Source organism: Eulemur rufifrons, chromosome 19, assembly GCF_041146395.1.
Source record: "Eulemur rufifrons isolate Redbay chromosome 19, OSU_ERuf_1, whole genome shotgun sequence".
Lineage (NCBI taxonomy): Eukaryota > Metazoa > Chordata > Mammalia > Primates > Lemuridae > Eulemur > Eulemur rufifrons.
In genome coordinates, this window is record NC_091001.1 from 43273154 (window position 1) to 43329022 (window position 55869).

The 55869-nt window shown below is 42.8% G+C and overlaps 1 protein-coding gene across 2 annotated transcripts; it reads left to right on the forward strand.

The window, feature by feature from the left end:
* Positions 1-792: 792 nt before the first annotated feature.
* Positions 793-41704, forward strand: KANSL3 (KAT8 regulatory NSL complex subunit 3). Of its 2 annotated transcripts, XM_069494203.1 has the most exons (23): positions 793-802; positions 1848-2112; positions 4789-4959; positions 14955-15045; positions 15173-15358; positions 19569-19700; positions 20244-20360; positions 20590-20691; positions 20800-20871; positions 22000-22074; positions 22255-22412; positions 24787-24850; positions 25320-25520; positions 25732-25888; positions 27355-27432; positions 28853-29044; positions 29513-29597; positions 30003-30133; positions 31155-31264; positions 31684-31906; positions 32245-32378; positions 38116-38166; positions 40151-41704. In XM_069494203.1, exons 2-22 carry the CDS (start codon positions 1898-1900, stop codon positions 38134-38136), a joined length of 2715 nt encoding a protein of 904 aa, XP_069350304.1. In that variant the 5' UTR covers positions 793-802; positions 1848-1897; the 3' UTR covers positions 38137-38166; positions 40151-41704. The 2 variants fall into 2 exon arrangements, with proteins under 2 accessions (XP_069350304.1, XP_069350302.1); XM_069494201.1 differs by lacking the exons at positions 793-802; positions 38116-38166; positions 40151-41704 and adding an exon at positions 33519-34395 and having other exon boundaries at positions 1847-2112; positions 32245-32382.
* The last annotated feature ends 14165 nt before the right edge of the window (positions 41705-55869 follow it).

The following is a 55869-nucleotide window of genomic DNA, read 5'->3' on the forward strand; positions in this document are numbered from 1 at the left end:
GGAAAAGGAAAGGAAAGAAAGAAAGAAAGAAAGAAAATTTCTAACGTATAAATTTTTTAAAAAATAAAAAAAAAAATTTCCGTGACGTGGAAAGTATTTTTTTTTTTTTTTTTTTTGAGACAGAGTCTTACTCTGTCACCAGGGCCAGAGTGCCGTGGCGTCAGCCTAGCTCACAGCAACCTCAAACTCCTGGGCTTAAGCAATCCTCCTGCCTCAGCCTCCTGAGTAGCTGGGACTACAGCCACGCGCCACCAAGCCTGGCCAATTTTTTCTATATATACTTTTAGTTGTCCAGATAATTTCTTTCTATTTTCTTGCTCACACCGGTCTGGAACTCCTGAGCTCGAGAATCCTCCCCCGCCTCAGCCTCCCAGAGTGCTAGGATGAAAGTAAATTCTCAATGAATAAATTCATGGGGACTGCTCTGGCTGAGGTGGAAAGCGTGGTGAGCGGCCTCCCGACGGGACAAAGAACCAACAGGGTGGCAGCTACAAAAACTGGGGCTGTAGGAGCGGGCTTCGTCCTTTATCCTCATTTTCGCTGCTGAAAATGTAGAAGGCGAAAACTCCCGGCCTCCGTGCTTTCAGCCTCGGAGACTGGCGAGCGTTCTGGGCTCTTCTCTTCCCCATTAAATTGTTGGAGCTTCGTCCTTTCCGGGCTTTGCCGCTCACCGCCCCTCCCTTCCCCGCCAATGATCCGCTTCCGCGTTTTACTCGGTGCCCAGAGCACCCGGGCGTGGAGGCGGTAACGCGCACGCGCGCAGGGGTCTGGCCCGGGCCGAGCGCGCGGCCGGACTACTGCGGTGAGAGAAGGGTCGGCCTTGGGTGGGGGTGGCGGACCGTCGGGGTCGAGGCCGCGGTTGGAGCGGGCGGGGGTCTCGGCGAGGGCTTCTGGGCTCCCGGGGCATGCGAGGACCGGGGACTGGACCCGGTGGCCGGGGCCAGCCGGGAGCGTTGGGCCGGGGGCCGCGCCTGGGCCGCCGTGACGCGGGCGCCGAGCCCGGCCCGGGGAAGCAGGCGGCGGGAGGCGGGTGCCAGGCGGCTCCACCTAGTCGCGAACTCTCGCTGACCTTGGCCGAGTCACTTCAATCCTCTGGGCCGGCGCCTTCAGTAAAATGCGAATCATAAGCCGTGCCTCCTAGATGGGCCGTTTTGAGGTTCAGTGGCGGGAACCCCTGAAGATCGCTGGAGTGGGCAGTTTGCCGGGGACGACTCCACTTAGGGTGAGGGAGAAAGGGCTTCCTGGGGTATCATTTTGTCACGGGCTTTGCGGGGGGAAGCTCTCCTTCTTAATATCTTAAAAACTCCAGAATATTATGAAGTGGTTGCAAAACTTTTGTTTAACATCAGTCGGGAGACTTGAAAGAAATGGAGCCCCTGCCATGGTGAGCTTCCCTGATGCCATGCCGCCTTGCTCCTTGAGTGCTCACACTCCAGCTGCGGACAGGGCTCTGTTCCCATTGTCTTCAGACAATGGTGTGAAGCAGGACGCCCTTAACTTTTGAAGAATTCATATTGGGGATGCCTGTTGTTTGCCAAAACCCTTCCCACCCACCTAGGAAATCGTGCTGGCCAAGCAGGTTTCGTGTCTGTCCATGTGAACCATTTAGTCAGATTTCCAGTTAGTGAATTTTGTAGAGATTGAATGTGGAGCAGCTCATGGCACCATAGCCTTTTTTGATGGTAATGTGGGATCTCTGGAACCTGCCCACCATGGGCAGAAATCTGCTGTATAATGGATACTCGACGTGAATGATAGTAGGTCATAAAAGTAAGCATATTAGATGGTCTAGATGGGAAGAAATTTAAAATATTGGAATTGACTTACATTGAAATTTTTCACTGCAGGTGACTAGCATGCATGTACCCATCCTCTGACTTGCTGCCCCTCCACTGACATGGCCCACCGGGGTGGGGAGAGGGACTTCCAGACTTCAGCTCGGCGCATGGGCACCTCGCTGCTATTCCAGCTGTCAGTGCACGAACGGGAGCTGGACCTGGTGTTTCTGGATCATAGCTATGCCAAGCCTTGGAGTGCCCACCCAGATGCCAGTAGTGCTCGCCCCACTCGCATGCTCTTTGTCACTCCTCGACGGCAGCATGAAAGTACCATGTGAGTTTGGGCTTCTCCTAAGGGCTGCTGTTGCCCTAACTGGACAGTGATCAGATGGGGATTAGAGAGGATTTTCTTGGGGAAGATTGGGGGAGATTGTAGGAGGAGCTTGGATGTTTAATTAGGCATCTCTTTCAAGCAGCATGAGGATATCTGTCCTGAATGTGGACATCTGCACATGAGACATCTTCTAACAAGAGTTAGGAAAGCAAGCTGTGCAAAGGAAAGCAGACAACTTATTCCACTTAGATAATAGGACTTGTGTGGAAAGAGAAAATTGAAGAGGACTATTGTAACTGGTGAAGAAAGAGACTGAAAAGTTGATTTTAAAAAACTGCCACATGGGATAACTTTTTTTTTTTTTTTTTTGGAGACAGTCTCACTCTGTTGCCTGGGCTAGAGTGCAGTGGCATCAGCCTAGCTCACAGCAACCTCAAACTCCTGGGCTGAAGTGATCCTCCTGCCTCAGCCTCCCGAGTAGCTGGGACTACAGGTGCGCATCACCATGCCTGGCTAATTTAGTTTATTTTTAGTAGAGACGGGGTCTTGCTCTTCTTGCTCAGGCTGGTCTCAAACTCCTGACCTCAATCGATCCTCCCGCCTTGGCCTCCCAGAGTGCTAGGATTACAGGTGTGAGCCACTGCGCCTGGCCTCTAATTTCTAACCTTTCAAGATTTGTTGATACGTTTTATTCTGATGATCAAATCGTGCCCTTACTAATTTTATAAACTTTTGGAGAGAGTTTTTTTGGTTTGTTTTAAATCTGATCTAATGTTTACTCTCTCCTCAAGTGCAGGTTTTAGTTTTGTTGGAGGTTAGAGATCTTGTACTTCGCTTCTGTAGGTCCCCCCATAGCCTTAATATGTTAGAGGTACCACAGTGTATTTTAAACACGTGGAATAGTGATTTTTATTTCGTTTCCCAATGATGTTGGCATTTTGTTGGCTTTTTTGGTTTTACAGGGGGCTGGATCTGTGACTTTAGGCAATAATGTAGCATAATCTTGATGTCTCTAGCCTGGGGCATAACTGAAAAACTCCTTTAAATGGTATTGGAAATTTTTTCCTGTTTGCTACGTAATGGCTTCTTGCTGACTTTGAAACTCCTGTGTCCGTATGTCATGATATTTTCTTAAAGTGAGATTCTGTGGACTTAGTTTTTTTGGTACTTAGAAAATTAATTTCCTTTTGTAAACCTTGTCTCCATGTATATAGGCCCTGCAAGTGAGAATTTGGCATGTTCTAAGAACTTTTTTAGGCCAGTATGTCTGGAAGATGGTGGCAGTAGGGATGTAAGTGGGAGTTGGCAGAGGCTATCTCATGTAGGACTTTGATTCTAAGAGTGGTAAGAAGTCATTGAAGGATTTTAAGCTAGAGATCCAATTTATATATTAAAAAGATCACTTTGGGTTTTTATTGACTAGATTATAGTGCAGGTGTAGAGTTGAGAAGATGAGCTAGGCAGCCATTGCAGTTGACTGAGATGGGCCATAAATTATGATAGCTTGGATAGGGATGGAAATAGTACAAACGGAGATATATTTCCTAGGTAGAGCCAATAGGACCTGTGCTGGTGAATTGGAAAGAGGAGCCAGGGTTAAGTGGAAAGGTAAATTAGGATGCCTCTTAGATTTCTGGCTTTAGCAGCTAGGTTGTGCCATGAGTTAGGGAACATGGGGAGGCTACGTGTGGGATGGTGGAATCAAATTGTCTTTCAGGCATGGGTATCCAAGTGCCTAGCCCAATGTCTGGTGTAGTCATTGGGAATGGATGTAATAAGATCATCGAGGTCAGAAAGGTAATGTGATATTTGGTAGATAACCAGTAGACCAGTTTGTTTGGTGTAGTATTGGTAGGTAGCCAGTAGACCAGTTGGTTCGGTGTGGTATTTTGGGTGACAAAGTTGGTGTAACGTACTGTGAAGTGGGGAAGGACCTTCAGAGCACTAGGATTTCATTAACATCATTATAAAATAAGAAAGAACCTTCAGATGTTCATTTAAATTTGTCTTCTGTTCTTGGCTGTGTACAAAGTGAAGTAAATAGCTAAGAATTCTGCATTCCAGGTGATCTGTCCTAGATAATCACAGGCTTTTATAAGCATATGATTAACTACCAGTTGACTTGCTAACAAAAGGGAAAGTTTGTATGAATAATTTAAAATTCTAGACCAGTGCTGTTCGAGGGAACTCTCTGCAATAATAGAAATGTTCTGTACCTGGGATGTCCAGTAGCCACATATATCGATTGAGCAGTTGAAATGTGGCTAGTGTTACTGAGGAACTGAATGTTTAATTCTATTACTTTTATTAATTTAAATTTAGTTAAATAGTCACATGTGACTTGCAGCTACTATATTGGACATCTTGTGTAGGCAATCAATGGAATGTATTTGTCTTTTAAAAAAATAGCTGTTTATCGTTTTTTGTATAGACTCATTTTAAAATGACTTTATGTTAGTAGGTATTATGCACCTACCAGTATGTCAGAAGGGCAGAGATCTAGACAAGTATAGGAAAGATGACTTTGTATCAGAATCTTCTTGTGAATATAATGTGCTTATGCATAATTTAAAGCTGACTATATTAAAGAGACATTTTTTGCAACCAGATGATTATTAAACACCTGTGTTGTGTGAAGTATGTGTGCCCTGGTCCTATTTCCTCACCTGTTTACAGTGAATCAGACGTTCCAATAGATGTGGAGACGGTCACATCAACCCCTGTGCCACTCTATGACAATCAAAAGGCACGCAGCGTGATGAATGAATGTGAAAGGCATGTCATCTTCGCCAGGACTGATGCGGATGCCCCTCCCCCACCAGAGGACTGGGAGGAACATGTCAACAGGTAGGCCACTCCTTGCGAGGATGGGTCATTGTAGGGTTAATGGTCACCCTCCTGTAATTATTTCTTGTATCATCATCTTCATGGAAACACATTTATTGGGAGCTTATTTCATTTGCAGCCACACAAGTCTGAATGTTCTCCTAACTCTCACATTATAACTCTTAGCTCACGATGTTCTGAGCTCCTTGAGAACAGGGCTTGCATTTCAGCCATCTTTGCATCCCTGACCCTAAGACATTGATTAGCACACAGTAGGTGTATAATAAATGTTTGTTGAATAAATAAATGAATTAAATTTGAGAGGCATTTCTAGTTCTGTAGCTTATATAATACAAGTTATGATATAGGGGTCACCCAGACTATAAAAATTAAATGTACATTTGTAAGATACTGTGTTTATATGGTCTATAACTTGGGTAATGAAAATGTTTTGGAGTCACATGAAAAGCTAACATATGTTTCGCTTTTAAAACAAGATTTGTAATCTGTGGTTTTGAGGGCACACTTAAGCTTGTTTTCATGAGTTTGCTGGCTAGTTTTGTTCCCATGCTTCCTGCCATCCCCAGAGAACTCAGCACTCCTTTCCAAGTCATTTGTTCCTGTTCATTTGGCAAACATTTATTTATCTAATCACATAAGAGCTTTGTGGAGATATTTACATGGCATATAATACACCTATTTAATATATACACTCAATGGCTTTTCGTGTATTCAGAGTTTTACACCCATCACTACTATCAATTTGATGAACATTTTTATCACTGCAAAAACAAACCTCGTACCCATTAACCGTCACCTCCCATTTCCCTCCATTCCTTGGGAACCACCAGTCTACCTTCTGTCTCTATGGATTTTCCTATTCTGGACATTTTCTGTAAGTGGAATCATGTATTAATAATATGTGATCTTTCATGACTGGCTTCTTTCACTTAGCATAATGTCTTCAAGGTTCATCATGCTGTAGCATGTATCAGTACTTCATTCGTTTTTATTGCCAATTGATATTCCATGGTATGGATAGCCTACTTTTTATTAATTCATTTAGGGCATTTAGATTGTTTCTACTTTTTGACTATTATGAATAATGCTGCTGTGAATATTTGCATACAAGTTTTTATGTGGATCTGTGTTTTCAAGTCTCTTAGCTATATACCTAGGAGTACAGTTGCTGGATCATATGTTAACTCTATTTAACTTTGAGGAATTGCCATACTGTTTTCCAAAGTGGCTGTATCCTTTTATATTCTTACCAGCAGTGTGTGAGATTTCCAGTTTCTCTACATCCTTGCCAACACTTACTAATTTTCTTTCTTATTTTTAAATTATAACCATTCTACTGGTTTTAGTTGGTATTTTCCTGATGGCTGTTTGTCTATCTATATGTTATATCTACGGTATGTAAGGGAATGTTATTCCGAGTTGGTAGGTGGTAAACTTGCCATAATGCATAATGTTGAACTCCTTTTTTTTATTTTGGAGACAGGGTGAGTGTCGTGGCATCATCATGCTCACTGCAAATTGAAACTCCTGGGCTCAAGAACTCCTCCTGCCCCAGCCTCCCAAGTAACTAGGACTATGGGCACGTGCCACTGCACCCAGCTAATTTTCTTAGTTTTTGTAGAGATGGGATCTTGGCTATTGCCCAGGGTGGTCTTAAATTCCTGGCCTCAAGCGATCTTCCTGCCTCAGCCTCCTAAAGTGCTAGGATTACAGGCATGAGCCACTGCGCCCAGCCAATAACTCTTATTTTTTAATAATGAAAGAGAGGTTGGAAGGGAGGTAGGGAAATTGAGGTGATTGACATGATTTATGAGGCCGGTTGGAAGTTGGAAATGAGATGGAGTAGGTATGCTTCTGTGATCAAGACAGTAGCTATTGAAGGAGGAACAGTTCTGTACCTTGGTTGAAGAACTTGGCTGAACACAGTGGCATGTACCTATATAGTTCCAGCTACGTGGAAGGCTGATGTGGGAGGATCCCTTCAGCCCAGGTGTTCAAGGTCAGCCTGGGCAACATAGTGAGACCCCATCTCAATCAACAAACAAACAAACAAACGTGAAGAATTTGGTTGGGGCCTTGAATTGGAATTAATGTAGTTAATTAGAGCTTAAGAAGTTCTTTAGAGCTTAAGAAGTTCTTTAAAGCTTCAGATAAAGAGGAAAACTGCTAAGATTGAAGTTCAATTACTAGAATATTGCTGGAGTGAGTGTATTCAGCAAAAGAGTTTATCACTGTTGTTACAGTTAATAATGAAAAATAATAACAATGGTAGTAACAAAAAAAGAACTACTATTTGTTGAGTACTTTCTAGGTGCCAGTGTGCCAAGCACTTCAAATGCATTCTCTCTTTTATTCTTCCCAGTAACTCTTGGAGATATATCCCTTCTTGATCTCTGTTTTATAGGATGAAGAAACTGACCTCAGGGAGTTTAAGAAAGCTTAGTCAGGAAGTGATGGAACAGGGTTTTATTCAAACCAAGCAGTCTGACTCCGGAGCCCAGTGTTCTGGACTACCATACCGTCTGCCTTAAGGACAATAGAAAGAGAGAAAAACCAGTTAGTGGTAACTGAGCAAGATGGTCTCATATGGTTATGTGTCCCTTTTTGGTATTGTCTACTGCTTGGTCCTCAGTTTGTAATTTCAGGAAGTACATGGGAGAACTGCATGGTGTTTTTTGTCAGTTCACCCAGAGCTATGATAAAGAGGTCTTTGTAGATGATTCATGCTTATATCAAAGTGGTTAGAGACTTAATAATACATATAAATACCAGTTTCTTAATTTATAGGGAGAGCTATAGCCACAAAGCATAAGAGACACTGGGGTGGCCTGGTGAGAGTATCCGTTCTCAGTAGGAAAGTCTTGGAAGCCATTCTATTCCAGAAATGGAAAGGTGAGTGGAGAGTCTGCACAGGAAGCACAGCAGAAAGGTGCATGCGCTTGTCTTTTCTCTAGGCAAGTTGAGCCCACAGAGTAGGCCACAGTGCCCCTTCTCTTTAACTGTGGAGTCAGAAACCGCTTTAGAGAAACACTTCTTATCTTTGGCTTGTCTTTCTCCAGTCTCCATGTAGACCTCCATCCTTCTGTTACGATATTGCTACAGATTGATATGATTCGTTATAGCTCAGTTTATCTCAGATTATTTGTCTTTTCAATGTCTGATGAGATTTTGGAGTCATCCTCTCATTAGCAATAGGCTTACAGATCATCTCTTTTGGTAGATAACTTTTACATATGGCTAATTTCATTATTTGATGATACTTAGCTTCAGTTTCAGAGGTCATCATTTTGTGACCCTGTCCCTAGTTCTATAGCCTGTTTCAAGCTTGCAGTTCCCTCTGCTCTGATTATAATCATCTCGTTGCCATTCTTTCCCTTGACTTGATTGTTAAATTGCTACTTTCTTTCTTCTTTCTTCCTGTATAAAGTCTTGTAAAATTAGTTTCCCACTTTGAGAACTCCATGGACTATAGAACAACTCTGTAGAACTCTGGAGTTTTTCCCTAGAGGGCTTACTGATTGCTTTTTAACTACAGTGTCAGAAACTCAACTTCCTTGTTCGGGCTTTTTTCCCCTTCTTGAATTATTTTCAGTTGGAAGTGCCTTCAGATAACTTTATGTGTATAGAAAGTGAAGCCCTGCGCCTGCACCTGACTGTAGCGTTCTCTAGTAATGGCTGATATTTTGTGAAATGGTGTAAATAAATGTCTCCGCCTGGTTTAATTGTTTAGATCAGTGGTTATCTAACTGACCTGTGGGCCAAAGCTGGCCCATTGCTTGTATTTGTATGGAATGGATTTTATGTGTTTGGAAAAAACTCAAAAGAAGACTATTTCATGACACATGAAATTCAGATGTCAGTGTCCATAAATAAGGTTTTATTGGAATACAGTCATGCCCATGTTGTGGCAGAGACCATATGGCCCACAAACCCTAAAATATTTACTATCTAGCCCCTTATAGAAGTTAGTTGACCGGGTCTGGATCATGTTCTCTTGTCTGCATGCCATGGCTGTGTGACTTAGAGGACTTTGAAAATGTTTTATATTTGCAGGCATAGTAATATAGTCTGGGAGATGTTGGGCCAGCTTTTTTTTTTTCCCCCTCCAGATATTTGTCGAATGCCAAATTTCATTAGATGCACAGCTTTTGAAAGACATGTAACAAAATACTCCAGATACACGATACTTCTCAGCATTGCTCAAGTGGACTTTAGGACATTTCCAGCATTGTAGTGAAAGAATGTAGTGTCCAAAGCAGGCTGCTTTATCTTAGAAATCAGAACTTCTGAATTCTAGCCAAAAAAAAACTCCATTCTCCTTTTCTGAACTGCTCTAATTATATATCTCAGCATCGTATGTATCTATGTATAAATCTTAGGTTGGATGTTTGAAATTCTAAGTCTAAGATCTTTAAGTTGTTTATTTTCCCTTCCTCCCCACCCGGTACCTACTTTCTTTCCCCTTTCTTTTTTTCTTCTAGTGTTTAGGCAAAGAATTTTGCAATCTGAAAAAGAAAAGTGTGACTTAGTAAATTTCTCTGATTTTCTTTGTCTCTCCCTGTTTGTCTTTTGGTTAAAAGAAAAAATCCTTTTGATATTTTAATGTTGAATTAGTCTACCTTGAAACATCAGAGAAATGATTACCTTTGAAAATAACAGATTTTTCTAGGACCAGTGTGATATTTTGGCTGCTTTGAATAAGATGAACAGAGGACAGCATATTGTTCAGGTACATTCAGTTAGAGCATGGAGAACAAAAGATTATCTGATGTCATCTAAGAAATGAAAAGGCATTTTTGCACTCATAAAAATTGAATAGGTTTAGATGGGAGGAGAGAGCCACCACAGTTCCCATCAGCTCATTTGACTGTGAAGACTTGTATTTAAAATTCTTTAGACTTCTATTTTAGACTTGTTTAGACTTGTATTTAAAATTCAATAAAAATTGAATAGGTTTAGATGGGGGGGACTCACCACAGTTCCCATCAGCTCATTTGACTGTTTAGACTTGTATTTAAAATTCTGTCTCCTGTTTTTAAAATTTTCTTTAATTATATCTTTTGCATGCTCTTTATCTTAATCTTGAGTTAGATCATTTTCTTCTGCCCACTTAATTTTCCAGCCTCCCACGAAGCTGACAAAATATAGAGAACATGTTTCTGTTCTTGGCATCACTTTGTTATATATCCAGCAGCAGTCCTAAGAACTTTTTCTGGGATTTTAGACTCTCAACATTGTGGTTTTTAAATTTAAATTTCAGCTGTCATTGGTGTGTGGTAGTAATTTCTAAATAGCTTTCTAACCCTCCTCCCTTTTGTTCACATCATTTTTCTTGCTCCCATCATTTTGGGTTTCAGAATAAATATAGAGTAAGAAAAACAAATAGGGAAAACATCCTGTTATATAATAAAGAACAAGATAATTTTGGAAATGCTGTTGGTGTCTCATAAATAAATTATACCTCTTTCTGTTCTTGGAATTAAAGTTTGCAACATGATCAGTAGGCTTTGAGAAAACTCCAGAGATTGTTGAATGTGAAGAAATTGTATTCGTTGCTTAACCTGGTTGATTGTAAATGAGTATTATTGCTGGAGGTAAGGTTGTAATATAATACCACTTTCAAAATACTACAGGTTCTTCATACCTATTATTTTCACAGAACTGGAAATTCAGAAATTTTAACACAGATAGCCTTTGATCTTTCATTTCCACGTCAAGAAGTTTATCCTACAGAGATATTTGCCTGAGTGTATAAATTTAGATAGATAGATTGTGTGTGTATTGGGGGGAAAGGGAAGGATGGTCTGTAACTGTTGATAAATAGCAATAAAAGGTGCATAACTTAAATGTCCACAAATAGGGTAGAACCTAACCATCCGTTAAAAACAAAGAGTTGTATTAATATGGAGGTAGTGCTGACTCGGGAAGGGGAGGTGGGGAAGGGAGGGATATATACCTACACGAAGGGTGCAACGCGCACGACCTGGGGAACAGACACGCCTGGAGCTCTGACTTGGGGGGAAAGGCGGCACAGGAGCAACGTATGTAACCTGCAATTCTGTATCCCCCATAACAAGATGAAATAAAAAAAAAAAAAAATATGGAGGTATACCCAAGTATCTCTAGAGAGCTTTTTCAAACTACTTGTGAGCATCCTCTGTCTCTTCCTGCCACCACCAAATCCTCAAGCCCATGTGAGAATCACTATACATAGGAGAAATGCTACTCATGTAAATGTGCTGTGCATTTAAATAATGTAAAGGAAAACAAGATTATGAACCAATGGGCTGAAGCTACTGGTCCCAACAAGCCTTCCTGGTCCCAAGGTATCCTGAGTCCCCCTCCCTCTTCCCAAGTCCAGAATCTCTCTGAATATCAAACCACATCAAAAACTGACTGGATCCTGATGAAGTAGCAGTAATTAAGCCAAGAGAACTAAGGAAGAAACAGGATAATCCCAGGAAACCTAAAGCTGCTTCTGGTACCTCCATAAGGAAGGTACAAAAGGGTAACTGCTTTGGAAGTTAAGAAAGGATTTAGGGAGGCTGGGTGCGGTGGCTTACGCCTGTAATCCTAGCACACTGGGAGGCCAAGTCGGGCGTATCGTTTGAGCTCAGGAGTTCGAGACTAGCCTGAGCAAGAGCGAGACCCCGTCTCTACTAAAAAAAAAAAAAAATTAGAAAGAAATTAGCTGGATAACTAAAAATATATAGGAAAAATTAGCCAGGCATGGTGGCACATGCCTGTAGTTCCAGCTACTCGGGAGGCTGAGGCAGGAGGATCACTTGAGCCCAAGAGTTTGAGGTTGCAGTGAGCTATGACAACACCACTATACTCTATCTGGGGCAACAGAGTGAGACTCTGTCTCAAAAAAACGAAAAGATTTAGCAAGGAGAGTGTTTGAAGATAGAGCGTGCTTCTCAAGAAGACAGTCATCCCGTTCTGTTTCTGTTAGTGATTTTGGCTGCTTTCATAACTTTTGCTATCATTAGTAATCGTAGCTAACCTGAATTTTTTGTTTATTGTTAGAAGGAACTTAGAGACCATCTAGTCCATATCTATTTTATGGACAAGGAGACCCAGGGCACACAGCTCTTTATTGCAGAGCTGGATAGAGTCCTAGCCCCTAGTTAGGGTTCTCCGGGACCGAGTAGCTGTGGTAAGTTGTAGAATTGGAGATGTGGTAGGTAGAGATCCTATTTTACAGAAGGAAAAGGAGTTATTTTCCTCTGTTCTAGAGGATATTTGCTCTATCCAGGGACACTGGGCTAGTTGTATAAAGTGAATAACAAAGGGTGATTTTTCCTCCACCTGCATACTCACTGGGCCATGTTATTGGTGTTCCTTGATGTGTAGAAATTAGGGTATCTTTTTGGGTGAGTTATGATAGAAAGAATGCTACTCTATTATGTAATAAGAGAAATTGAGATTGTTGATAGTGTTTCAAGCAGCTTCCCTGCAGTTTGACTATCTTGGCATTTACTATTGAGGATAATTTCTGTGTTTCTATTTGCTGCACAGTACCCATGTGCTTTGTATGCTGTGGAGTGTTGAGGGCTTGAATATGGACCCAGCTATTTATAGAACTTAGAATGCAGTATGCACACAATTCATCCATTTATTTATTCAGCAGATTTTTAACTTCCCAGTGTGTGTTGGGCTCTGTTTTGTGTGCTGGGAATAAAGCATTTAAAGAAAACCAACAGAAATACTGGCCATCTTGGCCTTTATGTTCTAGCAGAGAGAAACAAACTAAAATAAATAGAATGGATAGAACATGAGGTGGTGATACAGCTGGAAAGCAGGTTAGGGAATCCCAGGGTAGGACTTGGGTGTTGTACTTTTAAGTAGGGGTGAATCGGGGGAAGCCTCAGTAGTAGGTGACAATTGGACAGCAACCTGAAGGAGGTGGGACAGGGAGCCATTGTTTCAAGTCAGGACAATAAACAGCAGGGGCCCAGACGGTGTTGGGTGATGGGAGTGGGAGGCGTAGAAGGGAGGGAGGGGTATGGGCAATGTGGTTGAAGCAAGTAAGTGGGTGGTAGTCATGGATGGTGAGGTTGGAGAGGAAGTGGAGTCCACACAGCCACAGCAAGGACTTCTGCTCTTAACTGATTGAAATGAGGCCACTGAAGGATTTTGTGCAGAGGAGTGCTGTGATCTGACTTAGGTTTTTTGACTAATTTACCAAATTGACTTTTCCAAAAGGTTATACTAATTCATACTTCCATCAACAGAATATAGGATGATTTATTTTCTTGCACCTTCATAGCAAGATAGTATTATTAAAAATGCTTAATTTTTACCCATTTGATAGGTAAAAATAATTTATGATTTTAATTTGCATGTAATTTTGAAGTGGGGTTGACTATATACTATTTTTGTGACCTACCTTTTCATGTTCTTTTCACATTGAGTATTTCCTCTTTTCCTTATTAATTTTTAGAGTCTTTTTCTCTTCTTATGAGATGACAGTTACTGTTCCATTGTGTTTTGACTTTATGATACTTTTTTTTTCTTCACTGAAGTTTGAAATTTTTATGCAGTTACATTTCTCTCTCTTCCTTTTATGTCTTCTAGGTTTTGGGTCATCCTTAGATAGGCCTTATTCATTCCCAGATATTACTATTTTTAGAAATTTTTTTAGAAATCACTTTTTTCTATAACTTTGATAGTTTTATCTTTATTGTTTAACTTTTTATTCCATCTGAAATTTATTTTGACGTAAAGAGTGATACATAAAGATCAGATTTTCTTTTTCCAATTGGCCAGTGGTTGTCTCAGCTCTACTTAGTGACCTTATCCTGATGGATTTGAAATGCTACCTTGACCTCATTGCAGAGTCTCTGGGCCTAGCACCCACTTAAATCTTAAAAAGTAATTTAATCGTCAGCTTTTTTTATGGCAGGGAGAGTAGGTAAACAAATATTAATTGAGCATCTTCTATTGCCTGTCTCTTAGTATCTTTAGGAAGGCTACTAGCCAGATTTAGAGTATCAGAGTAATTAAGATTGCTGGGAGTGGGGAAAGGGGAACATTAGTAAGCTCCATATCGTGGTGCTGGGTGTCATGAGGTGGCGATGAGAACAGTAGGATGGGTTTCTAATTACAAGGAGTGTACAGCTGAGTTGGAGAAGGACACACAAAGCCATCCATAAGCAAGGTAGATGTGTGAATGCCAGTGTTACACATTGGGATAATAACATGTTGGTGTATAGGGGACAGGCAGTTCAAAAATAAATTTGCTAATAGTGTGACATATAGAAAAAAAATGCAAAAATATATATATGAAAAATGGAGAGATTAGTATGGGATGGAATATTGAGGAGTGGGAGAATAGCCACTTTATTGGTTATATTTTTGCTATTTTTTTCATTCTTAAGGCTAGTTTAAATAGACTTTTTTTAAGACAGGGTCTTGCTCTGTCTTCCAGGCTAGAGTGCAGTGGCGTCATAGCTCACTGCAACCTCAAACTCCGGGGCTCGAGTGATCCTCCTGCCTCAGCTTCCCAAAGCGCCAAAGTGCTAGGATTACAGACGAGAGCTCCCGTGCCTGGCCTACACCTCTTACCTTAATCTGAGATTTTAGTGCATTAAAATGCTTGCTGATCCCATCTGCCTTTTTGTGTGAAATAAAAACTTAAGAAATTTAAATATGTCTGTGCAATGGTGCCATGCTTTTTATTTACTAATGGGATTATTTTAGCCACTAAGTAAATAATTAGCTTTGCTAGCCTAAAAGACTTCATTTGTGACTGGTCTAGGCTTGTAGTTTGTATATTATTAATATAAATATGTGCTGAGGTGATTCATTGGCAGGGTTGGCACCAGAATCTAGGTCTTGTGTTTTAGCTCAGTGGTCTTAGACTAAGTTACTTTCAGTTATACTCTTTCATAGTGGGAACAAAAAACATGACATAATCTTCTTTATATGGTGTACATACATGGGGAGCATCCCCAGGGTTTGACTATAATTCCTCAGAGTTTCCCTTATAGGACTGGCTGGACAATGGCCCAGAACAAGCTATTCAACAAGATCCTCAAAGCCCTGCAGTCTGACCGGCTTGCCCGCTTGGCCAATGAAGGGGTAAGACACCAGAAATCTGCCATGGTGGGCTCTTCCTAGTTCAGGCCTCACTGGCTGACTGACTTGTCCCCCCTGTTTGCTAACCAGGTGGTCCTCATGTTTTATCACTTCCACTTACATCCTTCAGGCTTGTAATGAGCCAGTGCTGCGCCGTGTGGCCGTGGACAAGTGTGCGAGGAGAGTGCGGCAGGCTCTGGCAAGCGTGAGCTGGGACACCAAGCTGATCCAGTGGCTGCACACCACCCTTGTGGAGACATTGAGTCTGCCCATGCTGGCAGCCTACCTGGATGCTTTGCAGACGCTGAAAGGGAAGGTAAGGCTGTGATTTGTGTCTGCCCTGTCCTAGGAGTAGCCGGCTTCTGCTGTGGGTTCAGGATGTGGGGTTGGGCAAGTCATTATCTGGTCAGCTTGGAGGGCATGGCTGAAGCTAAAGGGTGTGCTATTAAAAATACAAGATGAGGTAACATTTCATACTTGCATCTGGTGTAAATGTTTTTAGCCCTGCTGTCTCCAGGATGAGGTATGGGGCCTGAAAACCAGAGTACACATCAGCTTCTGTAGCCTTGCAGTTTGTGGTTTGAGTCATCACTGAATTGAATTGTCATGGGGGAGACGAAGGGTTTACTAGGGAAGGAGTTTGTTGAGAAGAGTGTGAGAAGCAGACTGTGGAGCTCAGGGTGCTGGGGAATTGCAGAGCAGGAAAGTGCCATGCCTCGGTCGCTCCTTCTCATGGTGTGAGCCTTCAGTAGCAGCACTTGGACTTTGATAATTCATTATAAACGTGTCATGACATTTCCTTGCTTTCATACTTAGATGGTGTGGCACAAAGTTAAAATACTTTTGTTGGCAATTCCGGTTTATTGTTCCTTTAGTGATTGCATCAGGCCATACTCAGTGTGGTGGAATGTGGATTGTGGAGGCAGATTGCCTGGCTGATCTCAGCTCTGTCACTGATTAGCTGTGTCAACTTGGACTACTTTCTCAGTTTCCTCATCTCTAAAATGTGGCCGATGATACCTATCTACAATTTTTGTGAAAATTAAATTAGTTAATTTATGTAGAGAGCTTGGCACAAATTGGGCACATAGTAAGCCCACGGTAACCATTAACGATTATATAGGTTCTTGAAATATTGGGGGTGTTTTGCTATGCAAAATGGCCTCAGACTACTTGGATTGATTCCATTCTTGACTTTTTTTTTTTTTTTTTTTAATAGTTTTTCTTTTCTCCTTTGCAGGAAGCAGGCCCATCTTGCTGCTATAAGTTGCCTGGCCAACAGCTTTCCCCAGCTATATCCCTAGATACAGCTTTCAGACTCACTGTTTCTAACCTATTTTTAAGTTAAAGGATGCTGAGTTTGTTAGACAGAAGACTGGTATAGTGCTGAAATAAAACTCAGGACTAGATACATTAATGGTAGGAAACTTGAAATTTTTTTCGTGTAATAATTTATTAATATGTTATGCCTACCATATGCCAGGCACTGGGGTGAGCAGAACAGAACTGCTCCCTGCTCTGGTGGAGCTTATTTTCTAGTGAAGATAGAGGCAAATGGAGAGAGAGTCCCAGACTTCCCCCTGTACTGCTCCTCTACAGTAGAAACCCTGGGCCCTGGCAGTGAATGGTGGGCATGTGGGGTGTGGGACCAAGACAAGACCCTGGCAGAGGGTGGTGGCCTGTGAGTATTATAAGCATTTTCAACAGTGTTCTCCCCAGTATTCTACCTATGGCAAAGTACAACAATGGTGAAGACACTGTAGGGGGATGAGTGTTGGTAGTGACGAGGGTCCCAATTCTCTGGTGGCTCTGCCTCACTCCACATGGCCAGCATGACTTGGTAATTTCCCTAGTAAGGAAGAGTTGGTACTGCTTCCCTATGCAGTTACTGGCTGGACATGTCCCATGTGAATGAGGTGGAATTCAGATATGAGCATGACAGAACACTGGAGGACTCCACAGGTGTGCACAGTTGGTTGCTGCCTGGCCGTGCTGCTGGGTCATAGTGCAGGTTAGCCAGAATGGTGGAAGGCTCACAGGTACACCAATCAGCAAGAGCCTCAGACTTGAGCTGCTGTCCACGCTGGGCTGTGCTCTCCACAGTGGTTCCTCTACCATCTCACTCTTATTTTCCCATCACTATGTTTAGATTTACAACAAATACTTTGGTTGTTTCCCAAAGCATAGAAATGATTATAGGATTGTTTTAAAGTGCTTGCTGAATGTTAAAAAGTGCAGGCGGATGGTCGTGCTCCTGTGCCAGCTACTTTCACCATTAGATCCATTATAAAGAGGGCAAAGAAGGTACAGACCCAGCCTCGTACTTGGCTGTTGAGAGTGAATGCAGAATGTTAGAAAGGTGAGGGAAGTTGGGTCTTCCCAGCTCCAAGCAGAGAAGTCGGTTATTGATTAATCAGTTATTTATTCTGTGTTGACAGAAAGCGAGTTTCAAGGCTTTTTGGTTTCATGAGCATACTCTACTGCAGGTAAAGCTTTTTAAGTTAACGAAGATCAGATCCTCTGCCTCACAGTGTTGAGTGGCTCGCAACTATAGAGTGAATGGCCAGTTGCGGTGAAGATCTTTGCAGTTTGGTCTTATCCTCTGTTACTAGCTTTATGTTCTCCAACTTCCTTACTTGAATCCTGAATTTCAGTCCACCTGTACCTGGAATGGGCTCCACACATTCTTGCCTCTTGCTGGTGTCTCTGATTGGAAAGCTCTTCTGTCATGTTTTGTTGGAGTCCTACCTGTTCTGAAGAGCCTGTCTCACTTCATATGCTGCATCTTTAGATGAAAATTGCCTAATTTCTCCTTCTCCGTTTAATGGATTGAATCATAGCAATGTGGGGCTTCCGTTTCTTTCATGGCAGTTATCAGTCCCCCTGCTTTGTTATTCGTGTTTGTCTTCATTTCCTCTTGTGGATTAAATAAATTCTCCTGCAGAACTACTAGCTTGGTGCCTTGTAACAGCAATTGTTGCATAGACATTGGTTTCCCCAAGTTAAACTGAGAAAGTCTAATGGTTATAATCCTCTAGTTTCTCAGGCAGAAATCTTTTTATTCTCTATCTTTTTAAATTAGGAGCACCTTATCTTCTGGTGTCTTTGAAGTTTTACAACCTGCATCAAACCATAGTACTTTTTATTCTCCAATTCCTCAAAACCTTTTTGTTTGTTTGTTTTTTTGTTTGAGACAGAGTCTCACTCTGTTGCCCGGGCTAGAGTGAGTGCCGTGGCGTCAGCCTAGTTCACAGCAACCTCAAACTCCTGGGCTCAAGCGATCCTCCTGTCTCAGCCTCCCGAGTAGCTGGGACTACAGGCATGCACCACCATGCCCTGCTAATTTTTTCTATATATATTTTTAGCTGTCCATATAATTATTTCTTTCTATTTTTGGTAGAGATGGGGTCTCGCTCTTGCTCAGGCTGGTCTCGAACTCCTGAGCTCAAACGATCCGCCCACCTCGGCCTCCCAGAGAGCTAGGATTACAGGCGTGAGCCACCGCGCCCGGCCTCAAAACCTTTTTGTTTTTCTGAAAACTACCTCTAACATTTAAAAATCTTTCCTTTCCCCTAGGTCACTTTGACCTTTTGTGGGTAGCTTGGAATTCACACAGATATTTCTTCTCAGTGTAAGCATCAGCATGTCTGAAACCTATATTTGCACATCTGTGAGGTCATATTTTTGGTGGATAGTAAAAAACAGGATATAGTAAATAGAACAATATACAGATAGAGTAGAATATATTTCTTTGGACACAGTAACAGGTTTCTTTAACATGCTGCAGCTTGAAGGCAGTACTCTAGAAGAAAATGAAATTTAAAGAAATTTAAAATCAACTGATGTTCATTGAGGAAATTTAGAGAAAACAGAAATCTGTAAAGGAAAAAGTCACCTATAACTCCATAGATATTGTTATTAACATTTTGGCATATTATAGTTTTTTTTCCTTAGTAGAGATAATTTTTATATTTTCTGTTTTACTTATAACAGTTTAGCAAAATTATTTCTGTATGTTACTACAAATTCTTATAAATATTTGAAAGTAATGCTTAATATCCAATTAGGTGGATTGGATAACTGGCTTAACCACTCCCATGTGTGTGTATATCACACACATTTAAGTTGTTTTCACTTTTTGATTATTATTGACAGTGAATTTGTCTCTGCATAACTCTCCCCACCCGTGTGTGTGTGGGTGTGTGTAGGTGTGTGTGTCTGATATATTTCCTCAGGGAAGGTTTTCAGAAGTAGAATTGTTTGGAAAGGGGATAGGAATAAATTCAGTCCCTTGATGCATATCACAAGAATGCTTTCCCAAGGACTGTACCCATTTACCTTTCATGGTGAGAGCATGCTTTTCAGCTATCCGTTTATTTGTACTTTTGTTCCTGAGGAAGGTTTGATAGGCTTAGTTGAAATTTATCTATATGGCTCATAATGGGGCTCTGGCCTCCTGCCTGATTGTGGTGGTGGGAAGGTCTTGTGTTCACACTGGATGCATCTTTGCTCTTCCTCCTTTCTAGATCCCAACCTTGATCGACCGGATGCTTGTGTCATCCAACACGAAAACGGGGGCTGCAGGAGCTGAGGCCTTGTCTCTCCTATTGAAGAGGCCCTGGGACCCTGCTGTCGGCGTGCTTTCTCATAACAAACCAGTAAGTTGGATGGCTCAGGACTTAACTATGGCACATGAAATTTTTAGACTCAAGACATAGAACCTTGGCAAGAGAATGATAAATGGCTTCTTTAACTTTTTCATTAATAACTTGTTTCGTGCTTACTATAGTTTTGTAAGCAAAGGAGCATTGGTTGGGATGAGATAGGTATTGGGATACTTGGGATTTCATGGAAAAACACCTCTCAATCACTGTTTTTTTGTTTTGTTTTATTTGCGGTAGAGTCTTGCTCTGTCACCCTGCCTGAAGTGCAGTGGCGTCGTTACAGCTCACTGTAACCTCAAACTCCTAGGCTCAGGCGATTCTCCTGCCTTAGCCTCCCAAGTAGCTGGGACTATAGGCATATGCCACTATATGCCTGGCTAATTTTTTTCTATTTTTTGTAGAGACGGGGTCTCATTCTTGCTCAGGCTGGTCTTGAACTCCTTGGACTCAAGTAATCCCAGAGTGCTAGGACTATAGGCATGAGCCACCATGCCCGGCCTTACTCACTGTTTTTTGGGTGGGATTCTTTCTCCTTAGAGCAAACTCCCTGGCTCTCCTCTGATTCTCATCGCTTCCTCCGGCCCCTCCAGCTCCGTGTTTCCCACCTCACGTCGCCACCGCTTTTGGCAATCTCAGCTGTCCTGCTTAGGCAAGGTATGTGTTGGGGACAAGAGGAGCTCTCTCCTGGGCAGGAATATAGTCTTGGAGGACTGAGGAGAAGAACATGCAGAAAGGGTTCAGAATGGATGACTTAAATGTGGAGCATCCCCTAATCCTTTTATTTGGAATTCCAAGGTTGAAAGTATTTAGAGTAGGTTAAGCAGAATTGAGAGAAGATTTGAAACTTACCTCTGCTGGCATGGGTGCCACTTCTTTCCTTCAGGTCATCCCTGTAGCCACCCATCTGCTGAACAATGGCAGCGGGGTAGGAGTTCTGCAGTGTCTCGAGCATATGATTGGGGCAGTGAGAAGCAAAGTGCTGGAGGTGAGAATGCTCCTATTTCAGTTCACTGTGGCACGCCCAGCATTCTGGGCTTGTTCCACGCCCATCTGTGGCCTCTTACCTTACTGTCTTCTTTCTCTTCCCACAAAGATTCACAGCCATTTCCCACACAAACCCATAATCTTGATTGGCTGGAACACAGGAGCTTTGGTGGCCTGCCATGTAAGTAATTTCTGTCTTATTTGGAGGTTGTCCTGGGGTAGAGTACTACTACTAATGATAGCAGCTGTTGAGTCCTTTACTGTGTTTCAGGCACTGTGCTAGATGCTTTACCTATATGATTGGATTTTAAATTGTAGAAGACAAACTTTATTTTTTTTAACTTTATTATGGAAAATACTAAGCAAAACAGAAGCAGGTATAATGTAATAAACTAGCATAATAAATGCCATGGGCCCCTCACCTAGCTTTAGCAGTGATCAGCTCTCACCTGCGCTAGTTTTGTCTTACTCCTGCTTACTTTTCTCTCCCCCAGATTATTTTCAAGAAAGTCTCAAATGGCATAGCATGTCATTTATAGAACATGTATCTATATAAATGATACATGATTCATTTAGAAAGCATTTATTTCTTTAAAAAAAAGATTCCTTTTTTCCTCTAAACACAAGTACCATACCATTCTCCCATCTAAAAAATTAACATTAATTCTAGCAGGCAAAAATTAATAGCTCTGGAATTTAATGTTGTGTTCATGATCAGTTCCCTTCCAAGACATCAAGGAACATTTTCTTTCTTATTGTATATACATTTGTATGTTTGTAAGTTTGTGTAAGTGTTCCTGACATATCCAAAGCCCCAATTCTTCTGCTTCTTGCAGTCAAGTGTGATATCTAGGGCCATGCCTGCTCCCAGGGATGACAGAATTCAGTCAGTGACTGCTCTAAAAAATCTGGGATGTGTGGGAGCTATATGTTAAATTCAATAGAGAGAAAGCTTCTTCACTTAAGCAATAATGGCAAAATTTGTGTTCTCTCAATTATATTTATTATTCATGGAGAGAAACAGAGCGAGAGGGCTCTAGTGGAGGAGGTTGACAGGACAGGAGTATTGAACCTACCATTTTATGGTTCAGCCACCTGCTAGGGTCCTCTCGGGCCCCGGTTCTCTAGGTAGTTGCTGCCTTGTGTTTCATACTCTTACTGCTGCCGTTGTGGCTGGTGCATCTGGAGGTTGGGATAGGGGAGGAGGAGATGGGACTGCCTGGTGGGTCTGGACCACTCCTGGATTCTAGGTAGGCTGATGTGCAGTGAAGTCATTTGACTTTGAGACAAACTGTGCTGTTATTTACAGGTGTCAGTGATGGAGTACGTCACTGCAATTGTCTGCCTTGGGTTTCCTCTGCTTACCGTGGATGGCCCCAGAGGGGTAAGAATGAGGCGAAGCTGATTGCTGGGTCATTGGCAGCGGGAGTGAGGGTGTGCGTGCCTCATCCAAGCTGGTGTTGAGGCAAACTGCAGTTGCACAGCTGAGTGTCCTGAGTGGAGTTTCCAGGTCAGTGTTTCATGGATATGAACTAGCTGATTCTGAAACCTGTACCTCTTTTAGGATGTGGATGATCCCCTCTTGGATATGAAGACTCCAGTCCTCTTTGTCATTGGTCAGAATTCCCTGCAGTGTCACCCTGAAGCCATGGAAGACTTCCGGGAGAAGATTCGGGCTGAGAACAGCTTGGTGGTGGTTGGGGGAGCTGATGATAATCTCAGGTAGGTAGGTTCTGCAGAGCTGCGAGAGAGCCATGTTAGCAATGTAAATAGGTGAATCTGGTTTGGTTACAAGTGGGCATTAAAAAAGTTTTTTTTTTTTTACATCTTTAACTTCAGATTTATAAAAAGTTACAGGACTGGTACAAAAATATTCCCATATACCCTTCACCTGAATTTCCTAAATGTTATTAATAACATCTTATATAACAGAAGTAAAATTCTCAAAATCAGGAAATTAACATTGATAAGATACTGTTATCTAACTTACATACTCAAATTTGATCATTTGTCTCCTAATGTCCTTTTTCTGCTCCAGGATCCAATCCAGGATCATGTTGCATTTAGTGGCCATGTCTTCTTTGTCTCCTTTAGTTCCTCAGTCTGTCTTTGTCTTTCATGACCTTGACATTTTTGAAGACTACTGGCCAGTTATTTTGTAGACTGTCTCTCAGTTTAGGTTTTTGACATTTTCTTATGATTACATTGAGAATATGCGTTTTTGGCAGGAATGCCACGGAGGGCATGTGCCCTTCTCAGTGTATCCTGTCAGAGGATACACGATGTTGATTTGTTTTATCATTGCTGCTGATAACCTTGATCACATCATTACGGTAGGTTCTGCCACGTTCTCCACTGTGAAGTGACTGTTTTTCCCTTTGTAATTAGTAGTTATTTTGTGAGGAGAAGATACTTTGAGATTCTGTAAATATACTCCTTTTTATCCTACTTTCTCTGGGTAGCTATTTTTGAAAATTGTATTCCTTACTGAGGATGAATGTGAACATAGATGTTATTTGTATTAAGCATCCTTTGATGTATTTTGGAGATAAACACAGCCAAAGTTTGGAAGCGTTTTTAGGAAGGTAATCTGGGTCATTAATATGACCACGCTTAAGGCTGGAGCTTACAGGACCTTTAGTTACGTTTTCATGAAATGTACTGAAAAAGAGGTTGTGTCATTTATTTGGCCTCCTTTTTAAGTACTCTCAATCTTAGAGATTAATTTCAGTTGTATGTTTTAACTAGAGAGCTTAGAGCTTATACCTGCTCCCAGCTGTCTTTCCGTTTCCTACTCAGAAATGTTTTAGAGAAATCTTTCTGGCCTTTGTCATTCACCAGCTTCTTGTGAATTTAGTTGTTTGGTACCCAAAGCAATGGTTTCTTGGTAATTTGAACGTTCTTATCTGCAAGAGAATGGATTGTATGTGTGGAGTAGCTGTGAGGGAATGGGAAGCTGTTGCAATGCAGTTACTGAGAGTTAGATTGTGAGGCTGCTGATGAGACATATTTGCATGGTGTAAGAGCACTGGACTGAGAATTGGGAGACCTCAGTTATTCTTGACCCCTTTGCTAAGAAGCTTGGATAAATTGTTTAACTTCTGTGACTCACTGTCCTCATTTATAAAATGACACAAGATCAGAGGCCAACCATCAGTAAATTGGGATGTCAGAATTTGGAAGCTCATAATGCTGTTCTCTGTCCTGTCACGTGGTACCCTGGTTCTTTTTTTGCCAGGACCCCCAGTTGGAAGCCAAGGTGGGTTTTTTTGTTTGTTTTGAGACAGAGTCTCACTCTGTTGCCCGGGCTAGAGTGCTGTGGTGTCAGCCTAGCTCACAACAACCTCAAACTCCTGGGCTCAAGCAATCCTCCTGCCTCAGCCTCCTGAGTAGCTGGGACTACAGGCATGCGCCACCATGCCTGGCTAACTTTTTCTATGTATTTTTAGTTGTCCGGTTAATTTCTATTTTTTTTTTTTTTTTTAGTAGAGGTGGGGTCTCGCTCTTGCTCAGGCTGATCTTGAACTCCTGACCTCGAGCAATCCTCCTGCCTTGGCCTCCCAGAGTGCTAGGCTTACAGGCGTGAGCCACCGCACCCACCCGGAAGCCAAAGGTTTTAATGCTACCTTTCAGAGAGGGGAATGCAGCTGGCTACGGTCACTTTCTCTTATCCCTTTAGAACTAACCTATGACCACTTTTCCTCTTCTCCTACTGACTCAGTTCAGCAGCACCCAGTAATCTCAGGGTTTGGGGCTGTGTTGAGGGACCTCTAGATGAGGTTTTAGCAATCTGGATAGAGTTAATCTATTAAGCCATAGTATAGGACTTCTGGAGTGGCAGTCCAGGGCACCGTGCTTGGTTTCTTTACATGTTATTTTGTTAATCCCTACAACTTGATGAATGAGGTGTTATGATTCCCCATTTTGCAGCTGTGGAAACAGGTTCAGAGAGGTTACATTACCTGCCTGAGGGCTAACATAGTTTTCCCTTTCTGGGCCTAGAAAATAACCATCACAGAAAAGAAATTTATTCTTATTTTCATAGGATGCCATGGAATGTTTAAGAAGTAAACATTTCCTCTTTTTCATCTCTTAGAATAAGCAAAGCAAAGAAGAAATCAGAAGGGTTGACTCAGAGCATGGTGGACAGATGTATTCAGGTAAACGGTTGTTTTGTATATTTTTCTCAGCTAAGCTTGCCTTTCTATAGCTCTTTAGGTTTGGTCTTGTTGGCAGTAGCCTCTTGGGCTCTGAAGGGTGAGGGCATATCCACTGGGGCGTTTGGTAGGCCTCAATCATAAGCAAAGAAAAGGGAAAAGAGAGGGAGAATAAGATAAAAGGAGAGTGGTGAACGAACATAAGAGTGACGCATCAGGAGAGAAAGGGCCTGTTGGAGTAGTGGTGGAGTGTGATCACCCCAGAGCGCCCCTCACAGAGGCACCTTCTGGTCTTCTCAAGCCACAGCTACTCAGAGGCCTGGAGTTTGTGCCAGGCCTGGTGTGAGTGGGGAAGCACTGGCACATCTTCTGGATGACAAAGCCAAGGAGGAATTGTCTGTAGTGTGAAACTCTCTGAGAGGTTCCTGTTCTCCAAACAAGGACTAATTGACCTTGGCTCTCCCTACACTAGGATGAGATTGTGGACTTTCTCACTGGAGTGCTCACTCGCGCTGAGGGTCATGTGGGCTCGGAGCCTCGGGATCAGGATGCTGAGAAGAAAAAGAAGCCCCGTGACGCAGCCCGCAGAGACCTGGCCTTTGAAGTCCCTGAGCGGGGCAGTCGACCTGCCTCCCCAGCCGCCAAGCTGCCTGCCTCACCCTCAGGCTCGGAGGTAGAGAAAGGAGGGAGGGAGGCAGGGAGAGGGAGCACTTTGCTGAGGAACCAGGACTGCAGAGTTGGTTCTGTAGCTTCCTGGGGATGCCTGTCCTTCTTGTCAGTCCTGTAGGCCTGTGAGTTCCTACGAGGGGAGTTCCAGCAGGGCATGCTGACTGACTCAGATTCTCATGGCATTGACTATCTCTTGGCCTTCTCACCCTCCACAGGATCTCTCCAGTGTGTCCAGCAGCCCTACATCGAGTCCCAAGACTAAAGTGACGACAGTGACCTCTGCCCAGAAGTCCAGTCAGATTGGGAGCTCTCAGCTGCTAAAGAGACATGTACAGCGGACAGAAGCTGTGCTGACCCACAAACAAGCCCAAGGTATAGGCACCTGGCCAGTGATCTCTCTTGGGTTCTGTCTTCTGCAGTTAATGTCATGTGGCAGTTGGAAAGTATTAGCATCTGCATATTTTTCCAGGGGGATGTGAGAGGCATCCATTTCCTACATTTCTGTCTAAGCAAAATTAGGTTAAAATGAATACTAAGGGCTATGCATTAGTGGGGTTTTGTGGTCACTAGTTAGAACTTTGTCTTGGTGTTCTCGGGAAGTTAGGCTTCGTGAACACGTATATTGGCCTGAGCTTTTTTTCTACCTACTAATTGGAGAAGCTATGTCATCTTTTGTTCCAAGCCTTGCTAGCCACTCCTGCAGTTAGGGAGTTCTCCAATCATGTGTACTGGGTGATTGGTTTTATTCATCACATTCTAGGGCAACTCAACTGGCATCATGCCCTTTCTTTGTTTTGTCCTTGAAGAGGTAAGATTCGCACACTGAGCCCTTAAGCAAAGTTTATCAGGGTTCTCTGCAGATAGGTTTCAGATAAGGCTGGGAATTATTTGTATGATTGAAATTAAAGTTTGGAGAGCTGCGAGTGCTGTGTAAGGAGCTATAGAAGAGGGAGGGTTCAGTGGGTAGGGAAAGAAGAAACGGTAGCTCTGCCCCCACTTTGAGCCACTTAGGCAGCCTTGAGGTAAGGCCTCTTGGGCATCAGTGTTTGATGAGGCATCTAGGAGCATGTGTCATCTGAGGTTCTGAGGGGCATGGGAGTACCTCGGAAGAGGCAACAGCCCTAGCTGGCTGTTGAGTAGAGAGATGCAGAGGGAATAGGAGGCTGATCTGCTCACTTCCCCTGTGTTTGTTTTAGTGGAGCCAAAGGGTCAGAACTTAAACCTAGGCCTCTCGTGAGCAGAAGTGTGAGTAGATAGGTGAAGGCAAAAAAAAATAGGCCAGGCCTCTAGGGTCTGCATGGATTCTGTGGTCATGGATCTTGGCCAGAGCCAAGTTCTGTGTGGGCAGTGTGCCCTGAGGCTTTTGATGAAGACAGAGCCGGTGGTCTGCTATGCTTCTTTCTGTAGGGAGTGGTTAGTTGAGACTCTAAGGACTTCTAGAAGGCTGATTGGTGAGCTGCTTTTGAAACAGGACCCAGAGGAGGAGAACAGCTGCATTAGAACCCTGGCTTTAGCAGAGCTAGTGGACAAGCAGGGAATGATAGCAGCTAACATAAATGGAGCCCTTGCTGTGTGCCACGCCCTCTTCTTGGCACTTGACTTGCTGTAGTTTGTTGAGTCTTGGCCACAGCCCCATGAGGCAGGTCCGGATTACCATCTTGTGTCTATAGGCGATTCTGCAGAGCTGCTGCATGGCAGAGTCAGGTTCCCATGCAGTAACTTTAGAAAGAGCCTCTGTTGACCATTTTCTACACCTTTTTCATCTTTTTCTTATTCCCACTCTTTTTCTCCTTTCTCTGGCTGGCTATGATTCTGTAATTCTTTCTGATTCATTCCAGCACAGTTTGCTGCTTTTCTGAAACAAAATATGCTGGTGAGGAAAGCTCTTCCTCCTGGCACCTCCTCCTGTCTCTTTGGTGAGTATTGTTCTTTCTCTCGCCTGTTCGTCCTCTGCGTTCTGCTTTTCTCCACCTCCCTCTTATTTCTGTCACATATCTGCTTCTCATTGTCACAATTTGGTTTCCTCCTGTTCTTTTCTTTCTGCGTTTTTCTATCTTCTGATTCTTTTTTTTTTTTTTTTGCTGTCTCTTTTTGCTTACTCTGTAGTCTTTGCTCCTTCTCCATTCTTTCTGTTTGCTTCTTGTGGTGTTTTTCTTGTTTTGTCTTAGTGTGGTTCTTGGCTCTGCTTCTCCTTTGCGTGTCTGTGGCTTATTGCCTGTGAGCCTGCATTTTCTTTTGTGTTTTTCTCCCTGCCTATTTTCCTTTTGCATCCTGGCGACTGCAAGCCCACCAGCCACTTACCAGCATAAATCCTGTAACTCCTTTCCCTTCCACCATCTTCCTACTCTGATTTTAGGCTGTACATTTCTCCCCTAAGCGATCCATCTAGCCGGCTATGCCCTGATTGTGGCCCCATGCCAGGACCCCTCCTCCATCCTCGCGTGGCTGCTGCCTTCCTCCCCTTCCCCGCTCCTGCTTGCCTGTGCTATAAAGTGGGGCTGGGGTGGACTTGTGGGCTTAAAGAGGAGGGAATCTATGAGGGAGCCTGAAGGATAACTTAAGAGTCCCAAAGGCTTGGCTGTATGCGTGATGAGTGTTTGATTCAGTGGAGGGGGAAGCCCACGTGTGAACAGATGGCTTTTCTCTGTACTGGTACAAACAACCTGGGGACTAGGTTGTGACATGGGCTACTGTTGCCCGGTTACCTGGGCTAAGATGCTCCCTCACCTGGTAATTACTAAAAGCCCGCTTTCAGTCCTGGTGGTAGTCCTTGTCATTGCCTCCATTTGGCAAGTGGACCTTCAACCTTGGGCTTTTAGGGCAGGATGGGACTTTTGAGAGCCTTGTGAAAAACTCTCTGTTTTAGAGAGGACTGGATGAGCTGCTCCTCCATGGGTTCTTCATAGAATGTTTAATGTCCCCAGCTTTGTGGTGATGTGGGTAGGACTTAAAACAGGAAAATGATCACATTCTTTGAGTCTGGGAAGGACTGTTTAGATCCACTGTAGTGAATCCTCTGTTTTTGTTGTTGTTAGCCTTTGCTAGGCAGGGTCAGGGTGACTTTTATCTTTTTATTCCTACCAACTCAGGTCCCCTTCCCTTCCAACTCCAGGTGGGCATAGAGCCGTGTTTAGAGAAGGCATGGTTAGGGCCCCTGTGGGCGGGGCCTGAGGGGGATGGGCTTAAAGCATGGGCGGTCTCCTTTGAAGTGTGGCCCTGTACTTGGGGTGTTTTTCCTGTGTGTTCTCACTCATGGCCCTGCCTATGCTAGTTGATTGGTAGTATCTACTGGGCTATTTTGGGTTGTGGAGGCTCTCACCTCAGCTTATCTCTTAGTTCCCATTTCATCGGAACCAACGGAGGAAGCAGAGAAAGAGGATCTTAGGGTCCAGCTGAAGCGACATCATCCCTCAAGTCCTCTTCCTGGCAGTAAGACCTCCAAGCGACCTAAGATCAAGGTGTCCCTTATTTCCCAAGGGGAAACAGCTGGAGGGCCTTGTGCTCCTTCCCAAGGAGGAGCTCCAGAAGGTGAGTTTCTCTTGGCATGTTTAAATAAGAACTGACCGAGCTCTCCTGGGGTACACAGCATTGCCCCTATGGTAGCTACCTGCCCACGACTCAGCCTCTGCCTCACTGTGAGAGGTACCTGAAGCAAAGAAGGCACAAGATTGCACACACAGGGAAGGTGGGCAGTGCCCTCGCCTGAATGAGGACCAGTGAGGCAGAATATGAGAGGAAACTGTTGGGTCATTCAAAGCATCATATGTTTTGTTCTTTTTGGGGGGGCGGGGGATTCAATTGAAGATAATAAAATATTCCAGAAAGTTTAGAAAATACAAGGAAAAATTAACCCCAACTCCCCCTACTCTAGCGTGGTTCTTTTTTCATCTTCCAGTTTTTGTCCATAATATCTTGCATTTAGCCTGAGTTGTGGAACCTGGAAAGGTAGGGGCCAAAGAGGACTAACCAGTGGCCTTGGGGTTTTCTCTTTTGCAGCTGCGGGTGGGAAACCTATCACCATGACACTGGGGCAGGCTTCAGCAGCGGCCAAGGAGCTCACAGGACTTCTTACCACGGCCAGGTGAGTCTGTTTCTTGGTCTTTCTCTGTTTCCTTTTTCTCTTTACCCCTTTTCTGAATCATGTAATGCTTCAGGAAGATGATAGATTCTGGATTCTTTCGCTTATGGGAATATGACTTCTTTCTGATTGGAGTCTTTGTCTTTTGGGTCAAATCAGAGTTCATTTTTACTTAAAGATTACAAAGTATTTCCTGGCTCTTACTCTAAGGCCTGAGATCTTTACTTTAGGCCTGACTTGTAGAAGGACTAGAGGCTGGGTTCAGAAGGTAGGACAAAGAAACTGAAGGTTCTAGCCTTGTGTCCACTGCTGAAAGACTTGCTAGGCCCCACTCTGGACTTTCCTTGTATTGCTAGGGTCTGCTGCCCTCTGACCTTTGGATGATGGTGCTCCTTTCCATGTCTCTAGGTCGAGTGCTTCTGAAGGTGGAGTGTCAGCCAGCCCAGCCCCGTCAGTGGTGGCAAGCAGCACTGCGCCCAGTGCTTTGCACACAATCCAGAGCCGCTTGGTGGCCACTTCTCCTGGTAACTCCCTCCCAGGTATCTTGCAGCCCAGCTTTCTCCCCTCCTAACAGAGTCTTTGTTCTTGTGCTGGAGGGGGGTCCTAGGAAAACATCCTGGAGCTAAAGGATGTGCCTCTGGGCCTTACAGTGGTCATAGAGGCTTGATGTGAAGCTGGAACTAGCTTGAGTGGGGGGATTCCTTGGCCTTTAAAGTGAGTAAATGTCCCAGTCGGCAGGGAAGGGAAGGGAAATAGCTGATAGGAGATGTATGTACAGTCTTCCCTCTGTATCCACAGGGGATTGGTTCTAGGACCACCCACCAATACCAAAATACACAGATGCTCAAGTGCCTTGTATAAAATGGCATCATATGGTTGGCATTCTGTATCTGCTGGTTCCATAGCTATAGGTTTCTATGTGTGGTTGGTTGAATTCGTGGATGTGAAGCCCACAGATATTGGAGGGCCAACTGTGTTGTGTTCCATTTTGGTGTTTAAACATATATAACTGAATAAAACTGGAAATGGTGCTATACTGGGCATTAGCAGCACAAGACATTTTTCTGCCTATACTTTCTCCAACCCCCGACCCTACGTTGAAAGGCTAGTTGCCTGAGCCCAGTGGGGCTGAGGCATTGCAGATACCCCTCTCCTTAGAGAGGGCCTTCCTCTTTGCTTTGAGGCCATTGGACTGTGTAAGGTGAAGCATAAGTTAGGTATTTGGAATTCTTCAGGCTTAAAAAGTCCTTTTTCCCTGGAAAGAAAGGGAACTTAGATTTCTTGAAACTGTAAAAAATGTAGGACTGGTGGTTTGGAGCAGGTTGGGATGTGCAGAGTGAATCCAAGGCAGTGTCTGGCATAGTACCTTTCTTCATGTGGCATCCAGTGCGTGCACACCTGCCTCCAGAGACCTTCCTGGCATCTTTCTGAGGGCAGGGAAATGTCCAAGGGCAAGAGCATTGGTGTTTTAGTTGGTAGTGAGGGTGGGTGAGTGTGGCTGTTCTTGGGATACTTGCAAGTGATTGAGCCTGTGCCAATGCCTGTTATGTCCTCTCCTAGGGGCCACGTCAGCCAGCAGCCTCCTCCAAGGCCTCAGCTTCAGCTTGCAGGATATCAGCAGCAAGAGCTCTAGCCTCCCAGCAAATCCTTCCCCAGGGCCAGTCCCACAGGTGCACATCTGCTATCCACTGGGTTGGGCAGGTGTGGGGACAAGGCCTTCTCAGTTTAGTTGGTTTTGGCAGGAATACTGGGTCTGGAATACGTGGGTCAAGGACACACAGCCTTCTAACTATTAACACATAGCCAGGAGCTGCCAAAGGTTAAAGTCCACTACTTACTTTGTGACCTGGGGCAAGTTTCTTGACCTCTCTGTTTCCTTGTCTGTTAAATGAAGTAATTATAGTATTTCCCTCATAGATTTGTCTCATGGATTAAGTAAGATAATGTATGGAAAATGCCTGGAAGAGTACCTTGCATGGAGTAGGCACTCAATACACGTTAGCCTTTATTATTATGCTGTGGGCCCTCCAAACTCGAATGTTGCTGTTGGGCGACAGCTTCTGATCACTTGGGCTTGTGTGTCCCACAGGCCACCAGTGTGAAGTTGCCCACCCCCATGCAGAGCCTGGGTGCCATCACCACGGGCACCAGCACCATTGTCCGTACCATTCCTGTGGCCACCACTCTCTCCTCCTTGGGTGCCACTCCTGGTGGGAAGCCCACAGCCATCCACCAACTGCTGACCAATGGGGGCCTCGCTAAGTTGGCAAGCAGCCTCCCTGGCCTGGCTCAGATCTCTAACCAAGCATCAGGTGAGTCTCTCATGAGAACTGTGGGGACTCCCAGATCTGGGATCTTCCCCCAGGGCCTTCCCATCTCACATGGGCAAGGTATGATGTTGATCCCAACTGCATAGGGTCCTGGCATTGACCCTGGATTCAGCTGTGTGGACCCCACGCCCCAGAGAGGTCGAGAGAACACAGGCTGTTTCCTGTTGCCTTTCAGATTGACTGATAGGGCACAGATGGCCCAGCTGGGGAGGAGGCCAAGGGGGTGTGTTATGTGGGGAAGAAACTCTCCAGGAAAGGAAAGCCTCAACAGAAAGTAGAGGCTGTGACCCCAAAACACTGCCTCTCTCTGTCTCTCTCAGGCTTGAAGGTCCCCACCACTATTACTCTGACACTCCGTGGCCAGCCGAGCAGAATCACCACGCTGAGCCCCATGGGCTCAGGAGCAGCCCCGTCTGAGGAGCCCACCTCCCAGGTGCTGCCCTCCAGCTCACAGGTGAGTCTGCCTGGAAAGATGGAGGACATGGGCTCCAATAATGAGACGTTTGGGGCCAGGCAACCAGCTACCTGGAGGAGCTGCCAATGCACTGGACTTGTAGGCAAAACAGATTCAAATTTGGACTCTGAAGTTTGTAGCTTTTTAACTTTTTGAGCAAATCACAGACCTCTCTGAGTCTCCTCTTCTGTAACACTCCCTGGATGTTGTGAGGATTAAATATGTAAATATGTTCAAGTGTGTAGCAGTGCCTGGTATTTAATGTTTTCATTAACTTTCGCTCTCCTTTCATTTTTCCCTCCCATTCTTGGTTTCATCATTTAGAGGTTGTGAGTAGAGGCTAGGTGGCTAATACTCTTTGTTTGACTAAATGGCTTTCTAGCACTGTGCCTTCCCAGATCTTAGTGTTCATTGCTGTCTTTTTAGGGCACAGCTAGGTTTTTATAGCTCCTACCCAGAAAGTCACCATTAGTTCCTCTTAGCTGATCTGATTTCCATTGTGATCTTTTCAAGTAAAATATTTCTAATCTTAAACTGGTGCTCTGAGGAGCCACCCAAAGATCAAGGGTTAAGCAAAAAGATAAAATAAGTTTGAGTCCAGTATGTTTTTTTTTTTTTTAATTTTTATTTTTTGAGACAGTCTCGCTCTGCCACCCTTGCTAGAGTACAATGGCATCACCATAGCTCACTGCAACCTCAAACTTCTGGGCTCAAGTGATCCTCTTACCTCAGCCTCCCAAGTAGCTGGGACTACAGGCGCACACCACCATGCCCTGCTAATTTTTCTATTTTTGGTAGTAACGGGGTCTCACTCTTGCTCAGGCTGCTCTCGAACTCCTGACCTGAAGCGATTCTTGCACCTCAGCCTCCCAGAGTGCTAGAATTACGGGCATGAGCCACTGCGCCCGACCTTGATTCCAGTAGTGAGTGTACTTTCCTTCAATATCCACTGTTCAGCCAAGACCTTTCTGTGTGTTGGCAGGGTGCTGCGCAGGCTGCGTGACTGAAGGCCTGGCCGGCCCTGTCTTTATCACCACGCCAGCCCACCTGGGAACTGGGGTGCTAGGTACTACTGGCAGGTGACAGTTCCTGAGCCATTCCAGAAGCTCTTCTGTCTCTTCATCTTTCCTCTTAGGGTAGAATACTGCACAGAGGTCAGCACCTGACATTCATTGGGATCATAGCTACCCTTTTTTACAGAGGGGTGGAAGTGTTTTTATTTTTTTATTTTATTCCTTGTTTTTTTAATTACAAAAGCGATTATGCTTATTTTAAATAATTTAAACATAGAAATAGTATAATTTAGAAAGTGAAAATTTCCCGTGATGCTACTCCCAGAGATGATATTTGCTGTTAATAGCTTGATATGGATTCTTCCAGATTTGTGTTCTTATACAAAGTACATTATTTTATTTATTTTGGGCAAAAAATGGTATCACAGAGTATGGACTGTATTGTAACTAGCCTTTGTTTATAAGTCATGTTGTGGCGTATTTCCCTGTCAGTTACGTAGAGACCCTATTTATTGCTTCAGAGGCTGGCTAGTCTTTCACTGGGTGGATGTGGGAACGTGTATTTCACTAACACTTCCTGTTAGGTAGATAGTTGAGTTATGTTTTGTTTCTTGATGTAAATAATGCTGTGGTGAACACCCTTGCTGATTTTTTTTGTAACTCTGGGAGCATTTCTCTTGCCTAAAGACCAATAAGTGGAGGATATGTGCATCTAATAGCTGGCTAGCTGCTAATTGCCCTTCAGAAAGTTTGCTAATTTACAATTCTAGCCACAGTGATGAGAATATCTGTATTCCTATACCTTTGTCTGTTGTGGAAATCAGTTTTTTTAATTTTATCAATCTGATGGGTAAAAAATGAAAGTGTATTTTTCTGATTACTTATGAGATTAAGTCTTTTATGAATTGTGTGTCATATTCTTTATTTATTTGATTTATAGCAGCTCTATATATTCAGATGTTAATCCTTTATCTGTTCAAGTTGCATATACTTTATTGCAGTCAGTGACTTGTCCCTTTTTTTTTTTAATTGAAGCATTGAATGCTTTTAACTTTGTTTTGTTTTCAATATATTTTATATTTTTATTTTACAAAAGTAGATGTCTTTTAACTTTTATTTCTGGATCTTTTATCATACAGACATTTAAAATTTTTATGTAGTAAAATCTTCAAATATTTCTCTCCATTGCTCCAAGGGTTTGTGTCTTAAAAAGCTAGTCCTTCCAGCAAAGACCACACTGTAAAAAGAAAAAAAAGAAAGAAAGCTAGCCCTACCACAAGAATATAATCTTTTCTCTATAATTTTAATTATGGACCGGTAGGGTGGCTCACGCCTGTAATCCTAGCACTCTGGGAGGCCGAGGCGGGAGGATTGCTTGAGCTCAGTTCGAGACCAGCCTGAGCAAGAGTAAGACCTTGTCTCTACTAAAAATAGAAAAATTAGCTGGGCGTGGTGGCACGTACCTGTAGACACAGCTACTGAGGAGGCTGAGGCAGGAGGATTACTTGAGCTCAGGTTGCTGTGAGCTATGACGTCATCACTGCACTCTAGCCAGGGCAACAGAGCAAGACTCTGTCTCAAAAAAAGAAAAAAATTGATTGTGGTAAAATATACATAACATACAATTTACCATTTTAACCATGTCCAAGCACATAGTTCAGTAAGTAACATTGGGCACATTCATGTCAATGTGCAGCCAGCCCCACTATCTATCTCTAGAACTTTTCTGTCATCCCATTCTGAAACTCTGTCTTTCTGTTTTCTTATAATGCTTTTCTTTGTTTCCTTTAGTTCCTTAGTCCTCTTGTAGCTTAGTTTTGCATACTAAGTGAGGTAGGGATGAGTCCATTGAAATCCACTGCTCTTACATCCTAAATTACTGTGCCCACCTGGGCCCATTCTGTAGCCTGCATCTGTCTATTCCTATGCCTTACGTTATTGTTTGATAATGCAGATCCTCAAGGAAGTGTCAGTTATTCTAGTTTGCTAAGATCATCTTTATTTGTTTCTTTTCTCTTTATAAATAATAGGTTTAGAATTTTGTCCATTGCCCTTCTAAAATCGGATGAGATGAACCAAGCATAAACATTTTCTTTTGTTTAAAATGATGAATTACTTTCATAGGTTTTCTAATCAAACTGGATTCCAGGTTCAGTGGCTTTTTTAGTGTGTCCTATTCTTTTTTGCACATCCCCTAATTTATTTTCATTGTACATACAAAGGAAACAAGACCCTATCAAAAGAGAGCAAAATGAAAAAAGAAAGAAGCCAAGTGTTGCAAAGGAAAAGCATATCTATTCCTTCTGTTAATATTTGCTCTTTGGCCTCTATGTTTATTAGTAATATTGGCCTTTAGTTTTCTTCTTCACCCTCCAACTTGTGTATGTGTGTGCTTTACTTGCTCAGGTGTATAAAAGTGACGATTCAATTCTTGTAGAATGAGATGGGAAGTGTTTTATTTATTTTTTTTTTCTCATACTCTAAAACAATTACATAGTATAGAAATGATCAGTTCCTTGATGGTTTGGTGGAAGTGACCTACAAAACCATTTGGGCCTGTTTTTAGGCTGTCTTCACCTTTGCTGATGCCATGTTGACTGACGCACAACTAGAACACAGATCTCTGCCACGGGATAGCTTCCTCCTATGTCAGGTGGTCTTCCTGGGCTTACTGTGGCCTGGGGAGCTGGTTAGTGTTGAGGAGATAGTAGAGGTAATTGAGAATCCTCCCTTTCCATGACTAACTTGAAGCACAGATTACAGACCAAAGTCTGGCCTTCTTTCTACCTGATGCGGTTAACATGAGATTAGTTTTCATTTTATAAAGTGGGTGTGTAATTACTAGCACGAGTCTAGTGGTGATTCTTTTCTAACAGGCAAGGAGATGTTACTAGATTAAGGCTTGCTGACTAGAAAGCTTCTAATGGTTACCTCAGTGTTGAGACTGCCAGACAGTATACGTTGAGGAAAGAGTGCTGGACTATGGGTCAGGCCATCTGTTTTCAACCAGCTGGGTGATCCTGGGCAAATCACCTAACCTCTCTCGAGGTCTTTGGTTTTCTCATCTAGTCTAGTGAGGAAGTTAGCTTAAGTCAGTGATTGTTGTGGTGGGATTAGTAGGGGCTCAGAATCTTCTCAGGCTTTGGGAACATGAATTTTTAAATGCTGAGAAACAAACTACCCATTTTTTGACATTTCTGAGACAACTGGAAGTTTGAACACGGGATAGTTGTTGATATTAAGAAATTGTTAACCTTATTACTTGTGATAATGGTATCATATTTAGGTTTTAAAGAACAATCCTTTTTTAGTTGGGGGTTACACACTGCAATATTTATGGATGGAATGAATTTTATTTTATTTATTTATTTTTTAGACAGGGTCTTGCTCTGTTGCCCCGGCTGGTGTTGAGTGGCATCATCATAGCTCACTGCAACCTCAAACTCCTGGGCTCAGGCGATCCTCTTGCCTCATCCTCCTTTGTAGCTAGGACTATAGGCAAGCTCCACCACACCTGGCTAATTTTTAAAGTTTTTGTAGAGACAGGATCTCACTATTGCCCAGGCTGGTCTTGAACTCTTGGGCTCAAACGATCCTCCTGCCTTGGCCTCCCAAAGTGCTGGTATTATAGGCATGAGCCACCATACCTAGCAAGGATGGAATGAATTTAAAAAGAAAAAAGGTTATATATACCAACTAGACTTCTTTGAGGCCTGTGCAAGTCATTAATTATTTTATTTCTGACACTATTATTTACTATGTGTTTCCTTTATGGGAATGGTCTATTGTGTACTCCTTACAGCTGAGAAGCTTCCAGGAAGAAGGGGAGGGGAGGGACCATGTTGTGTCCTGGATCAGAGTCCAGAAAATGGATTCCTTGCCTGTGGTGACAAGATGTTTTTCTTCTCTGGCTCTGTTGTCAAGCTGGCAGGCAGCACCTCTAGCTATCCCTGAGCTAGGGGGCTCACTCTCAGGTGTAGTCACAATCAGAACAGGGTGATCATCTGTGCACAGATGGGCAGGGAGAGCCCATGAGGTTCTGATTGTCAGACCCTTCCTCATTTCTCCCTTTATGTGTCTTCCATCTTCCCTCCTTTACTGCCTCCTCAGAGACCTCTTAGGAGTTTCCCAAGGGTGAAATCTAGAAAAGAGGGGAAAGCCTTGGTGGAAAAAGCCACAGCCTCTCTACTGTGCTTCCTTCTTCCTAAGCTGTAGGGCTCAACAATTGATGGCTTCCTCCACACCCCTATGTGTCTAAGACCTAAAAAATTATGTTGTCAGAACAGTTGTGGAAATCTTCCCTTCAGTTCTGTAGCACTTAATAGCTCACTATTTTCTTTTCTCTGCATTCCCTTCCTGTCCTTGTATGTAATAAAAGCTGACCTTTATAGTTGAACGAATATTATACTGAGGTGCTTTATGTAGATCATGTCATTTAATCCTCACAACGACCCTGGGAAGTAGGTGCTGTCATCTGCATCTTACAGGAGGCTCAGAGAGCATAAGTCTTACCCTAAAGTGGTAAGATGAGTCTCTGACCCTAGAGTTTATATTCTGTTAACCACTTGGCAGCTAGAACCCATGTCCTTTTGTATCCAGTTTCTTCCCTGTTGAGAGTTACTTCTTTGGAATAAATTCTCAGGAGTGGGATGATGGGATTAGAGGGTCTGGATGTGGTAACCTGGCAAAGCTTTGACCCTTGTTCACTACCTCTCCTGCCACAGCGCCTGCCCCCAGCACCGTGAAGATGCCGTGTGATATGTCCTTCTTACCAGGTTGGTGATGGCTGCCTCACGGTGGGCCCTAGACACATGCGTGGTTCTGCTGAGCTCTCCGTGTGTCTGAAGACCTCTTTAAGACAGTCATTTTTGCCTCTCTGCCAACTTTCTTCAGGGTTGGGCCTTTGGGTCTTCAGAGAAACCGTGAGGTTAGGTGATACGGCGCCAGCAAGGGAAGCACTGTCCTCTAGGATCTGCAAGTCCGGCTCCAGAATCCGCAGCCTCCCCAGCAGACCTGGCTGTGCACGGATCAGAGTACACTTCCTCCCCTGCTCAAGCTGAGGCTTGACGCTAGTGTCAGTGTTGGACCGAGTACTGCATTTAATGAAGGAATTTCCTTTCGGAAGTCTGTGCTACCCCGTGTGTCCAGTTGAGAAGAGATGTCCACATGGTCTGGGGCTGCAGGGGTTAGGATTGAGAGCCCTTGCTAAGGACTGAGCTCATCCTGGCTTGCTGGCTGGTGGTTCAGAGCCAAAAGGGATTGTTTTAGATATCACTGTTGCCTTCACTGAGCAGCCGTAGGAGAGTGTTTCCCATGCAACTCCCTGTCAGAAACCACATCAGATACCGAGTAGCCTGCTGAGACTTGGGAACTTAACGATTTTTGTGTTTTATAATGAAGGCGAAGAGAACTGTGCTGTCATCCTTCAGCCCCTTTGGCTCACTGTAGATGGGGGAAGCCGTGGCTGCCAGGAGGTGAAAGCTGGCCCCTTTCCCTGTTTTAACATGCTTTGGGCAATTCCTACATCCAGAGAGTTTTCAGGTCCAGATAGGCTGGACAAGAGGAATGGAACAGCAACGGAAGTGGCTTAAAGGATGTGCCAGTAAGCCCTGTGGTGAAAACAATTTGGGCTTGGGTCTCTGCATCTGGCACCTAAGGAACTGGTGATTCTGCTGGAGATGAGAAGAATTTGCCAAGTCAGAGGGAAGAAAGCTCAACCCCTGAAAGTCCTGTCTCCATTGCCTAGAGGTGAAGTTGGGAAAAACAAGCTACATAGTATCTTGGTCTTTGCAGGAAGCTTAGGGCATCAGAATAACAAAGTTCATGGTTCACTGTTTTTGTTTCTGAGACTTTTTGTCTTTTGACCTAGAAGTGGGAAGATTATTGGCAATGATTCTACCGTGCAGGGCTATTGCTACCAGCCTGAGCCCTGTAGGTGGTAATCTCTGGAGAAGTGGTCACCAAAGATGGAGCTCTGAGCTTTCTCATTCCCTCTTCACAACACTTGTGTGCAAAGGTAGTTTGAGATTTATCTGAGAACTTATCCTCCAGAGCAGACTTCCTTCCCTTCTATAATCTTTCCAGTCAAGGTGATGCACAGGGCAACCCAAGTGTGATCTGCTCAGTGTCCTTTTCTATAGGCGGACGGCCCACAACATGGCTCAAATTGTGGTCCAGGGTCCTGACCCACATTGCAGTGTGTATCTACACCAGGCCCCTTGTGTTCAGTCCAGTCAGTGGTAGCCAGGAGGGAAGTGCACAGTGTGCAGGAATCTCAGATGAGGCCAGTCAGGGTGCTGCAGGTAGGAGGCTGTGTGATAGGAGTAGAGGGGGACCCTATACCATACCTTCCCTCCCTGACCTCCTGAAGAGCTGGTCTCAGCAGTAATTCACACAGAATTAGGCTGCATTTTTGCATTAGCTGGTAGGTAACTTTCTGAAATTTCTGAAATTCAAGAGGTATTTCATAAACTTGAGGAAGGTATGAAATTTGAAAGAGGCATCCAGGATTCAGGGGTTTGATAGCTTTACAGATAGGATCATAACACGCCAAAAGATCAGAGGACAGTAAGGCTATGAGGCTATGTGGAGCTTTTAGGAATCATTTAGGACAGACAGAAGGTCCTAAACAACCCATTCCTGACTTAGGAAAGCAGCCTAGACAACACTGGAGGGGCTGCTCCTGAAAGATGCTGGCCAGGTGTATGCTGGGGTCAAAGAGAAACTAACAAGTTGACCAGCCTTTGTGGTAAATCCTAGTGCGCCTCCTGTGGATGACTTCCTAAGGCTTGGGCTGTACACCTCGAAGAACTCCAGAACTGTGGAGGAAGGGGAGCTGCGAGAACATTGGTGGTTCTACAACTTGAGGGACCGGCGAATGGGGGAAGTGGTTGAAGTTTATCGAGTCATTCTCCAATTCCCTTCTCAAACCACACTTCTTGAATAAAAAAGGAAGCTTTACCTATCTCATAGCAGACCTGGAGTCTATAACCTCAGAAGGTGATACCATTGGTGGATAATGTAGAAGGATCAAGAAGGCCTTAAATTCTTGGATGACAGATGGATGTTGATGCCTTATGGAAGATGTCCTTGGGCTTTGAGAAGAGGTCACCGAGGGAGGAAGACCTTCTGTCTACTCTTGGTCCCAGCACTAGAACAATCTTGGGCTGGATGGGGTTATAGAGCCGAGCCCTTATGGCAGTTCTGTTCTTACCGTTAGCAAAAACAATTAAAAATTAGCCAAAAACCACCTTTAGATTGCTTCACCTTGTTTTCAGTTGACTTCTCATGTGTATTCTGATAACTACCCAATGAAGTGGGCACAGAAAATATAGCTAATATTTGCTAGTGATCCTCTCACTGATGCCGGGTGGTATGAGATGGGTACTATAATTCCCTTTTTACAGGTGAGGAAACTGAGGCACAGAGGAGTCACACAGCAGAAAGTGGCAGAAGTAAGGACTGGAACCCAGGCAGCTTGATATCAGAGTCTGTTCTACTCTGTGCTGTTCTGGGGTTCTGAGACGGGAGACTGGAAGTGGAGATTAGCCCAGGCGGTGAGGAGAGGGTGGCTTGGCCTACATGTGACCCCTTTCAGTTTACTTCCCACCAGGCCAAGAGTGAATGATGCTCCTAATGTGGGGCTCTTGGCTGGGCCTGAGTCAGGAGGTGGGGTCCCTCACCCTTGATGCTGAGAGAGTAGTATCCTTTTGCACATCCCATACTTCTGCTGCCCCCCCAGTAAATTAATAAAGACTTAGAGATGAATGAATGAAGTCCAACCTCCAGATTTGTGAACTTGTCTCTAAGAGGACCTTCCTTTCAACCCATAAATTCTGGGCATTGGAACCCTCTGGATGGAGCCATCCTTCTGGTAGACTGCTTGGAGTGTCCGGTACACCTGGGCACATCTCATTACTGTCCCTTAGTAGAGACCTGTTGCACTCTTTCCCTCCCTCTCACCTCTAGTCTCACTGACTCAGGTGGGCCAGATGAAGTAAGATGAGGATTAGATTGCTTAAATGACCGCTGTCTTAAATTTCAGGGGCAGGGCCATAGCAAATGATAATGCAGACAAGTCTTTGTTACCGTATCTCCGTTTCAAGCGTATGTTTTAGTCAAGACTGATGGTGGCAAGTAGCAGAAACCCATCCATTCACCAAAGTAGCTCTAAAGGGGAATATTCTCTCAATGGGCATTCTTACAGACAAGGGGCGTCACAGTTTTTGCTGCTTGCCTCGTGACTTCAACTGGCTTGGACTTGCTGGGAACCAGTTTTGATCCCGTCATCACAGGACTTTTCAGCTGCAGAGCCCTTCATGGATGGCCAGTCTCTGTCTTTCAGTTCAAATTCTGAAGACAGCCTGATTGGCTCAGTCCCACTTGTAGGCTGGTTCTTCTTATCCCTTCCCTCCCAGTCCAGTAATAGTGTCCAGAGGATGAAGTCACGTGTTTCATATTATTACCTTTCTAACAGGAAGCAGAGGGATTAAAGAACACAGACACTGTTGGGCCGTTCAGATAAGTTTGTGTTTTTAACTTGCAGTGATAGTATAGGGAGGTCCATGTCCCCTTCAGTCAGTTTCCCCCAATGCTTACATCTCATATAATTCATAGTTCAACATCAAAACCAGTAAAGTGACACTGGTATGATCTGTGTGCATAGTTGTATATCATTTTATCCCTGATATCACAATCGAGACAAGGAACTGTCCCATCAGCACAAAGATCTCCCTCATGCTACTGCTTTATAGTCACACCCACCTTCTGCCCCACCATTCCTAACCCATAGCAACCACTAACCTCTTCTACAGCGAATGATATATTAATATCATATGTATTAATATAAATAGAATCTTATAGTACATGACCTTTTTGAGATTGTCTTGTTTTCACTCAATATTTCTCTTGATATCCATCCAAGTTGTGTGTATCAATAGTTCATTCCTTTTATTGCTGAATAGTATTCCATGATATGGCTCTACCACTGTTTGTGTAACCATTCACTTATTGAGGAACATCTTGATTGTTTCTAGTTTGGTGCTATTACAGATAAAGCTGCTGCTATGAGCAATTGTATGCAGGTTTTTGTGGGAACGTGAGTTTCGTTTCTCTAGGATAAATTGCCCAGGAATGCACTTATTGGGTTTTATGGTATGTTTTAGTTTTTCGAGAAACTGACTATTTGCCAGAGTAGTTGTATATCATTTTACCTTCCCATCACGAATCAATGAGAGAATCAGTTTCTCTGCATCCTCACCAGCATTTAATATCGTCTCTTGTTTTTTGTTCTAGCCATTCTAATAGGTGTGCAGTGGTATCTCATTATGGTCTTTTAAATGTGTTGAGGTTTGTTTATGATCCAGGATATGGTAGTCTAACTTGGTATGTTTTGTGGGTACTTGAAAAGAATGTGTATTCTGCTGTTGTTGGGTACAGTGGTCTATAAATGTCAACAAAATTCTGTTGCTTGATGGTGCTGAGTTCTTATATATCCTTGCTGACTTTCTGTCAGGTTATTCTGTTGATTGTTGAAAGAGTGGTGTTGAAATCTCCAGCTGTATTTGTGGAATTGTCTATGTCTCCTTTCAGTTCTATAAGTTTTTGCTTCGGATATTTTGCAGTTCTGTTGTTTGGTATATACACATTAATGATGCTGTCTTTTTGATGGATTGTCCCTTTTATCATTATGTAATGTTCCCTCTTTGTCCCTGGTAATTTTCTTTGCCCCAAAATCTACTTTATCTGACATTAATATAGCCATGCCTGCTTGCTTGCTTGCTTGCTTGCTTTATTTATTTATTTATTTTAAGAGACAGGGTCTTGCTGTGTTGCCCAGGCTGGAGTACAGTGGCTCAATCTTAGCTCACTGCAACTTTGAACTTGTGGGCTCAAGCAATCCTCTCACCTTGGCCTAACAGTGGTTAGGGAGACAAAAAGCAAGACTTTGTGACATATTCTACTCTCATCCTTTTTAAGACCAATCTCCTTTGATCGTGAAGGTAAGGAGTGAGAGAGAACATACCTATTTTATGGAAACTGTCATTGTCCATGTTAGAAGAATGCCTCAGTTCCAGCTCAGCTCAGATGTTCGTCTGATGCTAGTTGCTGCTTGTACTCTATACTGACTTGGGGAATGTGACCACTTTACAGGAGCTGCAGACACTAGAAAACTCCGCTTTTTCAGTCTCCAACTAAACCAAAATGAAGTGAGCTCTATGCTTTTCTTCTTGTTTATATGACTATAGGTATGCCTCTAATCCTTGATAATCTTTGTATCAGGCCCAGTCTTTATGTTTATGTATGTTCCCAAACATTAGAAGACTCTTCTCGTAGTTTCCTGATAGCCATTTTTCTTTAGTTATCAGCTGGCGACACATTCTTTTAGTTTTCCTTTATCTAAGAATGTCTTAATTTTACCTTGACTAATGAAGGATATTTTTGCTAGATATAAAATTCTGGGTTGACCATTCTTTTCTTTTAGCATTTGAAAAATACTGTGCCACTTCCTTGTTTTCCGATGAAAAATTCACCGTCATTTGAATTATTTTCCACTTATAGGTAAGATGTCATTTCTCTTTGTGCTTTCAGTATTTTTTTTTTTTTTTTTTTTCCGCTCTTGTCTTGTCTTGTCTGCCTGTATCACCCAGGACAGCAGTCCCCAACCTTTTTGGCAGTAGGGACCAGTTTCATGGAAGACAATTTTTCCACAGACCAGCGGGGCGGGGCGGGGCGGGGCGGGGGGTGGGGGGGGAGCCTAGTTTCGGGATGATTCAAGTGCGTTACATGTATTGTGCAGTCAGACCTCTCTGCTAATGATAATCTGTATTTGTAGCCACTCCCCAGCACTAGCACCACTGCCTCAACTCCACCTCAGATCATCAGGCATTAGATTCTCATAAGGAGCATGCAACCTAGATCCCTCCAATGTGCAATTTACAGTAGGGTTCGTGCTCCTATGAGAATCTAATGCCACAGCTGATCTGACAGGAGGCAGAGCTCATGCTGTGATGTGAGCGATGGGGAACGGCTACAAATACAGATTAAGTTTCCATTGCTTACCTGCAGCTCACCTCCTGCTGTGCCACCTGGTTCTTAACAGGCCACGGACTGGTACCGTACTATATGCTGCTAGTGGCTTGGGGACCACAGGCCCAGGCTGGAGTGCAGTGGTTCAATCATAGCTCGCTGCAGCCTCAAATTCCGGCGCTGAAGCTATCCTTCCACCCAGTCTCTTGAGTAGCTAGGACTACAGACATGTTGACATGTCACCACACCTGGCTAAGTGTTTTTCCTGTTTTGGGGGGTTTAAAAAAAAATTTTTTTTTTGGAGACGAGGTTTTACTATGTTGCCCACGCTGGTCTTGAACTCCTGGCTTCAAGCAGCCCTCCTACCTTGGTCTCCCAAGTTGCTGGGATTACAGGCCTGAGCCCTTGCACCCAGCTCCTCAGTATTTTTTCTTTGTCTTGAGTTTTCAGAATTTACTATGATGTGTCTTGGCATGGATTTTTTGGGTTTATCCTGTTTTAGGATTCATTTAGCTTCTTGAATCTTTAGGCATGCCTTTTTACCATATTTGGGGAATTTTCAGCTATATTTTTTCAGCCTTACCTTCTTTTTCCTCTCCTTCATGACCCCAATGACATGACTGTTAGGTCTTTGGGTATAGTCCTACAGTGCCCTTAGGCTCTGTTCATTTCTTTTTTTCAGCTGGTTTACTCTGTTCAGATTATATAATTTCTGTTCTATCTCCAAGTTCACTGATTCTTTCCTCTTTCTCTTCTATTCTGCTGTTGAGCCCATGCATTGAGGTTTTCATTTAGGTTATTCTATTTTTCAGTTCTAAAATTTGTTTTGTTCTTTATATCCCCTCTTTCCTTCTGAGAATTTCTATTTTTCATGTGTCTTAAGTGTGTTTGTAATTGCTCATTGAAGCATTTTTTATGATGTCTGCTTGAAAATCCTTGTCAGACAGTTCTAATATCTGTGCCATCCTGATTTATCTTTTCTCATTTGAGTTGAGATTTTCTTGATTCTTGATATGTTCTTTGAGTGGTTTTGGATGAAACTTGGACGTTTGTGGTGTTATCTATGAAACTCTGGATCTTATTTAAGTCTTCTGCTTTAGCAGGCCTTGTCTGATGCTGCTCTGGAAGGGTAAAGGGGGAGCTGCTTTGTTCCTGCCAGTGGGGGTGGAAGTCTAGGATCCCCACTTGGCTTTCATTGATGTTGGTGCGGTGCAGACGCACTCTTTACTGCTAGGTGGAGGTGGGAGTTTCAGCTCCCCAGTAGAGATCCTCTGTGGATGCAAGCCTGGCTGGAATGGGAAGAGGTACCCTGTTAGTCTTCCTCTTGTGACCTCAGCTAATACTGTGGGGGTTGTGTGGCCTCATTGCTTCTAGGCAGTGGTAAATGTCCCGACCCCCCACTAGGCTTTTGCTGACAGCATCCCAGCTGGGATGAGGGTGTGCCTTGTTACTCCTGTGCCTGACTGACTTCGCTTAACTTGTCCTCCTGGCTCACCCATGTTGCTGGATGGGGATGGAGATGGCTGTCCAGGCTAACCACATGGTCTCTAATGGCACGGCAAGGATGGGCATTGGAGGCTTCATTACCACTCGTCGGAATGAAAGTTTTGGTTTCCCACTTGGCCTTTGACACCACCCCCTAAATAACTAGACATTTGAAGGACAATCGCCTTAAAAAGGGCAACAGTGGACAACAATATACCTTTTGAAGCAGAATTATTAGAAGAGATGGATCAACAAGCTAATGTATGGTGAATACACATAAGGAGTTATGGATAGATATTATCGATATGAAACAACAATAAGGAAACCATTTTTAAAAACCCAGAGAGAAATATTAGCTACAGAAAATATAATAGCTACAGCAAGGTAATGATGAAATAAAAAGTAGAAGGAATATGGCCAATAAATGAATTAGTGAGTTGGAAGATTAGAATTAGGAATTCCAGAAGGCATCAAAAAAAGCCAGGAAGTATAGAGGATAAAAGTAGAAACAGTAGAACACAAGAGTCATAGAGAGAAAGCCAGGCACAATGGCACACGCCTGTAGTCCTAGTCACTCAGAAGGTGGAGGCAGGAGGATCACTTGAGGCCAGGAGTTTGAGGCTGCATTGAGCTACTATTGTACCCATGAGTAGCCACTGCACTCCAGCCTGGGCAACATAGCGAGACCCCATCTCTTAACACATTAACTGCCATGTGAATTGTATTTAACTCAAGCTGGTTTTGAGCCCGGGGCCTCGTGAAGCGTATGTAATTCATATGGCTCTTTACCTTGGGAGCCTCGTGGTGCACAGGCAACTGACACTGCCACGCTGTGCCATATGTGTTATGTGATGGGATGCATGTTATGTTACAGTTGGTTTGTGAAAATCTTGTTGATGTTCTTATTATAATTAATATTGGCAATTTAATTGCATTAACTCATACACAGAAAACAAAAAATAACAATTTTTTCATTAAATTAGAAAGGATCATTTTGTTTTTGACATTTTTATTCTATTTTTGTAATAATACACCACGGCCCCAAAGAAAAAAACTTTTCTTTGTAGTGTGGCAGTCAATGTGTTAGAAAAAGTCATGGAGAAAAAAATGAAAACAAAAACAAGGAAATAAATTTTAAAATAATGGAGGATAAGTTTCTAAGAATTAAGAGACCATTGAAAGGCCACAGTTTGAAAGGGTTCACATGGAGTCTCAAAAGGGAGCAATAAGGAAAACCCACATCTAAAGACAGAAGATCCTAAAGGCTTCCATAGAGACGTGCGCCCACCAGTGTTTGAACCAGAATCAGACTGATCTGAGACATTACAACATTCGTGTTTTCTATGTATTGGAGGGAAAGAGCGTAGAATTTAAATGTAGGGTATGATAACAGTGTTCTCAGGCATACAAAGCTTCAGAAGGTCTTTACACTCATTCGTGTGTTCCTGTGTTTAGTGTAGCACTATTCACAACAGGCTAGGTGGGGCGTCAACCTAAGTGTCCATCAACAGAAGAATAGATAAAGAGAATAGGATATGTATACACAATGGAATACGATTTATTAAAAAAATGAAATTCTGTCACTTGCAGCAACATGGATGAGCTTGGAGGACATATTAAGTGAAATATTAATGTCAGGCACAAAGATAAATACTGCCTGTTCTCACTCATATGGAAGCTAAAAAAAGTTGATTTTGTAGAAGTAGGGAGCAGAATAGTGGTTACTAGAGGTGGGGAAGGGAAGCGGTTGGTTAATGGCTACAAAAGTACAGCTAGAAGCGGTTGGTTAATGGCTACAAAAGTTCTGGTGTTCTATAGCAGCAGTTCCCAACCTTTCTGGCTCCAGGGACCAGTTTCATGGAAGATAAATTTTCCACAGATGGGGGGGAGGGTGAAGGGGAGTGGAGGCAGAGCTCTGCAGTTCTGTAGCACTATAGGGTGACCATAATTGACATCAATTTATTGTAGATTTTCAAATTCCTAGAAGAGCGGATTTTGAATGTCTCCAACATAAATGATAAATATTTGAGGTAATGAGTATGCTAATTACCCTGATTTGATCATTGTGCATTGTATACATGTATTGAAATATCACACTGTACCCCATAAATATGTACAATTATGTGTCAATTTAAAAATAATAAAAGCAAAAAAATGAATAGACACCACAGACTCAGATAAAATGTTTGTAATACATATTTGACCAAAGACACGTCCAGCATAAAGAATTACTTCACTAATTCAAAAAAATGCAATAAATATTGGCAAAATCCAATCCACATGAGAGTTTTTAACATCATTAGTCATCAATAAAATGAAATTTAAAACCAATAAAATATCACTTTACATCCAAGAGAATGGCAACAACGCCAAGTGTTAGCAAAGAGCATCTGGAATTCTCATACATTGTTGGTGGTAGTGTAATATGCTAAACCAGTCTTGGAGAACTGTTTAGTTTCCAGTAATTCCTCTCCTATGTATTTATAGGAGAGAAGCGATAACATATGTCCACCAAAATATTGACTTATACAAGTACATTCATAGCAGCTTTATTTATAATAGCCAAAAACTAAAAATAGACCTAGTGTACCTTAACAGGAAGATGGGTGTACATACACACTGGCATTTTTACATAACAGAAAGCTATTCAGTAATGAAGGGAATCACTGATGTGCAGTGAATGACCTGGATCTATCTCAACAGCATCATGCTGAATGGAAGAAGCTGGGCACAAAAGACTATGTGGTGTGACTCCACTTACACCTAATCCAAATTCAGACAAAGCTAATCTCTGGTTATAGAAATCAGATAGTGGTTGAGAGGAGACTGACGGAGTGATACAGGAAGGTGGGTAACACTTGGATAGAGAAAGTAAAAGAGTGAATTTCATGTCTATGTGGCTTTTAGCCTGAGGGCAAGCCATAGTTTGTACCATGCAGAGCAGGTAAAGCTTGGAAATGGGCTGTCTTACTAGCTCAAAGAAAAAAGTAGCAGAGGTTGGGTGGACCACAGCAGCTGGAAAGTGAGGGGATAATTCCAGAAAAAAAGAATGAGTCTCAAATACTATATATATGCTCTGCCCAAACCTTCCCTTAGCTCCTAACCTACACATGCATGGGACAGACTTCTAGCAGTCCGCCTAAGGCTAAAAGAACTGAACTAAAATATCAGCTGTCTCTGACTGCAGGACAGACAGTTTATAGTTTGAATCTAGTCAAGTTAATCTACCTGCTAGCATGAAAAATCAGTATTTTTTTCAACATTATAGAATCCAATATCTCTACAATGTATCGTTTGTCCAGAATCCAAAATAATTCAATAAATATTGGGCATAATAGCTCACATGAGTAATCCTAGCACTTTGGAAGGCCGAGGTGGGAGGATTGCTTGAGGTCAGGAGTTTGAGTCTAGCTTGAGCAACATAGTGAGACCCTGCCTCTACAAAAACTTAAAAAAAAAAAAATAGCTGGTTATGGTGCTTGCACCTGGAGTCCTAGCTATGTGGGTAGTTGAGGCAGGAGGATTGCTTGAGCCCAGGAGTTTGAGGTTACAGTGATCCAGCTACTGCACTCCAGCCTGGTGACAGAGCAAGACTCTATCTCAAAACAAAAACAAAAAGTTATTTGATAAAGAACAAGGAAAATATTACCCACACTTGAGAAAAAGCAGTCAGACCAGGCACAGTGGTTCACACCTGTAATCCAGCACTTTGGGAGGCCGAGGTAGGAGGATCACTTGAGGCCAGGAGTTCAGACCAGCCTAAGCAACATAGTGAGACATTGTCTCTCCAAAAATTTTTAATTAGCTGGGTATGGTGGTGTACACCTGTAATCCCAGCTACTTGGGAAACTGAGACAGGAGGATCACTCAAGCCCAAGAGTTTGAGGTTACAGTGAGCTATGATCAGGACTCTGCATTCCAGCCTGGGCAACAGAAGGAGAACTCCATCTCTAACAAATAAAAAACAAATTAAAAAAAGGAAAAGGCAATCAATGGAGACTGACCCTGAGATGATGCAGATATTGGAATTAACAAAAGCAACTATTATAACTATGCAATAGAGTGCCAAGTAAAGTGCTCATAATGAAGATAAAGGTAAGAAATACAGAAATCAAAACTAGAAAAAAGAACCAAATGGAAATTGTAAAACTGAAAAATACTTGAAATAAAAAATTCAATGTATAGAACAGGTCTAGCTGCAAGAAAGCCAAAAAAATAAATAAATTCAATGGGTGGGCTTAATAGCAGATTGGAAAATTATAAAAGAGTTGTTGACTTAAGACAGAAACAGAAATTATCCAATCTGAAGAAGAGAGAGAAAAATAAGATTGAAAATTATGGATAGGGCCTTAGGGACCTGTGGGGCAATATCAAAAGATCTAACATAACACAGAAATTTTGGAGTCCGAGAACAAGAGGAAAGAGAGAATGAACCCCCACCCCAATATTTGAAGAAATAATGGCTGAAATGTTTTCATAGTTGGTGAAAGGCAAAATTTGTAGATTTGAGATTCTTAGCCAACCTTGAATCTAGGTGATAGGATATGGATGTTTGCTGTAGATATCTTTCAGGTTTTCTGTTTGAAAAATTTTTCATAATAAAATGTTAAAAGATTCATATTGAGGGAAGTATTTAGAAGTACTCAGAAATCCAGATGAAGTAGCTCTTGAAATACAGGAAGTGAAGATGATTAATTGTTTTTATAAAGTTTGTTATTATCTTTAAAAAAAAACAAGTCAGGCTCAAAGAAAATATCTATATTCATCTAGAACTAGAATTTATAGATAATATCAATATGATTAGGGGTGAGGCAGGGAGCAAAAGATAAAGAAGCAGCATACTGAAGCACTTGTGGGAAGATACTGGTAAATTTAAGAAGCTGATAAGGGTGTGTGAACTTAAGAATGGATAGTAAGGGGGCGTGGGGGGGCAAGGGCAATATACGTAACCTAAACTTTTGTACCCCCATAATATGCTGAAAAAAAAAAAAAGAATGGATAGTAAGGTGATGGTAACCACCTTAAGAACAAAAATACAATGTAAACCTTTGAAACAAGCAAAAGAAGACTTGATAAGTCTATTGGAAAGCAAGAAAGAAGAAAAGAAAAAATTCTTCTAAATAATAAATGTGGAATGAGTCCTATGCCTACAGTAATTATAGTAAATATAAATGGATTAAATTTACCAATTAAGAAATACTGGGTGCCAGGGTAACTTGCATTGAACTGGGGCTGTTTTCTCTCAACCTTTCTGCTCCAGGCCCCTGGCCCCTAAGAACCAGGGGGCAAAATGCCAGGTAAATAAGAGCTGAGAATGTCCTTGGAGATGGCACCTTGCCATGTTTTCCACACACCTGGCTCACAGAGAGTTATCTTAGATTTAAAATATAACCAAGTCCTACCATCATAGTTTGTGATTCAGGTCTGGCAGGGGGCCTGGAATCTGCATTTTAATAGGAGCCTTGGGTGATTCTAAAAAGGGGAAAACCGAAACAGTGGGCTTTGAGAATCTCTAGTCCCAGGTACCCTCTTCAATTCCCAGAGTGGGGACCTGTGACTTGGAGAGAAAAGGGCAGTTTGCCAGGGCCACATAGCTGGTGGTTGAGGGCTGGGAAAGACTCCAGGTGTCTTCTAAGAAGGCTCATTCTGTCTCGCTGTCCTGGCCTAGCAGCAGGTGGCACAGCTGGTTCTGAGTCTGGCTACTGCTTCTTTAGACTGTGGCCTCACTCTGGGAGTGCTGTTTGTCTCATGGGCTGGAATGCTGGACACTGGAGGGCAGAGACAAAAAAGTCTTATACTTCCTGTGAAGCCCACTCTAGGCACAGGAAGCATAGAATTTGAGGGTCAATTGTGTCTCCAGCATGCAGGGATTCTACACATGGCACTTTTAAAAATGTAATGCAAACTTTTTATTGAAATATAATGTATGTGCAGAAAAGTACACCAATAGAAAGTGTACAGTATAAGTTTTCACAACACATACCTTTTTTTTTTTTTTGAGACAGGGTCTCGCTCTGTTTCCCAGGCTGGAGTGCAGTGGTGTGATCACAGTTCACTGCAGCCTCGAAGTCCTGGGCTCAAGCAACCCTCCTGCCTCAGCCTCCCAAGTAGCCGGGACTACAGGTGTGAACCACCATACCTGGCTCCAACACACCTGTTTAACCAACATACAGTTTAAGAAATAGAACACTACCACACTACCCTGCTTTGTACCGGGGCAACCTCTTTCCTGAATTCTATCACCATAAGGGTTTGCCAGTTTTAAAACTTTGTAAAGATGGAATCCTGTACTTTAAAAAAAATTTTTTTTTTTATTTTATTGCCTTTCTTATCTGGGTGATGGGATGGAATCATGTACTTTTTTGTGTGTCTGGCTTCTTTCAACATTATGTATGTGAGGTTCATCCATGTTGCATATAACAGCACATCATTCTTAATGCTGTATAGTAGTTCATTGTATGGATATATCACCATGTGATATTTTCCAGTTGGAAATTATTGTAAATAATACTACTACACACCTTTTGGTGACTACATGAACACATTTCTGCTGGAGGAATGGAATTGCTGGATCACAGGGTATGCTTATGTCCAACTTCAGTGGATACTGCAAAACTATTTTCCAGAGAGATTGTAGCACATGGCACTTTTTAAAGGAAAATTTTTGATGCCAAAGGATCCCACAGTGTATCCTCCACCCAGCTGTTAGCTTAGTAGTCCTATTGTGTGGCTCCAACTGTGCAGTTTACCCCAAAATCTTTATTGACTTTTATTTTTTCCGCCGGTGGTTACAAGATCAAGTCTAGCCTTGGCCTTTCATGACTGGGCCTGAACCCCTATGCCTACCCTGTATTCCTACTAACCTGTGCTACTGATTCTTTCCTGAGTGCTTCCCATGGCCTTCTGCTTTCATGCATTTGCTTACTGAGTTCTTACCATCTTAAATTTCTTCCGTGCCAGTCAGTCTCCATCTGCTTCCCTTTCCAATTCTCTTTCTCGTCCCCCTCACCCAAACTGAAACTCCACAGTCCTGCTTTTTCAGTTTGGAAGATGGCAATATAGTTAATGCATATAAGGCTTTTATTGTGGTTGTTCCTGTTCATGTCACATTGGCTCCCTTGGCTGTAGGCTCTTTTAATGGAAGAAATTATATATTATTTACATTCGTGTTGACCTTAGTAGCTGGCATGGCATCCAAAATTGAGTGTGTAAATGATCCCATTCTGTTCTCTCACCTATACTTATCCACTTTTCCCCCTTTATTGGTTGTCTCTCTCCTTGGACTAGAAAAATGTTTACATCTTCCCCATATTAAAAACAAAACTAGGGGCATGTTATGTATCCAGAAAATAGAGCATTAAAACATCAACAAGATTCCAAGTAAAACCCACAGCCATCCCCCATCAGTTCATTCAGTCCTATATCCCTGATTCTTGTTCTGCTCGATCTTGGGTTAGCAGTCTCATGAATCCATCTGTTTCTCAAAGTTCTGGAAATCCTGACTCAGTTCAGTTGTGTGGTCTCAAAGTTGTTTAATTACGCAATGCCATCAGAAGTCTGCCGGCATGGTCCTTCTCCACGGGGCTCTGAGATAGTCTGTCCTTATTGAAGATGATGCACTCTGGCCCATAGCTGACTTCAAGTACTTTCAGAGAAGCATCAGAGTAAAACAAAACACTGTCTGTAGATGACAAAAGACTTGAAATCGCTGTGGTTAACATTACCGCTTATAACTATCAAAAGTGAAAGATCTGGCCGGGCGCGGTGGCTCGCGCCTGTAATCCTAGCTCTCTGGGAGGCCGAGGTGGGCGGATCGTTTGAGCTCAGGAGTTCGAGACCAGCCTGAGCAAGAGCGAGACCCCATCTCTACTAAAAATAGAAAGAATTATATGGACAGCTAAAAATATATATAGAAAAAATTAGCCGGGCATGGTGGCGCATGCCTGTAGTCCCAGCTACTCGGGAGGCTGACACAGGAGGATCGCTTGAGCTCAGGAGTTTGAGGTTGCTGTGAGCTAGGCTGACGCCACGGCACTCACTCTAGCCTGGGCAACAGAGTGAGACTCTGTCTCAAAAAAAAAAAAAAAAAAAAGTGAAAGATCTGATGAGAGTTTATTACAAAGATAATGCAACTGACAAGAACATTTGGTTGTTTCTGGGGCATGCAAAACAAGATAAAATCAATCAAAAAATTTTTAGACAAAATAGCTATAAATATACTGATTAACTCTATTTTCAAAGAAAAGTAGATATTACATCTAATTTACAAATATGGATGAACAACCTTTTCAAGAGAAAAGTCTTTCTTTCTTTTTTTTTTTTTTTTTGTCACCCCAGGTGGAGTGCAGTGGCATGATCATAGCTCACTGCAGCCTCAAACTCCTGGGATCAAGTGATCCTCCTGCCTCACCCTCCTGAGTAGCTGGAACTACAGGCACATGCTGCGATGCTAATTTTTTTCTATTTTTAGTAGAGACGGGGTCTCACTCTTGCTCAGGCTGGTCTCAAACTGCAGGCCTCAAGCAATCCTCCTGCCTCAGCCTCCCAAAGTGCTGGGATTACAGGTGTGAGCCACCACGCCTGGTGATACCAAGAATATATTAAAAACATCAAGGAAGCCAAGTGTGGTAGCACATGACTATAGTCCCAGCTACTCGGGAGGCTGAGGCAGGAAGATCACTTGAGCCCAGGAGTTCGAGACCAGCCTGGGCAATATAATGAGACCCCATCAAAAAAGAAAAAAAGAACATTAAGGAAAGAGATTTAGAAAAATCTGGATTAGGTCCTAAACACCTGTATATTAATAAAACTCCATAGGTAAGTGAAGTGAATCCCCAACTGAAAACCACTGGCGTAGAAGATAGTAGATTTAAATTAGAGAAGTAAAGTTGCAACCAAGTTAACATTTAAAAAACTAACAGTACTGCTTTTGTCTAACATTAGGCAAAGCAGCGCCAGGATAGAATCATATTTTGGACAGCAAGAACATTGACAATTCTCTAGAAATTTCCCATACAGCATACAATTTCTGAAAATTTCATGTTAATAATACTTCACCCAAATAAAAGCATCTCTTCTCATTTGACAAAACTTCCCATGTATGTCATTAATAATAACATATCTGACACACCGAATTATCTTTTTTCAAGGTGAAAGAACAAATCCTAAGTGATTTTTTCTGGGGCCCTCTGCGAAATTTCAAAGACAGTTTAGGTGTGAAAGATACCATTTCGGATTTGATTTGAGGAAGGCAAAATATCAAAAACTTTCAGGAGGTCTGAATACTTAAGATCATGGGTTACTGAGAAACAATACTTGGCTACTGCATTTAACTAAGGCAACAATAAAAAGATTTTAAAGGTGAATATAGGAGGTAATGTTACTGAAATCTCAGTACCTGTTCCTGAAGCCAAATAAAAAAACAAGAAAAAGTGGGTTGAGGAGAAAGGAGAGGAAGATTTATTAATTTGCCAGCAAATGAAGAGGACAGCAGACTCTGGTCTTAAAGAACCACTGTCCTGTTGAGAAGAGTTTAAGCTCTTTTATAGGTCCACGGTCCTTTAGTTAACTCAGGGTCTTCACAACCTGTGCAGTACACTGTTCCCTCAGGCCCCTGCTGACTCAGTTGCCCCTTGTCTGATCTAATCTTGAGGTTCTCTGTCACTGGTCTTGTGACCGTTGAGCCATCCCCTGCAGTGAGAAGGGAACGAACAAACCAGCACAAACAGACCTGCAAGTTAAGCTTCCTAGGATTGTCACCCTGTTACTGTGAGATTACAGTAGCCCTTTGGCTTAATTTTTAACCCTGTAACAGTAACATGATTGTAAAGAATCTTAGCTCTTTTAAAAAAGTGAAAAGACTTTCTCCTCTTAAATAATCAAGGACAGGGTAAAGTCAACATAAGGCATAGGAAATTATTCTGATAAAACACATCTTTGCCTTCTCTCGGTAGACAACTCATAAG

Excerpts from the sequence above, each read along its gene's own strand:
- KANSL3 (XM_069494201.1), top strand. The coding sequence starts at position 1,898 with ATGGCCCACCGGGGTGGGGAGAGGGACTTCCAGACTTCAGCTCGGCGC. Across the intron at positions 20,692-20,799 it reads TGAGAAGCAAAGTGCTGGAG|ATTCACAGCCATTTCCCACA; the intron begins GTGAGAATGCTC and ends CTTCCCACAAAG. Across the intron at positions 22,413-24,786 it reads GGAGCTGATGATAATCTCAG|AATAAGCAAAGCAAAGAAGA; the intron begins GTAGGTAGGTTC and ends TTCATCTCTTAG.